Raw genomic sequence first — 72,089 nt, 5'->3', positions numbered from 1 at the left:
AGTTTTGTTGTAACAGGCAGAATAAGTTACCACATCACAATTAGTTCAGAAAATCCACGGTATAAAAATGGGCGATCGGGGAATGAGAGTGCTTGAACCTGTAGAGGTTTCGAGCTTATCAGAAGGATCAAAGATCTCAATAGTTCATTAATATCGCCTAAAAATTTAAAAGCTTCAAATGAATGTTCGATGACGCAATCCGAATGAGTTTCCACTTCGTTTCATATCCGTACCGAAATATAAAAGGACATACCCACCAGAGACCCAGAAACAGTCGCGACAGTAGACTTCTCGTGGTAAATCGAATACAAAGATGGATCTGTTGGCCAACAAGGTAATTGCAGTTATGTGGGGTGCGCGTAATTTCATTCATATCGATTTGAAGCAAATCCGACCACATTGTATAAATTTCTTGAACTAGTTTGCGAACTGTTGCGTCTTTTAAGATTTTTTCGAGATGTACAAATCTACGATTATTTCCAGCTTTTAAATATGAAAAAATGGCTCGGCGATATGCAGTTTGGGTCAAACAAGTGATCATCAATGAAACAGATGCCTATTTTTAGGGTTTAGAGGAATCGTATTATGTTGATGGTATCATAAAATTGGAGAGGCGTGTTGAAAAATAAGATGTGGAATGTGCCGAATATATTTTCACGGACTTATTGAACCAACCTCGTAGTTAACAAATTAAGTGGTGAAATAAGTCAAGAGCAATACAACTTTTTATGTATTATCGTAAAAGTAAATTTTAGTGTTGTTCTTTAGATTTTTGAAAATTTATAAAGTGTAATCAAATTGGAGGTACTTTTTCCAATAGAGGTTTTTGACAGATCACGCGTGACGACCGTCAAACTAAATACATAATTATTTTCAGTATTCATTGGCATTTCATCATGGAAAGACTTATACCTCAACAACGTTTACAAATCGTACAATTGTATTGTACAAAAGTATTGTATTGCTCTGTGAAAAGTGTTCATCTCGCGCTCAGGCCAACTTATGGTGTTTAGCGATGAGACCCATTTTTGGCTTAATGGCTATGCCAATAGGGCTGAAGAGCAACCCAAAGCCATTCAACAACAGTCATTATATCCATTGAAAATAACCGTTTAGTGTGGCTTATGGGCTGAAGGAATCATCGGCTCATATTTCTTCAAAAACGAGGCTGACGCCAATGTAACCGGGAATGGCGAACGCAATCGCGCCATGATGAACGACTTTTTGATGCCGGAAATTGAAGCCTGTGATCTTCACATTTGATTCCAACAATACGGCGCTAGTTGCCATTCAGTCCGTGAAACAATGGATATACTGCGTCTTCGTTTCGGTGGGTGATTTATCACTCGTCTCGGGCCAGTGGATTGGCCACCATGATCGTGTGATATCATACATTTGAACTTTTATTTGTGGGGGGGTGTCAGGTCTAAGTGCTTTCTGGATAAACAAGCTTCGATTGAGGCACTGTAACCCAACATTACTAAAGTTGTTCACGATATACCGACCGAAGTCCTCCAGCGAGTCATTGAAATTTGGTGTTTGCGTCCAACATTTGAAAGGGATTATCTTCAAAAAAAAAAGAATGTCAGGAATAGTTCTACACAAAAATTATAAAGATTGTCCAATCAATTTGAATTTTCGTTGTTTTATTTCAATTTAAAATCCGATGTCTCTAAACTAATCACACTTAATTCAAATAAGTATCTAAACCAACAGAACAAATGCAGTGCCGGTAGTTTATTTCAAAGATTTGAAACTTTTTCCTAACAAGCCCAAGCAAACGTACTATTGCTTAAAAGTCTGCTTTTTCATAAATATTGAAATTATACAATAACAAACATTTATTTAATAGATAATTTATTTTCAAAAGTAAGTGTGATTTTAACAACTTACTCTCAATGCACTCAACTCCACAGTTGAAGTAATTAATGGGTTTTACTGAATCCTTAAACTATAGCTGTGAATGATTTTGTAAAAGTCCCTAAACAATGTAGCAACGAGAGGGGAAATGAATGTTTATGCGTAGAAATATTGTCCACAAATTAAATTTTAGTTATTCCTGCTTGTGTCACTTGATTTCAAATCCATTTTCATTGGCTTGCTAAGGGATTTTTGTCTCTACTGGCTCAACTCATATTCAACACCTGGGCGAAGTACCGCTTACTGAGTGATAGTCGTTAACTTTCGTACAAATTTTGGTTTTAATATATTTTATTGCCACTGCCATTTGTAGAGTAGAGCAGATGAAGCTGTGTTCATGTGGAAGGGAAGCAGCGCGCAGTTGTTAAATATATTTGTACAGATTTGCGTGGTGAAATAAATGAAATTGCGGTTACAGCTGCTTAAGCAACTGTGATTGTGCATACATATTTTGTGCGTGTTTGTGCCAGTGGGCATAATTTTTTGCCATTTTGGTTTTGTATAACAAATTCTTTTGCTCGAACACGTGAATGTACCTACATCTGTATTTTGTTAATGATTGATGTTTTGGCCTAAAGGCAGAACTCACTTCTTGTTGGATATCTAAATACAAATACAATTTCCTTTCCAAAATTGTTTATGTCCCACATTCGAGTCGAATTTAAAAATACAATTTTTTCAATACGAAAGTTTAGCTAAATGGAAATCCTAGTAACAACAAAAAAGTGCATTTTAGTAAAATTTTATTTTTACTGGCTGTTAATTTTTGAAATCAAATAACCTCGTCAGCAATGAGAGTCGTAGCTTGGACGGCTATTTAGTCTTAACGCATAAAAAGTGGGCATGGTTTTTGTCCGGCCTCAATAATATTTAAGTTGGATCTAGCCGATGTAATGAGCACTTACCCAAAAGTGGATGTGGCACCATTCATTTTCCACAAGTTTGCCTTTATTTTATTTTATTTTACTTTATTTTATTTTATTTATTTTTTGGGATTTACCACTTTTATAATTTGAATCATTTTCCTTATTTTTCTTCCTTTTTTGTAAATTACCGTTATATTGGAGGTGGGCGTAGGTATTCGCTGACCTTGGAAAAAGAGTAATTCAAATACAAAGCTCCATTATATATTATATATATAATTGGCGCGGACACCCTTTTTTGGGTGTTTGGCCGAGCTCCTCCTCCTATTTGTGATGTGCGTCTTGATGTTGTTCCACAAATGGAGGGACCTACAGTTTCATATAAATCAAATTACAAACTTTGTACAAGATTTATAATAACTCGAAGAATTTTCATAAAAATTTTAAACATTTTTATCAGAACTAAAAAAAAAAATTGCGTATTTGAGTATAATCAAGTGCAAATTTGAAGTAAATAGCTCAATGAGTTTTTATAATTTTTTTTCTCTGATGATGTAGCGTATTTTCTCCATATAATTAATGCATGGTTTTTTTTGAGCCACTTCAATTTTTATACCACATACGATACAATCGGCAATAAAAGAAATTTTAATATTAATATTTCAATATCAAGAAATTTTAAATTTAGATGAAAATTTGTTGATATTTTTGAAGTTCAAATTTTGAAAGTATGACATTTTTGTAGCTTATTACTAATTACTATCACTGAAAATGTAGGTTTATATTGTATATGCAAGGTGAAGTCCAAAATAAACAAGACTGAACTCAAATAGAAACGCCAAGAGCTTTGTTCTGAGGCCAGATACACTATTTTGCGCGATCTACAAGCTTTTCGAAAGAGTGTTTCAGATCATTGACCGCAAGGTCCTTCAGGACATCGGTATAAGCCTTTTGGATGGCCTCTACGACTGCAAAACGTTTTCCTTTCATGGCCAAATGCAATTTTCCGAACAGGTAGAAGTCATAGGGCGCCATATCAGACGAATACGGTAAGTGATTGCTGGTTAAAATGCGATTTCTAGTCAAAATATCAGTCACAAGAGTGGATCGATGAGATGGTGCGTTATCATGCAATAAGCGCCAACTTCCTTCTTCACGGTATTCAGGGCGAATTCGACGAATGCGATGCAATAAACGCGGTTGGCCAGTTGGAACGAACTCCTTGTGGGCAATTCCCTTGGAATCGTAAAGACAAATGACTACTTGATTTTTGACTTCTCCAAACGCGATTTGTTGGGTGGTGGCTCGTCTAGGGCATTGCATTCGGCACTTTGACGCTTAGTTTCAGGTTCATATTGGAAACAACACGTTTTATCACCAGTTACAATGGTGTAAAGGAAGTTCTCGTCTATTCTCCCCTCTTTAATGAGGTCTTTCGAATGTTGAATTCTGAGCAATTTTTGGTTCTCAATTAACTTGTCCAGAATGGAACGTGCACAGACTCACTTAGATCAAGTGCAACACGGGAACCTTACTGTTAGTTTTTATGGAGCCAATTAGACTCCCTTATAAAGCGTAAGATAGGTTTTATCCCAACACCGGATAGTTCCGTCAGGGAGTCAAAATGGTATTTTCCCTCTACTCCTAGCTGGAAAATTACAGAGGATGTGTTCTACTGTTTCTTCCTCTTCCTCGTCTCTACAACTTCTGCAGTATTGATGCAAAAATATTCCTAACATAGAAGAGTGCCTAACTAACAGCCAATGACCGGTGACACAAGCCACGATTTTCGAGATAGTCTCTCTTGAGAGGTTAAGCAATTCTCCGAATCTCTTCTTATCTATTTGCGGCCAAATTAGCCTGGTGGTAAAACACGTATTTTCTTCTCTCCATGACCTACTGGCCTCCTAAAGAATATTATTTCTTATCCTTAATTTGAAAGTTGTCATAGGAATTCCAATATTGCCGCAGTTTTCAAGTAGAGAAAGACTAGTTCCCTTTCTGGCTAGCTCATCGGCCTTGCAATTTCTTTCACAATCTCTATGCCCCGGAACCCATATAAGGATGACCTTGAAGACGGTACTAATATCATTTAGATCTGCCAGGCATTCCTGAGCTACCTTTGATCTTAGTATAACTGCCTAACTGTCCGAGAAGATATTTATATTTTATTTTTGTTACTGCGTGTGTGTGTTAAGGTACACAGTTACCTCTTTTATGGTTAGGACTTCTGCCTCATAGATACTACTGTAGTCCGGAAGTCGGACCGATCATTCTAATCCTAATTCTTTTGAAAAAACTCCATAGCCTGCTTTCTTTTCTACCTTCCAAATAATATTATTTATTTACCGTAGAACTATTTGGAACGAATTCCGAGTGCACGAAACCATGATAATCAAAGACTTTGGTCTGGGTTTTTGGATTTCGGCTCATGTGGATTGGCCCATTTGCATGCCAAACTTATATACCCACGTCTCATCACCTATTATGATGCGCTGGATAAACGTTGGATCCGAATTCACTTGCTCAAGCAGGTCTTCAGTCACCGCCTTCCCATGATTTTTTTTAAAGAAAGAGTATCGAGCAGGTTTTGGAAATCTGCTACCCTGGTACCTACCATAACTACATCATCGAAAGAATTAACAGTTGAAGTAAACAGCCACATGAAGAAAGCAGCACGAATTTCTGGATGTTTACCAGATATGATATGGCGCAATAATCATATAAGCTTAAAAGACAAAGTGCGAATTCATAAAGCATACGTTCGACCAGTACTCATCTATACAGTTGAAACCCGAGCAAATACAATTTCAACATAAAAAGTAATGACCAAGGTTGAGATGGCAGCACTGCAATCAATCAGAGGACATACTCACAGAGATCGTATGCGAAGCGAAGAGGTTAGAGGGATATGTGGCACGCAAGACATTGCCAGGTGAAGCCGAAACGAAGAAGAGAGTGGAAACATCACGTGTTACGCATACCTAACATTAGGTTGGCTAAATCTTCAAAGACGGAAAACCTGATTTGTTTTTCTTTTTAATTTCATTGTACTCCAAAAGTGCTCTGGTTATATGTACGTGTATGAGAAAAATAATTGGCTGCAAGCACATGGAGAAAAAATTGATTTTGAACAGGAAAATCTTTGCTGGGTATATTAAGGGATGATTTAAAGAAATACATATTTGTTTCTGACCTTTCCGTTAAAACTAATTTTTTATATTAATATCAAATCGGAAAAGCAATTTCCATCGGGTATCCTTACCAATTTAAAATTGGGTTTTATTGCAAAAATTTAATTTATTTATAAGTAATATGTGATGTCGGGCTAAATTGAGGCATTGAAAACTAGGACAACTCTTTCAATTGTAACAGCTGAAATTTATTTATTTTCTTTCGCTTCGCTTCGCTTCTGAATATTCCAATTGCATGATTCCGTTTGCGTCTTCCTCTTCCTTCGTTCGTAGTCTGCTCCGAAGTCAATATCAATTGCAATTCACGTAATTGCATTACGCGTGTACGCGTTCAACACATTCTATTATGCATCTAAATACACACACATACATACAATTCATAAAGCTTACAAATACACCGTTGCGAAACGGAAACGCTGAGGAGGGTGCAGTGGCGATATATGTGCGTATGAGGTATGTACCCTTGCCCTATGCACACTTATAAGCTTACACACACATATGCAGTATCTGTGAGAGAGTAAATGAGGGAGAGTATGGCTCTGCTAGTTGGATGCATGTGTTTTGTATATTAAATTGAGCGACGCGCGTGTGTTTTGACTTTGTAATTTAAATGCAAATGTAGTGTAGTTTACAACAACAATTACCCGTCAATGAGTAGTACCGTGTCCCCATGCTACATGCGCGATATTCTCGAACGCTATGAACGGGTCGACTTTACAGGACAACAGGACAATGCTTAAATACGTTCGCCATCACTAATGGGTATTGTTTTTTAATTACAATAACAACACTTGTCGATAGACAACAAACAGTAGGTAGTATATATGTAGTAATTGCAGCATGAGTAGTAATAGCAAATAACAACAAACAACAATACAATTACTTTATAATCACATCCAGTAACGCGATTACAATAAAATGCACTGCAAAGGGGCATCAAAGGACTACGACATTTCTCGACATCAGCGGAAAAATAGTACGTAGAATGGGTGTCCTTCATATCGTACATTCGTATGCAGAACGAGCAGTTACTTCTAGCAAAGAGAACTTCTCCTGGATAAAAATTAAGTTTAGTTGCTTTTAGTTTTGTCTCTCAGTAGAATAAGTAATTGAAAAAACAAAAAAATACACCGTAAACTAATGGCAACAGTCATGAGGCCAAACACTTTGTTGAATACTAAGTGCCGACAAGCTAGTGAACATAATGCAACGTATCCTTTTGCCGCATTACATGGCACACCTTACTGCATCTGGGCAGGATGTCAAAGGAATATTTCTTTGTTTTCTCGCTGACTTTATAAAGGGAAGCAGGTTATTTGAAACAAATTCACTTCCAAACTGTGACGCCAATAAACGAGGAAATAATTCAGGGGGCAGTTAATGAAACAAGTAAGATGTCGATAGGGTTACAGTTGTTGTTGTAGCAGTTTACTAGAAAAACAGTTTCCCTCTTTGGTACGCAATAATGGTAAGAAAATTTATAAAATTTACAAAACCCTAAACCAACTAGGAGTAACGCAGTGATATTTATAGATTGAAAGTGCTTGAGAAGGATTTTATAATTTTGTTTCTTTATTTTTTAACCTAAATTTAACTTTTACCTTAAATATTTTGAGTGGTGGCAGGATTGGATAAAGTAATCAAATAAAATGTTTTACTAAAATATTATATATATATATATAATTGGCGCGTACACCCTTTTTGGGTGTTTGGCCGAGCTCCTCCTCCTATTTGTGGTGTGCGTTTTGATGTTGTTCCACAAATGGAGGGACCTACAGTTTCAAGCCGACTCCGAACGGCAGATATTTTTTATGAGGAGATTTTTTCATGGCAGAAATACACTCGGAGGTTTTCCATTGCCTGCCGAGAGGCGGCCGCTATTAGGAAAATATTTTTCTTAATTTTGGTGTTTCACCGAGATTCGAACCGACGTTCTCTCTATGAAATCCGAATGGCAATCACGCACCAACCCATTCGGCTACGGCGGCCGCTAAAATATTAGGTTAGGTTAAATGGCTGCCCTAGCTAAAGGGCTCACTTGGACAAATGTTAAGAAATTCGTCCGTTGTGGTGCCATACATGGGAGAGGAGAGAGGAGAGGGGAAGGAAGAAGGAGCCTTGGGATTTGATACGATGATGACCATACATTTTACGACGGCCCCGACGGGGGCTGATATACGTTCGTAGTTAGCCGTATCAAGCTACTAGTGAACTTCACCAAATTTATGATACTTACGCCGGCTATGTGCGCAGGCGTAGCGAAAAAGTGGGAGCTCAGATTTCTAAGTCTTTGCCAGACGAGAGCAGGGCAGCTGAGAAGAAGGTGTTGAGATGATTCCACCTCGTCCTCCAGACAGTTTCTGCAGAACGGACTTGAGGTAATCCCAAGTCTTACAGCGTGAACACCTAACGGACAATGTCCGGTAAGGATGCCCACCAAATTTGAGAGCTGGGGCTTTTTAAGCCTTAGGAGTTCCCTTGAGCGTCCCCGATCTACCCGTGGCCAGAAGGACCTCGCGACCTTGCACGTTTGCCCACTAGCCCAGCGCTCGCTGAGTTGTCTCGAGGCCCATCTTTCCAGGAGCAGACCACAGGTTCTCAGGGGAACCCCAATTCTCTCATTACGCGACGAAACCGTCTCCAAAGTTCCCTGTCTAGCCAGCTCATCAGCCCGCTAAAATATTACTCCTTGAATAAATCTGAGTCCAATTCCCTATTTTCGGTCAACATGTTGTGTAACGAGGTGATTGACGTCGTAAAACATTTTGTTTTCATTTCATACGTATTAATTTAACTCACACTCAATATACACCGCTCTTTGATCCCTGCAACACATAATGCTACTCTTTCACTGTGTGTGAAACAGCGATGGAAATCTTTTTCTTCAACTCTCAAGTCTTGGTTTTCGCTCACTGGATTAATAGTTTAACTTTTAGGAACTCAGTGAAACTACACAATGTTAGAAATGTCGAAAACACGAAACAATATCGACCATATTTTTGAATTTCGAATTACACTTTACAGTTTTTATAGGTCTCGGTGAAGTAAGGCCCTTCCAGTGCATGGATTGGCGCTTCTTATTATATTCATATATAGATAGATATTATATATTACTTATGTACATAATATGTACTACGTATATTACATACATGAACATCTATTTAACGTATTTACTAACTGTTTTTTAACTGGAATGACCTGGTATATTCGCTTTCAGCAATACGAGCTTTTCAAAAGAAAAGTCAGTCAAGCGACTTCGGCTTGGACTATTAATAATGCCCGCAAAGTAAAATAGTCGCTCCACAGGGCCTGAAGACGTAAGCGGCGTGTTGCAAAACAGTGCTATGTCCTTTAATGTGGGATATTTGGACCATATATTGGAAGTTTTATCATCATCATTCAAATATTCATGCGTCATATTCGAAATAAAATGCATGCTTTCACCCTCCTCCAATGACTTACATGATGTAAGTTCTATCATTACTCGTTCACTTTAATAATTCTTTGCAAAAAATTTACTTTTATCAAAATAATTAATTCTAATTCGAGCTAAAAAATATCTAATTGCATTAGCAGAAGTCAATTAGATTTCTAATTGTAAAGGTAAACCAATTTTTTTTGCTAATGGCAACTAATTGCAATTAGTTTTACCATTGGAATAAAAATTTCAATTATCTAATGGGAATTAGTTGAACTCATTCTAATTGTTTGATGAATTAGAGAATATAAATTGGAATTTAACATGTTTGATTCAAAGTAAATAAAATGTTCCCAAACGTCCCCAGGGTTGAAAGGCATAACTTTACAACGTATCAATATTTCACTGATACAAGATATATTTTTATTTCATATAGTATTGATACGACACTTTTACATTGTATACATATGTTTTGTAAATACGACCTATATTGCATCCTCCGGTCGACAGATCCAAGCGACATGCCACCAGACAGATGCTCAAACTACCGAACAACAGTGCGACACTCACTTTCTCCAGTGATGAGGTTCAGGTGGCCACCAACAACGCTAAAGCTTGCAAAGCCATTGGCCCTGACGGTATTAATATGCAGGAAAACCTTTCGGATTAGGACTCCTCACAAGGGTATTCAGCATTTCTATTGCCACATTCATAATTCGTGACAAGTACAAAGCAGGAAGGGTGGTCCCCTTGTATCACTAGATACTAACTAAATAAATAAATATTAAAAAAAGAGGAAGAAGAGATTTGACTTGATGGAGATGCACCATTAGACAGTACGGGGTCCACGAAAATTTTAGAAGCGATCGAACCGCACTTGCAGAGCAAGAGGGTTTTCACTCATTGGCTGGTTCAGTACAAACTTATGAAGAGTATTAGCAAAACGTGTATCGCAATGACCATTACTGTGAAGAGTTTTTTAACCACTTTCTTGAGGTGACATTCAACATAATTGATTTGAACGGATCTCTCTATATTTTTTAAAGTTATCGCCGCCTTTTAATAACCTCGGTTGGTCTACTTCGCAGTTGCACCTGCGGGAACTAAGAGGAAGTGAAGATTGTTATTGTTGAAGCAGCATAAACATTCCCCATAAGTTCATGTAAGGGGGATGTTGCTGGAGTTACAGATATTATGCGGATAACATAGCCCGATTGTCGTGCGAACGCTGTCTAAACTCTCACTTCTGGATGTCTGGCGGACCTGGAATCTGTAAGCTCCCACAATATTTCATCGTTTATCAGATACGAAGTGGTTTCACCAGTCGAGAATTAGAGGGGAGGCTTGAGCCCAATCAAGCGGTATGTAAAATGGGCCGCCAGACCTTCTACATCCTTAAAGAGAGCGCCAACCACCGTAACCTAACTTTTTAGTAACATGTAGCATCTGCTTATATAAACATATATACATAAATATTTTAAATATTTAACGGGTGGGCCATACAGCGTTTGCTTTTTGAACCACCTATTTTTTTGAGAATGGTAACACAAATGACATGTCAAATATGTTCATAATTTACTTAAAGGTTTGACATTTACGAAATGGGACGCTATACGCTTGAACAAAATTAGGAAATATTGAAAACCTATTTCCAAAGTGGTGAGTCTTCTTCTTCTTTTCTGATTTTCACATCGGTGGCTACGTCAATAAGCAAAATTGTCGGATTTGGGGCTCAGAAAATCCACACGTTACTGTAGAGAAGCAAATGCATCCACAACGCGTCACTGTTTGGTGCGGTTTTTGGTCTGGCGGCATCATCGGGCCATTTTTTTTCCAAAATGAGCGAGGAGCCGCGGTTACAGTAAATGGCGAGCGTTACCGTGACATGTTCAACGAGTTGGTTCCAAAAATTGAAGAGGATGACATGGACGACATTTGGTTTCAACAGGACGGTGCAACTTGTCACACTGCCAAAGTTACACTCGAACTTTTGGTTACCGTTTTTGAAAACCGAATAATCGGCCGAAATTCTGATATCAATTGGCCGCCTCGGAGCTGTGATTTAAGCCCGTTGGACTATTTTTTGTGCCGTTGTGCCGTTAAAGACAAATGCTATGCGAACCATCCAGAGACGATTGATGCTTTAAAACACAAAATCGAAGTTGGCATTCATGAAATTGGAGCCCAAACAATCGAAAATGTGCTTAAAAATTGGATTGATCGAATGGCCTACTGTAAAGCCAGTCGTGGCAGTCATTTGAACGATATTATTTTTCATTCATAAATGACAATGTTCAACCCTCAAAATAAAAAAAAAGTTTGAAAAAATATTGATTAGTTTTTTTTAAATAGCTGATACAAAAAGCAAATTTTACATGGCCCACTCTGTAGATGATACATCGAAATCATTTATGGGCAAACGATATCTTTTGGTCATCGAAATTGCTTTTATTCTATGTAAATCACTCAATCAAAGTGTTTCGCCACTGCGAGGTCGCAGCACAGCGCTGTAGGTTTTTATTGTTGGAATACAAAACTCATTTTCACTTATTAAAGCGACTAAAATAAATTCGCTTGCTGCTGACTCACGTTGTTATTGTTATTGTTCAAAATGTGAATATTGCAGTGGCAGCAACCGAATCAACTGCGATTCGAACGATTTCAGAAATAAAATACAGCTTTGTAGCAATGGAATTAACACTCTCATCGGTGAAGTCGAAATTCCTGACAAAACATGCAATTCAATTTGGCGCAAAATGTTAAATGAACTTCGAAACGCTGATGATGATGCTGATGAGTGGGCGGGAGTACACTGCTGCATGCATACAGTATTCATAAGTATTCCTTGCATTTCTTGCGAGGAAGGAAATTTTCCACTGAATTTAAATTTTCAAAGGAAATTAAAAAAAAGTCACAACATCGCAAGTATTTACTTATTTGAACTAAGTTTGTTTTCCTCCGAAAAAGCAAAACTAAAATGATGTACGGCTTGGGACAGTTGGGGAATCTACCACTCGTCGCTACAAGAAAATTCTCGTTAAGATGGAATAGAAATTTAATAAAAGGGTGGCACACTCTTGTCGGAAGGGGTGAGAAAACTTTCACTGTTATTTTGCATAAAAACGCACTTATTGTTACTAAAGAATTCGCAACTCCGTACAAATTATGCGCAAAACACTGCAAACGACGAAGACTGAACACTACCAGTGTCCCTCTGCTGGCAACTGGCTAAAATCCCGCACAAATAAATTTTGAGATATTCACAAAATTGTGTAATAAAAATAAAACTTAACATGACACGCTCAGTTTGACATTTGAATTAATTGAAAGATGCATAAAAAGGCTAGGGTGCACTTTGCGCATACATTACTATGGCGCCAGCGGGTTGCAAAGCGCAAGGCGTGAACGGAACACAAAGGTCGAGGATGGTTGTCGGATAAGCGAATGGAATCACAATCGCCAGAGGAGCACTGCTGTGAGGATAAGCAAAAACACTGTACAAAAATAATTGAAAAAAGACGACGCTTGGATGGACACATAAAAACATACTTCAAACTCGTGAAGGGGATACCCATAACTGCGACGTTAGTACATCAACTTCATGACGCGAAAAAATTAATAATTGCTCTTCAGAAGCGATTGCGACGGTAAATGGCGAGAAATTGAAATGGGAGCGCATTAATTGCAATTTGTTGCAAATTTTAATTGCACGCTCACCCTGTACCCTGTCACGTTTCATTAAATCAGCATCGCCCTAGCTTTGCCCGTGCCGCAGTAAAAAAGTGTAGCATGCTTTTAGGCATGTTGCTTCATATACGCATATATCTTGCATTAGCTAGCTCAGTTTTAATCATAGACTTCAATGAATGTCACTCACCTCCATGTTAAATCCGTTTTGTCCCATTTGGGTCCCTGTAACACATAGCGCTTCATGCGATGGTGCCCATACTGTAGATTATCTGGCGAGAAATTGGCAGTCCGATTACTGTCGCCCACGCCACAGCGTGGCAGGTGTATTAGTTTTCGGGTGGCCTCATCTATTTCGCCAGTGGCCGGAATGTTGCCAAAGCGCTACAATAAAATAAGAAATGCATAAATAAAACAAAGAACCATAGGTATATTGGTGCACCAGATGTAGGCATTTACCTGTAGGTTTTGTATGGCATCCTTCAGCTGCTCTTCGGTGCGCAGCGCCCCAGTCTCGATGTCCGACTTAGGCAGATAATCAAACTCCATCAAGTAATTGTACTGCAGTTGATATGCAAATGAAAGAGATAAGAGAAGTGGATAGAAATGTATTAGCTCTTTGTTTACCGTGCCAAGTTGCTATTTTGCTTCTGTGCATGGTAAAAGCCTAAAATTATGCTAAGTAAAATATCGAAAAAGCAGTACAGTGGTGGAAAGTGCTTATGGTGATGCACAAAATATTACACCCGGCTACAGCACTCTCACCCCAACATATATCCATCCATTCATTCATACATATGTCTGTGCACCGCTGCTCTGATGGGATGCAAAACAAAAAACAAAAAATTGCAAGCAGATGCCAGGAGAGATGCCCCATGTGGATTTTTCAAAGCCAACACCCTGCTCTAGAATTGGAAACCAATGTGCCAGTAGAAGACTCTAAAGTCGAGTACACACTGCAATGTATTCGTCCTTCATATTTGGTGGCGCCAAAATGTCTTTGAAAGGTAACATTTTGTAAAAAATAAAAAGTATTTAGTAAAAAATATATTCATATTTGAAAATTTTGAGCATTTGCGAACCATTATGAAAAAATTAAGAATTCGGCTAGGCCTGCTAAATAAAGTTGTGTGTTTACGGATTGTGTTTGGCAATCGTTTGAATCGAGGTAGTTGAGTGATTTTTAAGAAATCCTTTTCCATCACAGCAGCTCACGCCCCAGCAGTTGTGGTCATACAATTAATGATAATATTGTTTCAACTTGTTTCAAATCGCCCTATTCTCCAAAAGTGGCTCCCTTAGATACCTTGTTCCACAATTTGAAGAAATGGCTAGAGGGAAAAAGATTTTGGAGACTTGGAGATATCCTACTATTCAGAAGAGATCAAACCACTTGAAAATCGTTGGACGAAGTGAGACTATGTCGAAAAATAAAAATGTCTACCCCAAACAATTCAGTAGTTTTGAATCTTGCACGACCTTTTCAAACTACTCTCGTATTACATTAAAGTTTAATGAGCTATAAAACTGCGAACCCGAATATCTCTCTCATTTAAAATCCTGTCTAAAATGTTTGAAAATTTGCCGAATTGTTTACATAATTCTATATTTGTTGTAGAATGACTACATATATTTGACAAATAATTATAATTAAAAAACGCAATCAAAAGGATCTAATTTTTGACTGATACTTTTGGGCTCTTTTCCCCCATAACTTGGTTATTTTTCGCTCGCGGCAACACTGCTGCCTAAAAACATTAGAGTGAAATGATTTGAGTTTTTCTACAATTTCCATTTTTCAAATTTTTTCGGAAAATCACTGAAAACTTCAATAAAATCATACAAGATTAATAACACCAGTTACTATCATAAACAGTTATGAGATTGTCAGGGAAACCGTGGACACAATAGAAGCTCGCGGCAGCCAGTTCTACGTTACCGGAATGACTGGGGTTTTCGCGACCAAGGGCTGCCGCCCCAGTAAACTAGCCCTGTCTAGTGTATCGTATCCCACCGCCAATCTATTGTCACGGGAGCTATCCCTCGCAGCACATTTGCTCCAAATACTTCTCTTTAGGGCTGGCACTGAACCCAAAACCTGGACCAGAAGTATTTTACTGCTGCATATGTCACAAACGGCTTCACCCGAACTCCACCACGGTTAGGTGCAGCAAGTGCAACGGGTGGTGCCATCTTAAGATCTGTTCAGGCCTTAAGACACACAGGGAGTGGTCCACGAGGCATGTGGCCACGTGTTGCTCGTGCCACCAGGCGGCCCCTGCCTCAACGGCTATACCGTCCAAGGTGCCGGCACGTCAAACTGCCGCCACAAACCAAAGCTTAACGGTAGAGAGCCCACAGATGCAACACAATTCCCCCACACAACTCCTGCTCATATCCCAGTGCGGGGACAAACCAGCAGCTTTTGGTCCCCCGTACAGTCTGTTCCGTGTGTCAGACTAGAGTTCCTCGGAACCTCACAATAATCAAGTGCAATTCTTGCAATGGATGGGGCCACTTTCGGAGGTGCTCTGGCCGCCGCCCACACGTGAATGGACACGCGACTCTGTTGCCCCCTGCTGCAGAGCTCTGTACGCCCCCTGTGGCGCTGTCGCCCGTCAACATCAGGCTACAACAGCTATTGTGGAACGCCCAGCAGGACTAACGCAGACAACATTACGCGTCCCTCACCCCACGTGTTGCGACCAAACTCCCGAGGAGTTTTAAGCTACTAAAACTTAACCTCAACGGACTCATGAGCAAGATAGACGAGATAGCCGACTTCATAAGCCATCATGGAATCAAGATAGCTGCGGTCCAAGAGACAAAACTGCACGCTAGCTCCTCCCTGATCACGAGGGATGGCTACAACGTGCACAGAAAGGATCGCGAACGAGACAACGGTGGGCGCCAGCGTTCATAGTCCACCATACAGTGCAATATCGCCTCATCACTGAAGGCATCGACCGCAAGGACAGCACCCTAGAATGTCAAGGTATAGCTGTCCGGTCAGGCGATCCCGAGCTCGAAATTTTTAATATATACATACCCCCGGTCACCTGCTGCCCGGCACCTGCTTGAGCCTGAGCCACCTCCCAAGCATGTCAGGAGGCACTTCCTCAATTACGCGGACGAGATCTAGGACAAAACAGACCGACAGCTACTGGATCGGACAGTGTACAGACAGACGATCAATGACATTCATCGGGAGACCCTTACCACCTTTTTAAGCTCCCGACCCCCGAATGCCGTCATCGGAGTCCAACCACCACCCATCGCAGACGAAGAGCTCCAACTTCCCCGAGAGTGCCGCGTAACCTTGGCACAATTACGTTCTGGATATTGTAGCAGGTGAAACTCCTAATTTACCACAATTACCCCACAACCCCACATATGTCCGGCATGTGAAGGCACCCCGCACGACACTAACCACCTTTTCACATGCCCCACCAAACCAACTCATCTAATACCCCTCTCCCTCTGGACCCAACCCGTCGAAACAGCTAGTTTCCTGGGCCTACCGTTGAATGAAGACGAAGACGACCAGTGATTACACTACACTGACAGGGCAAAGTTACTGATACAACAATAGCAACATTTGGTTGTCGGCCGTACAGTGAACAATGTAATGGAGCGAATTTCTATCTGCCTAACGCTGATGGCGATGGTAAAACCCCATGAGGCGTACCTTGGAGTGTTTGAGAGAAAGATTCTGCAGTAGATTTTAGGACCTTTATACGTTGGCGAGTATCGTACGACATGGAACAACGGCGGCGCACTTTGTTAAACTCGGCCAAAATCGCTTAAGCGGATATCGCTCCAATCAAGAAGAAACGATGCTGAAACATAACGAACCCACGCATTTCGAAAGCGAACTTCTCTGATAGTTTAAGGTTCCATTCTGTGTATAATTCCTTCACGAAAGCAACTCAGTAGAATGGGCAACAACTCCAACGGCCTAAGGATACTATCCATTCTATTTTTTATATTCCTTATACCTCTAATTGCTAAAATCGGTATCAACTTCAATAAATTACATGAGTTAGTTTTTGTGACAAGAGTCACTGGTTTCTCGAGAAAAACAATTTTTTCCTTCAATTCAAATGTATTTTTTAAATAAGCATAGAGAGCTATCTCATTTATAATTGAAAATAAAATACACAAAAAACCTTAAAAGGAAAAACTAAATCATTTAAAATTTTTTAAGATTCATGTCTATATACGGACATTTAATTTTTCATTTATTTTTAAGTGTTGCTGAGATATTGTGTGACAATAGTGTACAAAACTAGGGGAGAAAATTTGGGAATATAAAACGGGACTAGCAATGTAGTTTAATATTCCCGATCCATAAAATTTGAGATAAACGTGAATGCAATAAATACAGGGGCATCTCTCTTCTAGGCCCTGCGTACGACGTATTCCCCCAACATACTCGTTGACAAAATTAATCCGGTGGCAGAGGATACTCCAAGCGAATATCAATGCCGATTTAGAACCAATAGATCAACAACAGATCGATATTAGGATACGACTCTTCATCCTACCGTAATTTTTAATTTATTGTTGAACCGGCGCAAATATTTTCGATAGGAGCGTTCAGATCTGTGGCCATACTGGCGATCTTACTATTATCGGAAGAAAAAAACATGTGCATCGGCAAGCATCATCGCGCTAAATCTAATTAACAAAACGAAGTTAGTTGGTTTAGAAGTCAATATCGAAAATACCAAATACTTGGATAGATCACGAAGCAATGGTCGTAACGGTAATTTGAAAGTCGAGCCCGACGTATTTCAAAAAGTCGAAGCGATCAAGTACGTAGGCGAAAGCTTAAGTAGTACAGCATATCCACTTATCTGCATAAGTGACAGACTGTTGGCTGCAAATAGAAGCTACCTCAAACTGCTTAAAAACAAACTTTTGTCATGGACGTATAAACTACAGGTCTACAGGGCCCTTATAAGAGCAATAGCGAAGTGAATCACGGGTTCCGACTACTAATATAAAGAACTATCTCTTCCGCTTTGAGCGTAAGATTTTGAAATAATTTTGGTCCTGTACAAGAGTTTTATGGGTCTTATAGAATAAAACATAACCATGACATCGAAGAACTTATAAATGGATAAAACATAGTGCGCTACGAGAAAACAGGTGGGTTTACCATTGACCAGAACTTTTTATTTAAACAATAAGTTAAAGAAACTTTATAAAAAACATTTTCACTTAACATGAAGCTTGCACATCGTAATTTCCCACTGAGTTGATATTTTTTATTCAAATATTCGATAATATTCAAGTATTCGATAATTTGCAAGTATTCGCAAAATCTAAACATATCGCACCCTAAATACAAAAGGGTCACAACTCAAAATGTTCCTTCTGCCCAAATATGAACGAGACGTTATCAATAAAACGGTCCGCGGATGACATATGGCAAAAATAAATTTTTTGTTTTTTGGTAGGACTGTTATAAGCTTACATGGCAAATTTCAGCGTGATATGTCAAATAGTTTGTTTTCTGTGCTACTGTAAACAAGTCAAGCTCGAGTGTGGAAAATTTTGAGTTGTGACCCTTTTGTATTTAGGGTGCGATATACAAGAACGAAAAGGTGTCGTTGAATTTTTTCGATTAAATTTGAATGGACGGCTTAAAAATAATATTTTTCTAAAGGGGGAACCCGGTTTATGAGGTCTAAAAATTGCATCTCTTTGCGATTTTTTTAAGGAAAAAATTAATTTAGCACTGCAAAGTGTTTTCTATCTTTCAATGAACTTTTAAAAAGTATAAAAAAATTTTCTACTGGTTAAAATAAGTTGAAAAACGCTGGAGTTTCCAACTGGCGTACAAGATACAGCTCGTAATTATTATATAAAGCAAAAAATTCAAATGGATTTCTAATTATCATGATTTTTTATTTTAGATGAACTAAGAAAACTGAGAGAAATTCCAAAATTTCAACTTTTTGGAGGTTTTTAAAAAAAACTACCTTTCTATAAAAAAAAAATTCACTTCAAATTGGTATAAAAATCTTGAAAATTATTTTTTTATCTATTTTGTTAGTTCAAATAGAAGAGAATTTAATACTGAAAGGAACAAGCTATGATTCATTTCAAAAGGCTCATTAGTTTTTTTCATTCATGTACGCCAATTCAAAGAAATCATAAAAATGAAAAGACGAGAAAAGAAGATAAAGTTTGTACTATAGCTGTCCGGTCACAGCGTAACTACCTAACGTTCGCCTACCTTTGGCTTTGTATCTACGGAAATATTGAGAATTAGGCTCTGTAACTTTGTGTGAATATTCTGAAATATATTAGGAATCGCTTAAAACGAAAAAAAAAAATGATTTTTTTACCTTATAAACCAGGTCAATTTTTGACCTTATAAACCAACAATTTTCTAGCGGCAGACTTATTAATGGCAAAAACCTTAAATTTTTGATAATAATATTATATTAAAATTATTTATTTAAAAGACTATTGTTATTTCTAAGTAACTCTTCATTTTCTGTATTTTGCGTAGACGAGTATATATATTTATATATAATTGGCGCGTACACCCTTTTTGGGTGTTTGGCCGAGCTCCTCCTAATATTTGTGGTGTGCGTCTTGATGTTGTTCCACAAATGGAGGGACCTACAGTTTCAAGCGGACTCCGAACGGCAGATATTTTTATGAGGAACTTTTTCATGGCAGAAATACACTCGGAGGTTTGCCATTGTCTGCCGAAGGGCGACCGCTATTAGAAAAATGTTTTTCTTAACATTGGTGTTTTCACCGAGATTCGAACCAACGTTCTCTTTGTGAATTCTGAATGGTATTCACGCACCAACCCATTCGGCAACGGCCCTTTCATATTTATACGAATGAGGCAAATATTTTATTTGATTTTTGTTTGTAAATATGTACTAGAATTAGAATTCGGTTTAAATTTCTAATTTTTCCACTGTCCACTAGTCGTACATTGTGTTCACTTAATAAATGGGTGGCAGAGGAAATTTTGCAGAGTAGCCAAAACCGCGGCCTACTAAAAATGTGCCAACACACACGTGACTTCCCACGTGCATAGTGCACACATACACATGCATACATACATACATACTCAATACGAACAAATCTATACCGTCAACTAAAAACCTGTACTAAATGAGCTTGTTGTAAATATCCACTAAATTCATGCCCTACTAAAATTTAGTGAATATGCACACATACATACATACTTATCTATACATACATATGTACCTTAGGTAATAAAAGTGTTGACTAGAAAATGGAAAATGCGCCAGTTGTCGTGGAACTCTTTATATTTAAGTTGAATTGCTGAAGGCATTCTTTCAAGGCAAATACAATATTTTTTATGACGAAAATGGAAAAATATTTAATGATACAACACCTAATCAGCACCAGTAACAAGCACCACCAAGATGTAATATCTAATATATAAGTGTGACCTTGCTTGTGTGCATTTAATGAGTTCCTACACCGTTAATTCGATTGCAATGCAATTTTAGTAAGTTTTTGTAGGCTTGGCTGGGAAGGTCTACAGTTTATCTGAATCGTTAACATGACGTTAAAGCCGAGATATCTTTTTCTTCTTAGCATCACAGTCCGGACCAAGGCCTTGGTGAACCATTGCTTCCAACGCCGCCCATTTAGCTATTGAAGGTCAACTTCCACGTCTTCGAGCCACCTCTTTCTGGGGCGTCCTCTTCTTCGGCCTCCAAAAGGGCGTAATTCAACTGCCTTTCGAGTTGTTCTCCCCTTGGGCATTCTAAACACGTTTCGAGCCATCTTATCCTCTAAGATTTTTTAAATCTTATCACAGTTTCGTTCTTTGCTAATAGTTCCAGCTCATTATTATATCTAATTCCATAGGTACCGCCTTGCAGTCTTACAGGTCCATATATTTTTCTTTCAAATACCATTAGCCTATTAATGTCATTAGTTTTTAGCGTCCATAGTTCGCAACCATAGGCAATCACGGGGCGGATCAATTATTTGTATACCCTTAACTTTTGGCCACGCGATAGTAATTCAGATTTAAGCAGCTTCAAATTAGAAAAGTAAGACTTATTTCCTACTAAGACTCTCTATCATCATTTATTATCAATGATGTATTCTTATTGGCTGATATTTTGACACTCTCTCGAATGCATAGTTTCCGATCAGCAGGTCATCAATCCCTTAAACCGGAGATGGATCGGACCATAAACCTCGTTTTCTCTGTGTTAATTCTTAGCCCAGTATTTCGCATTATTTTTTCTAGTTGTATAATCGCACTCATTCATTCACTTCTGCCTTTCGACATAATAAGTATATCACCTGCATATGAACAAACTGGAACGGTTTGTTGCATACAGGGTTCGGCACTCGAAATGTATCCAACTTCAGACCGCTCGAGCAGCTGATGCACGGTCATCATCTGTCTGATAGTTGACTACAAGACAGCCCAGAGTATTGTTTACAAGCGCGCGGAAGCATTTTGCCGAGTGTAAATGCGAAAAAAGAAAATAAGTAATGGATTTCAAACCTAATGGTGTGGTTGCATTATATTTGGCTGGAAAATCACAACCAGCGTTTGCTCGTGAGCTCGAGCACCATAAAGTAATTAAAGTTTTTATTTATTGCACCATTACTCGTTATAATGATACTGGTAGCATCGCGAAATGCCATAGAGGTGGCCATCAAAAGACTGCAACGTCACGTAAAATGGTTCAAAAAGTGAAGAAGCGACTTGAGCGAAATCGGTAATGAAGTGCCAATCAAATGGCAAAAGAACTGAAAATATCTGGCCATAGCATCTGCCGCATATTAAAAAATTATCTCAAGGTCAAAGTGGTCAATTTCCGAACATTGTGGTTCGTAAACTCCCAAAACGATAGGGTTTATTTGACCGACTATTCATACAAAAATTTGAGTAATCCTTTGGCCACCAGCCGCAGGTAATGGTTTGGGCCGTTGTAACCGCAGACGGGCGCTCTCCAATCGTTTTCATCGAACCTGGCGTCAAGGTAAATGCGAAATATTATCGGGAAAGTATTCTAGATGTTGCTTTGAAGCCGTGCGCAGACAAACATTTCAGTGGCAGACTCGGCACCATCTCAAAAAGAACGAGTGAACCAATAGCTAAAAAACAACGTTCCGAACTTCATGACGTCCACACAATGGCTCTCAAATTACTCAGACGCGAATCCGATGGATTATTCTCTTTGGACCATTTTCGAGAGCAAGGTCCGAATTAAAAGAGTCACCAGTCTCGAGGCGCTGAAAAAAGCCTTTGTCCGTGAGTATGCAAAAATACTTGCAAGTCACATTCGAGCAGCTTGCAATTCGTTTCTGGACCGTCTCAAGGCCATAGTCAAGGCAAAAGGTGGTCATATCGAGCAAAAGTAAATTGATTCTTAATTTTGTATTATTTTCACACATTTATTTGAAACTAAAGGTATGGCCTTTTTAATTGGTTACACTTTGAGTGCGGGACCCTGTATAGTCCCATTTAGGTTTATTTCGGTTATTGCTGTGTGTAGGTCTAGGTTGAATATTAATATTGATAAAACGTCTGCCTGTTTAACTCCCGACATAATGGCAATAATGACTCTGAGCACTGCCTTTACGCAATGACTTTCGCCGTGGTGTTTGTTAGCGTCATAATAGAAAACTCAATTAGCTTTAGAGAAATGCCTATAGACTGCAGCAAAAAATTAATTTGCTTTCCATCTATCCTGTCGAATGCTTGTTTAAAGCCACGAATAAGCAATAGACGTCAATATCATATTCGTATAAATTCTCGAAAGTTTGTGTCGCTATGAAACCTTGATCTATTGTAGGCCAGTTGGCTCTGAAACCTGCTTAGTAATCATCCAGAATTTGTTCGGAATATTCGCGTATTTTTTTCATAAAGTATGTTTATAACTATTTTATAGGCAGCGTTTAACATCGAGATACCACGATAATTACAGCAGTTTGCTTTATCCTCTGTTTTATGCATGGGAATTAACAGGATTGTAAGCATTCAATAGGCATACGATCATTTCGCCATATCTTTATCACCATCGAGACAGGACTGCATTAATCAACTTACTTCGACTTTTGACGTTGAAGCACCACATTTAGCCACTGTGAAATACTGGTACAAAGAGTTGCAACGTGGCCGTCGACTCTTAAAGAATGAATTTCGTGAATGTCATCCAAAACCGGTTATTGTGCCAGAAGCAACCGATGATGTGCGTCAATTGATAATGCCAGACCGTTGTGTGACATATCGGGAAATAGAGGCTGGGCTTGGGTGTTATTATGAGCGGCAAATATTCAATATGGCATGAAAAATATTGGTTTCCGTTAGATTTAACAATTGCTCCAAAAAGGTCTGGTGTCGATTGGTGTAAAGAAATGTTGAACAAATTCGGCCGCGGTGGTTTAAAGCACGTGGCATCATAACAGGTGGCAAATGTGGGATCTATGCATATGAGCCGAAAACAAAACAACTATCGGCAGCATGGGTGTTCTAAGGCGAGCTTATTGCAACAAACAACCTTACAGCAAATAGTCACCTTTTTTCGGAAAATCTGGTTATGTCCTAACTTTTTCCCCTAGACCGAACCGCCGAAGACAAATCGGCTCACACAAGAGAGCTTTTAAGTATTCATCCGATTGGCACCTAATGATGGCTTTTTGTTCCCAAACATAAAAAATAATTTACAAGGTTAACTTTTTCAACGCCTGAAGAAGATGTTGAAGCCTTTAAGCAGCTCGTTTTGGAGGTATTCACTTCTGAGTGGTCGAAGTGCCTGGAAAAGTGATTCAAACGAACGCCGAAGTGTATTGACTTTCCAAGAATAACCTTTTGAAAAAAAAATAAAGCGATATTCACTATTATTTCATTTAGTTTTAATTAATGGTTGGACATTTCAAAAGGCAACCCTCGTAGTAGTCCTAGAAGAAGCCCCACAGTCACTGCTGCAGATTGATTCAGACATATTTCTGTCTTGTCCACATCCTCAGCTCACTAGTTTCTGTTGGTATCTCTATGATTAGGAATTACCATTTATGGGGACGACAGGTATAATTTGTTTGGCATCGCTTTACTAACTTTATTTTTGTATCTTTATAAATACATATATACGTTTGTAAATATGTTTATCTTAGCTGCATTTTAAGTTCCACGCATATCACAACTTTTTAAAGTGTGCAATTTTACCTGAATTTCGAGCACAATTTTACCCCATTTTTTTACGTCTTTTCTATGGAATGTTTTGTCCAGTATATGTACATAAGTACGAGCATAACTGTAAAGTAAAAAATACATGCCACTGAGTATGCATATGCATATCTATGTGCAACATACAAGGATGTGCTTGAATTATGATGCAAGGTGATTTTGAGTTATTGCAAACAATCAATTTTCACACTTTCAAACATTTCAGGCTTTATGTGAGTGTCCCGTTTCCCTGAGCAAGTCGAAGGAAGAGAATTTGTCACCTTTTGGATGTATTGCATACTTTTTATACCGCATACAAAATCAATGAATATACGAGTACAACAAGAAAAAGTGTATTTTGGCCGAAAAAGTGTTTATAGTAGAAAATTACTTTCAAACGAATGTTGTAAAGTAGGAGAGTAAACGAGGAAGGACAAACCTGCTCTGCAGACGAGTTTTACTGTTAAAGGCAAATATATATTTAAAGACTTTTATTTCACATTTCAAGCCGTAATAGCTCAACCAAAATTCCCATATCACCCGCTTTGCGGATTTTAAGTACCGCATGCTTCATATTGGAGAACCTAATTTCAAATATTTAAAAGCAAAGCGCGCTTTGTTAAAAAGAAGAAAAACCTTGAATTGAATATGAAAAGGTCGAGCCGAGGAGCACCAGGAGATTTGGTGGCTCCTAAAACACTCAGGCTAAAGAGCCCATTGTATTTAAAGCTCTGGAAAGGGGGTAGATAGTTAAAGAGGGAAGGAGAAAAGTATCACAGAAAGAGATAGGAAAGAATAGAGACAGAGATAGAGATAGTTAGTCCTGTGAGAATTTTCCAGATTCTTCGGCAAATCTGTAAATATCCTCCAGTTTTAGAGAACGAATATTACTCATTCTCATGACATCGGAAACCAATACTCGTAGCCTTGCTCTAGCAAAGGCAGGACACTCACAGAGAAAGTGCTCAGTGCTATCCGCCTCCTCCAAGCATGACAGGCATACCGGGTTCTCGATGATTCCAATGGTGGTCATATGCTGACCCCATGGGTTGTGCCCTGTAATGATGCCGACCATCAACCGAATATCTTTCCTTCTAAGTTTTAGTAGAAAGTTTGACAGTTTTCTGTTCGGACTTGTCACAAAACACTTTGCAGTTCTGCAGCATTCCAGACCGGACCATCGCTCTTTATGTAGATTGCCTACATAATCGCTGATCCAATTCTTGATTCCTGCGGGACTGATTCCGATTATTGGCTCTGGCCCCTGTGGGGGCACCGCTGATCCACGGTTGGCCAGTTCGTCGGCAATTTCGTTTCCTTGAACACCGGAGTGTCCCGGAACCCATATAAGTACAAGCCTGTTTTGTCTTGCGATAGAATTAAGCTTCTTCTTACATTCTTGAACAATCTTTGAGGTTTGCTTCGCCTTCTCCAGGGCCTTCCATGCAGCCTGACTGTCACTGAAGACTCCAATCTGTTTCCCGCTCCATCTGCTCTCGATTATCCATTCGGCTACTTTTAGGATGGCAAAAACTTCTGTTTGGAAAACAGTTGCCATTCTCCCCATAGCATAGTGATACTTATTACTATCGTTTAAGTACCATCCGGCTCCAGACCCTATTTCATTCTTGGACCCATCGGTAAAGAAAATATCCGTCATACCTCCCTGAATGCATTCTGGATTGCTCCATTGCTCACGAAATGGAAATCTGACATCGAATTTCCTTCCAAATGAAACTGTGGGTATCAGGTCATCTTTAGGTGCCAAAAACAGTGGATTCTGCTCCGACAGCAACTTAAAGATTTCTCTGTGTCCCGAAGTTCCATCTTCGTGCCAGAAACCATATTTATGGAGTCTATACATTGCTTTTATTGCTTCCTGTTGTATCTTAAGATCCAGGAGGAGCAAATCAAGCATAGCATTTAGGGCATCACCAGAGGTTGTACTCATGGCAACCGTGATGCATAAACATACACTTCTTTGCAGCCTGTATAGTTCCCGGATTGTGGACTTAACCATGCTCCGTCGCCACCAGACCACAGAAGCGTAAGTGATGATTTGTCTGATAAGTGCTGTGTATATCCATAGGATCACGCAGGTTTCAGACCCCAGGTTTTGCCAAAGGCTCTACGGCATTGCTGAAAAATCTTCAATGCACGATTCACCTTCAGTGAAACGTGTGTCTCCCAAGTCAGCTTCTTATCCAAGATTACTCCTAGATATTTAACTTCGTTGGAAAGACCAAGTGTCACACCTTTTAGTGTTGGAAGACTGAGTCCATCCAATTTCCAAAACCTTACTAAATTTGTAAACGCAGTAAGTGCAGTGGTTTTAAATATGAATTGAAAAGGTAGGGCAATTGTTCAAACAACATAGATATACTTTCATAATATAAAAATAATAAAGAAAATTAATTCACACTACTTGGAACTTTCACAATTACTTCATAGCTTTTAATCTTACAAAAAATTTCGTATTTTATACAAAAAATTGTAATAAAAGACCAGCGCGCTGTTCAAAATAAAGCACCTCAACCCCTTCATCAGTTTTGTCTATTTTTCCTTCGTTTGTGCAATGTTTATTAATTTTTAATAAAACTATGGCCCATTTTATATATTAACAAAAAGCATATCACAACTTCAAACTATCTACAAAACTCAAAAAATCAAAAATTTTTTAACAGATTTTCACGCTTTTAAATAGATTCCTAGACAATTTTTTGGTTGCAGTTTGGTAATATACTATATAGCCTATTCAATTTCTTAATGGAGAAAAAAGTATGCAACAGAGTCAGCGAAACAAAATTATCAAAAATAAACGATGATAAATGATCAATCGCTGCACAACACGCACGAAAATGGCATTGCAAAAAATTTATTTAAATATAATAGATACGGCAATTATTATTGATAACTGCTCACATGATCGGTAAAAGGCTGATGCCGTAAATTTTAAATTTAAAATTGAAAAAATGTTTCTCAAAACTTTGAGAGATTTGGTAAAATTAAAGATTTAGATGAAGACTTTCAGAAACCAGAAAATTTCAAAAGAATTTATAGCGAAATAAAGCTTTCTCAGATATTTAAATACAATTTGAAAAAAATTTAAGTTAGAGCAAATTTTTGATTTAATTTTTAATTATATATATATATATACATATACCCTTTTTGGATGTTTGGCCGAGCTCCTCCTCCTATTTGTGGTGTGCGTCTTGATGTTGTTCCAGAAATGGAGGGACCTACAGCTTCAAACCGATTCCAAACGCCAGATATTTTTTATGAGTAGCTTTTTTTAATTACTTCGGATCAATTTTTAAATTTTCTCTTTAGCACGACAACATTGCAAACAATTTCATTAAAAAAATGTATGAATTATTTAATAATTCTTTAAAAGGCTGGCCGGATTGGAAATATTATTTCCAATAGGGTTTTTAGACAGATCACGCGTGACTATTGTCAAACTAAATAAATAATTTCTTTCAGAATTTATTGACATTTCATAATGGAAAGACTTACACTTCAACAACGTTTACATATCGTACAATTGTATTGCAAAAATCGACGCTCTATGAAAAGCGGTCATCGCGCGCTCAGGCCAACTCTTTGTGTTTTGCGATGAGGCCCATTTTGGCTACGTCAATAGGGCTGAAGATCAACCCGAAGCCATTCAAGAACAGTCGTTATATCCATTAAAAATAACCGTTTGGTGTGGTGGTGGATAAACCAACTTCGATTGAGGCATTGGAAGCCAACATTACTAAAGTTATTCACGAGATACCGACGGAAGTCCTCCAGCGGGTCATTCAAAATTGGTGTTTACGGATAACCGAATTACGACGCAGTTGCGGTCAACATTTAAAAATAAATGTCATGAATAGTTCTTGTTTTATTTCAATTAAAAATACGATATCTCTAAATTTATCACTTTTTATTTTATTTTTTAATTAACTAAGGAAAAGCTTCAGTTTAGTAACATTTCCTCAAGCAAATACTCTTATTCACTTAAGTCTAGCAGTAAATATAGTAATATTTCTGTGGTCACTGTCAATAATGGCCTTAGTCGAATATCATAATTTCCTAATTTGGATGGAATTCAAAAATTGGAATCTCGTGGGAACAAGTGCGTTGATGTTCATGAAAACTATACTGAATAATAAAGCGCTTTTCAAACCAAATTGTGTTTTTCTTATCAAAAGATATTGAACAACCTAGTATGATGTGGCTAGAAAGTTTTATTATTATTTTGAAACATTATTCTATTGATTAACTGAACAAATATTTGATTCTATAACGCAAAAGAGAAATTTTTATAACAAGAGATAGAAATTCATTAAAGCAGCAGTGGTCATATAAGTGACGCATTTATAAAAAAATTTAAGAAAAACTGCATTGGCAAAGTTTACAGATACAAAGTTGTAACTAATAGTTAGTTGAATTTCACAATTTTTTTATTACAGCAGCACAACGGCGTAGCATTGAGTCCACTAATTGCCCACATCGCTGCTTTGAAACCTTCAGCCACGCATCAAAGTTGTTGATTGCTACTCGGTTTGGCGTTGTGCACAGCTCTTTTTAATTCCCCCACAGATTTTGTACAGGATTGAGGTCGGACTGAGCTGGCCAATGCTATTCGCGCGAAACTAATCCTTGGCCTTTCGAATCAGAAGGCAATACGGCAACATAATATTTTGCAGTATTATGACACAAATATTGGTGCCCATTATGCAATCAATTTTGTATACGCGGGCTGCGCCATAATATGAGAAACATCCCCATACCATTATTTTTGAGGACATGTTCAATGGCTTTTAGAGTGTTTTGTAGCCGATTTTCCATGCAAGGTGCCGCCTTGCAACACTAGAGGGTTTTCCCATAACAGATGTTACAGGTGAATGGATTGCGCTATCGAGAGATGATTAACAATTTTTTATGGGCGGAATTGAATGGTATTGATCTGGACAACGTTTATTTTCAACAATATCTTTTACGGGAAAAGTTTCCGGACCGGATTTGCATGGCTGACTTCATGGGATTATCTTTGGGACTCCTTACAATTTTGTGATCATCTGGCAGGAAGTTTTTCGTTTTCCTCCTCTTTTTTCGGGGTTTTCCTCAAATTTCATTGCATTGAAAATCATTTTTGCGAGCATGAACGAATATTTGACATTTCTGTGTAAGATCTTCCTTCTGTTCTCAATTTCAGAACCTACTTTCATTGTTTTGTGTTGCAGTGTTTTGCTCGACCCACTATAGTCAAAACATAAGAATTATATGCATGACACTCACCAAAATTAAAAAAATATATATTATATAAATATATAATAGAAAACCTATTTTCGTCTAAACACCAAAATTTTATTAATATTCCTCGTATGAAATTAAAAACTTGATGGCACTGCTATTTCAATGTTGCACTTAGGCACGTAACGAACAGTACACATTTGAAATCCGTTAACCGTTCGTAGATATTTGGTATTCAAATCTTCTTTTGTATGATTTATAAGAAAAAATAATAGAGGGCAAAATAATTTTTAACGGATCTGCTATTTTTATGTTCCCAGCTGCATATGCAAATGTGTAAAATAATCATTGCTTAAGTAGTGTTTTTAATCTATTCAGATCACCTTGACTTCTGGTCAAAATTGTGCGGGAACTGGAGTCTACCGTTTCAAAAAAATTACTCGCTCAAAGCAACAAATATCACTAATTAATTTTTTCGTTAAAATTACATCGAAATAATAATCATTTCAAATTAAGAGGTGCAGTCCTCGTACGAGTTTTTTGTCTTCGCGATCTTCGTCTAACCCAATTTTAACGACTTTTTATTAAATATTTATTGAGTGCCAATCATTTAAGTAGGAGTTAGACAGTTAATCTTTGCTGCAAAAATATGCCTCATTAAATTCTACTGTAGAAGTTGGGGGACAGGAATTTCATTCGGAGTCGTTTTATATGTTGAGATATTGAGAAATTAATTGCAGATTCGGCCATCAAACTTGAATCTTCTGAAAAATCTGACCCTCTGGATGCGTACTGGTCTGAGTGGCATACTCTTTAATAATTATTAGCGTTTGTTAGTGTCGAGTAACCACTGTTGAACAGTGCTTTGTCCCTTAAATTCCTTATAAACCACTAAACCACGTAATCTTACAATCCCGTAAAAAACTCGATCAATATTTGAATAGCGGTTCACAAAAATTGTGTAAGCTTAAGCGAAGACAGCAACCAACCCTGTTTAATTGATTTACACAAATATTTCGCGAAGTGCGGGAAACATTTCAATTTCTGTGTTTCGTGAATTTAGACATTTAGTTGAATATTCATTATTTAAAGACTTATTTGATACATCTGTAGCTAGCCATGACCATACATATGGCAAAAGCTTCATTTTTATCTACTAGAACTCTCGCTGTACTATAATATATGGCATGAATGTATTGTAATTGTACGAGTATATATAAGATGTATCTACTTATGCATATTAGGTTGCAAGCTCAGGGTTGCATAATTCTGCGTCAGTGTTGCACATCCGTTTGGACCTCCTGGTGTGCAATTTACAGTTTCAATTTGTAATAACTGTCAAAGTTGTTGAATTTTATATGGTCATTCCTTCTCATGCCATTCAGCGTACAACGAAGAGAGACGGATAAAATCACGATGCGAGAGACCGTTAAAGTGTATGCACAATAGTGCGTGAGAACGTGTGTAGTCGTGTGGGGCGTGTGATAATGCAGTCACTCACCAACGTAAATTCGTAATAACGCAAACCCATATTAGCTGACACAACCTACCTATCTTACCAGAGCACGGAAAGCGCAGAGCAAAACCAGAGTTTTGTGCCCTTCTGCTGTCCTTTCAAAAAAATTTGTCAGTTTGCACTTATTTAAAATAAATAAAAGTTATAGAATCCTTTCATTTGTACAAAAGTATTTATAAAAATTATATTTGCTTGATTTGAATTTGAATTGGTAAGCTTCAAAGTAGTTAGTCAATTTGTCAATTGGCAATAAGAACTTTTCTTAAGTTTGAAAATAATAAAAAATAATAATAATTGTAATAACTATGAGCTAGGCCAGGCTAAGTTCGTACTTAAGTCCCTCTTAAACCTCTCTAAGGTCTTTGCAGATTGGGCAGTCATCTGCACAAGCTCGCGTATGATCCATCGACTTTAGTGATTTCTGCAACCTATCAGTTCAAATCTCAACACACTTTCTGCTCGAATGCAATGTCATAGCTTGAAGAAGAAGACATATTGAGCTGATATGGCCCGAAGAAAAGTACATACACTCAGCCTAATCCAGCTCAACCCTGGTTTTATTGAGGGAACTGCGTTGGGATGAGATATTGTGCCGAAGGCACAAAAGACTTTCAGGTCGAAGTACAAACCTCCCATTATTCCAAATGCAATTCCAAAAAATTCTATGTAGCCAATACATTTTGTTTGCCTTAATCTTAAACTTTTTCCGCTTGACTTTGAAGCGCCGTAGGTCCACTTAGGTGGTCGATCTAATTGCATTCCAATTTATGTAACTGAATCTGTTTGAGGATTTGGAGCATTACATACATAAGGGCAATCTCCTCTTCAGTACGGATTTTGTCCCATGTATATATATATATATAATTGGCGCGTACACCCTTTTTTTGGGTGTTTGGCGGAGCTCCTCCTCCTGTTTGTGGTGTGCGTCTTGATGTTGTTCCACAAATGGAGGGACCTACAGTTTCAAGTCGACTCCGAACGGCAGATATTTTTATGAGAAGCTTTTTCATGGCAGAAATACACTCGGAGGTTTGCCATTGCCTGCCGAGGGGCGACCGCTGTTAGAAAAATGTTTTTCTTAATTTTGGTGTTTCACCGAGATTCGAACCGACGTTCTCTCTGTGAATTGCGAATGGTAGTCACGCACCAACCCATTCGGCTACGGCGGCCATGTCCCATGTACGGATTTGTTTATTTCCACTTTAACATTCCATTATTTCATCCATGTTTTTATTCTCTCCAGTTCGAGCTGAACATTCGCTGTGGCACTAGATGAGGTCTCGCCAACTCTTAATAAAATGCCATCTGCAAATTTTTACTTCCTACCGAGGAGAGTTGCCTGAACTTCTGCGGTTAAGGGTTGAGTTTAATGTTCCGTTCTGCATTGGTGGTAATTGCACCTTAAGCATATTTTGGTAAAAACTGATTATGTTGATTATGTAGCTATGTTTGTGTGTAGATAAATTTTGTGATTGGAAGCTGCGGCTATGCGATTTTTAAATGTGAAATATTGCAGCGATTTTGTTTAATGTTTTAGTTCAATTAAGTATATCTTAACATGTATGTATGTAATTACTTCTATATACAAACACAACTTAAATTGAACTTTAGACTACACTGTTGGTTAGTTCCTTCCGCTTGGATCATTGCATCACCAAGAAAAAAGTTGTATGAGCAAAAGGCAAAATTGCCCCAAGCAATGGCAAAATCACGCATTCAGCCTGGAGTGATATCAACCCAGAAAAAATGGTCCTAAGCTATCTGAAACTAAGATAATTTACATAATTTTAGCACTGAATTTTAGAAGAGTGCTATCAAAATATATTAAATTCATGTCACATCAGCATTTTGACCAGTTTTGGCTACTTTTATTTTCTTTGTGGATGTTCATTATTTTTGTATTTAAGTACCGCTCGTTGTTTAACAAAAACCTTATCAATTTTACTTTTAGATTTTATAAAAAAATTTGAAAAAACCCGCACATTTTTCGGCCAAATGCCACCGTTTAAAATTATAATTTCTCGAAAGATTTTTGGTATGCAGTTTATAGCTCATTAAATTTTAGTGCAATAAAGCGCAAGTTTGAAGTTGTTAAAAAAGCTCTTCGTGATATAAAAAAAAACTCGCTTTTGATAATTTAATTTTTTTTGAAAACTGAATTATATTGTAAAATTTAAGGAAACAATAAAGAATTGGATTGGCAGTAAGGGCCACAAATTTGTGTTTGAACCAATACAGCTTCAACACGCAGCTGTGAACGTTTGGTAGAATTGTCGGCCATACGTCGCAACTCCTTTGCCGAAATTATTATAGATCCCATTCATGGCGCAGTGACTGTTTTAGCGACTCCAAACTTTTGTGTGGCAAATTGACTTCTAAAATCTATTAGTACGTTGGCCACTCTGCTGCTGTGGTAACCTCTGGAAAATGTTCCTTGCGCCGGACTTGAGTTTCTTATGACAGGAGCGAATTTCTGTTGGAATGTTCTTCAACCAAATGTATATGAGCCGAAGGAAATACCGCAGCGTCCTAATTTTTCCGAAGGTAAAATTTGCTACGGATTTTGAATTGCTGATCCACAAAAGTCAGAGGTATTTTGCCGAATGAGAAAAATTCAGCCAAAAGCCCCACAGATTGCGGATTCTGACGACGATGACCGATGATGTGTGATGAATAAGAACTTTCTTCCGGCCGCACCATTTTGATGGTTGTGAAAGTTTCTTATCAGTGAAAATATTGTTTTCGGCGATCAATTGCGGCACGGCGTAAGAGCTGTTCAAATCTTTGTAGCCCTAATTTTTTGTTTGCATCCGTAAGTAAATCCGCTCTTGGAATCTTGTAAGGTTTCATGCAAAACTCCGTAGAATAAATCTAGAATTCTTAAATTTTACAGTTGAGGAATTCCATGTCAAGCGAGCGAAGTATTTTGGACATTTTCGCAAATTTTTTTCGAAAATCGATTTATTTGCACGTTTATATTCAATCAGAAGTCAACTGAAAACATTTAAAAAAATTAGTATATTACTTTTGAGATTTATTCAATGTTCATAATTTTCGTACGCGATTTTGAAAATGAAATATCGTCGGTTCCTTTTATCATATACATTTTTTTAAATATACTTTTAAAAAATTACGTTTTTCTTTTTCAAAAAAATTTTGAACTAAAAACATATAATTTTATTTTAAGTATATTTAATCCTAAAAATTAAAAAAAAAGATTATCAAAAATGTTAAAATTAACCGAAGATATTTCTCATTAAGAGCTCTATACCAAAATTTTCAACCTGAATACATCTCAAAATTATTAAATTTTTTCAACTCCTTCCAGTTTTCTTATCATATTATTTATAATATTATATAACCAATATAAAATTTACAGCAATGTCCAAAATACGGGGATCCCTTGAAAAGGGATCACTCAGTTTTGTTAGCTCATGCGCGTATACGACCTCATTATTTCTGGACCCCTCTTGTTCGACAACCCACTTAGTCACCTGATTTGGCTTTGTTTAACAATTTTATTTTTATTAAAGTAGAAAAACCATTCTGGAGAAACTGTTTTGAAACCATAAGTATAAACCGAAGGTCGTTCAGGAAACTGAGTTTGACAACTGAAAAAACAGTTGGCTTATAGTAATTTGCTTTAAAAGATACTTCATTGGAATTCGAAGAAAAAATAAAGTTTGTGAAATGTATAAGCAAACTGAGATGTAATTCGAGGACGACGGAAATTTGACTAAGCGCTAGAAAAAAATATGGGTATTTCAATAAGTTCACCCTGTTCAGCTGATTTTTACATACAAACATACATAAATGGAGACTTGCAGACATTGCTCTCTAGAAACCATAATTGTGGCAGTTTCTGCCTTTTGTTATTACTACATTTGTTAAAATTAGTTTGGGCAAAAAGAAATAGATTATTTTCTCGGTAGATGGTTGTAGTGATCGATATCTCGTAAAGTATCGATCAAACACTTTTAAGTTTATGCTCGTTGTCAAGGTGACATTTTACAATAAAAAAAATTAGTTTGCTGTTGTTTGTTTGTTCTATTCAGGTTTTAACAATGGAGAAATGCAACGTTTCTTACAGACTACATAGAACTAACTGTGTTTGTAAGAATTATATATATATACTTGTATATATACATGTTTATTTAATATACTAAAAAATTCATTGGTTCGAATCTCGGTGAAAACACCAAAATTAAGAAAAACATTTTTCTAATAGCGGTCGCCCCTTGGTAGATAATGGCAAACCTCCAAGTATATTTCCATCATGAAAAAGCTCCTCATAAAGAATAACTGCCGTTCGGAGTCGGTTTAAAACTATAGGCCCCTCCATTTGTGGAACAACATCAAGACGCACACCACAAATAGGAGGAGAAGCTCGGCCAAACACCCAAAATTTTAATAAAATACGAGTTTATGCCTTATTGTAGCGACAACGGATATAAGAATCTTCGATCCAGTTCAAAAGTCAGCCAGCACTCTTTGCATTATTTTTCTGGCCGCCATTACACATTCTAAAATCGCAAGATCTTGCAATCGTCTTTGATTTTAAAGCACATTTTTTCTTAAGATTTCGCTCAATATTTAAAATTTTCCGTCATTTTCAGCAGTAACACATCAACCCAAGCTTTTAAATTTTTAAAATCACGTTCACCTCATTTCACATATAAAACGCCAAACAGGATAATTTACGCATGCATGTGAATGTTGCTGTGTTTTGTATTTATGTATGTACGCCCACTCCAGTGATAAGTTGCATTTGAGTGCTTTTGAATTTGAGGATTTATGACTCGCAATTTGTACCAACATACTTCAATTGTTTCAGCTTTGTTCTCATTATAAACGTTTTTTATTTATTTTTTTATTTATATTTTTCTGCCTGTATATCAACTCTCACGTGTATAAAAAGCAAATAGTATCGGGTAGTCTATAAATTTACTGTATACTCATACTTAATAAATTTACTGTATATCAATAAAGGAAAAACATACTGACACATGGAAATTCATTTAAAAATAATGTGGCTTTATTACAAGGGCAATGATGTTGACATCGCAAAATTACTAAAAAAAACTTCTTTTAATTTAGATCTTCGCTATATTTTTAAATATAACTAACTATTGACGACTTATATATATGCGGCGTTATCTTGTTCATGCGGCGTTACCTTGCTTGAACTGCAAGCAAGAGCGCGGAACGAAAGACAAAGAGGCACAATCGGCCCCCGCGTTTGGCAACGTTCGACATCTGCCTCTCTCCTACTTGAGTGAGCATATATATGTATGTATATGCGCATTTGAATATAAATTCTCATATTTGTATTTGCATATGCCTTCTTCCTGTGTGCATGGAATGAACCATTTGCCTGTCGAGAATAGGACGATGATAGGAAAAGTAGGAAATGAAAGGGAGTGTTTCGAGTGTAATGAGTCTTGAAAAAGTCAAATCGATGATGGTGCCTCTTAGTGTTGTTGTCTTATGAACATCTGCAAAATCGAAATTGAACATATCTTTCACGAATTTGATAAATGTTTCGTAATTTTTCACGTTTGTGTAAATGTAACTTGATCAATTCCATTGCGATTCCATTTACCTCCTTCTCTATATCCATACAAAATATCTATCAAACAAATAAAATTAAAATTTTCTTTTGAAAAACGCAACCATTCCATCAGTATTTTCTTATGACGTTGTCACGTTAAACTATCGCCAGTAAACCGACTTTACAGACAACCTCTTTTTTTAAGAATGCCAGAAATTTTATCCCATGAAACAATAATTATTATTATTTCATAACACTCAACAAATAACCCCTCGGGGGAACCTGTTATCCCTAGAGGGCATGCCTCCAGATTGTGTACAGGGCAACGCCTCCCTGATATGGGTAGTAGGAGAACATCTCCCGCGAACCACACAGGTCGAAGATGTAAACTTCGTTAAAAAAAAAACGGATACACTTCACTGCGAGCAACTCTGTTAAGAACTTCACCGCTGTCGAGGAGAAAAAGTCTTCGCTGTTACATTTCATTCACACGTGAGACTTTTCGATATCTTTAACGTTCTCTGACTTCTTTTTCTGTCTGTGACTTTAGACGTTTGGGAAACACGATAGATCGTACAGTAAACAAACATTCTTAAGTTTTCTCAGCCATTCGTAAATCTCACTTGCACTTCACGCCTATGTAATGCAATCATTGCAATGCGATTTTCCTCAGCTCCCCACACCATTGTTAATAACCGAAATTTGCCACAAAAGAGTGTAATTAATGAGTAGATAATGCATACGAACAAAACCAAAAATAACGGAACCTTTTTCTGCGAATTTGTTTTCGCCGTGTGCATAGTAAAATTCGTCACAAAATGCCCATTGCTCTGTGAAAATCATATTCTAGGGATCAAAATAAGAAACTTTACCGAAGGAACTATACCTCTAAAACGAATTCTGATGTGCCCCAATTTGGGTCGAACTTTTTAGTTTCTTTTCTCATGTAAAGGCCAAAAATGGTGATATTTTGAAATGATTGTATGGGGAACCCCCCAGGGGAGTTCCAGGGGGTGTGCCACTGGCATGGGTAGATCGGCCGCCCAAAGTTAGTGGGGGTCGGTCATACATTTGGACTCGATTGGAGCACTCTAAAAGGGTGAAAGTAGGATTTTTCAAATTTTGCCCCTACCCAAAAGTTCGACCCAAATTGGGGGACATCAGAATTCGTTTTAGAGGTATGGTTCCTTCGGCAAAGTTTCTTATTTTGATCCCTAGAATACGATTTTCACAGAGCAATAAGCGATTCTTAAATCGACCCGCCCTAATACTTATATATATTATATGTGTAAATTGGTTATACAATATATTTATAGTATTCGTTCTTTATATTTACTAATAGGTACATATACATCTACATATTAAGCTTAAAAATACTTTAAAGGGATAAACACGGTTAGTGTAATTTTTTCTTCTGCAGGGGTGTGATGTATAATATTTACTAAGAGTTTAAGTATCTATATGTCTGTACTTATACATTTATAAGCAAACGATAGGCAAATGGGTGGATAAGCGCATGTGCTCACGTATGTGCATTGCAAACGGGGAAAACATTTGAACATTGACACTTTACGTGACCTGGAAGCTAATTCGCTCCGACGATGTGCCTGCATTTGGATGCCCTATATATCCTCTTCAAACTTTCCCCGACCTGTGACAGCCACTGATGTTCATGGCACGTTGTTACAGATTTGATGTTTGAAACCGTTGTAAGCAAACAATGGAAAAATATAAAAAAACATCCTTGAAAAAGTGCGGCTAAATCAAATGATTGATTGCATATGTACGAAAACAAACAAAACGGATGAAGATTACAATAAATATATAAAAAAAGTCAAGGAGGAATATTCATACATACTACATTCCTTTTCATACCTCCAACAGGTACTCGGGTAGGTCATCTCCCGAAAATCTCAATAAACAGAGAAACGTTGATAAAACTAACCATAATGAAAAGAAAAACTCTACGTTGTTTTGAAATTTTCTATATAAAAATATATGGAATTAAGAAATTTAGAGCACAAATGCCGTAGCAAAAGCCTGTATATAAGCCTGTGTCGACTCAAAATTTTTAATGAAACTAAAGACAACCGTTTAACGAAGACCCTGTTCAACCCCTTCAACTTCTCTATACCGAGGTTTCACAGTACTTTTTTAAAAAGAAATGGTGGTATGTTGAAAATACAGTGTCCTGAAGTAGTTTTTGTGTACAAATATAAGAATTAAGAAACTTTCCAAATATTCTGCCTGCAGCAGTTTGGTGAAATATTGAGATCCTTAGCACGAAATATTTCAACAATCTCAAATACAGAAAATATTAAGAGTACTTGAACAGTTGGTTTGATCCTTCTTTGTTTTTTTTTTTTTTTGTATTTAAATATATTTCCTTATATTCATAACACCTCAAGCTTTTAGTTCACGTTAACAAGACAACGACTTGGATAAGCTGGAGAACTGAATTCGAGACGCTTATGCCGGAGAATTTTGACAATTAATTTTTTGTATTTAAATTAACTGTGCCCTACCATTTCCTTCCGTGCATACCCGTGGGACCACAATTTAGATTATGGAAAACAAAACAAAAACTACTACGGAAACAACAAAATCTGAGAGTGTGCTGGCACACTCTGGGAAGACGAGCTGCTGGCTTCTAGCCAGGACACAGTGGTTGGGCCCAGCACTCCACTCACCATAGCACTCCACTGCTGAAACCCAGCCATCTACAGCCAAGAACCCAGCAAACGCAATCTTCTTCTGCGGCGACCTCTAGTAGGGAAGCCAAAAAGAAAAATAAAAAATTCTCTGGGTCGCTGCTCAAAGCGCGCTACCTGAGAGCCAAATTCATTCTGGCCAAGATAGCTAAGAATGAATTGGCCGGTAGACACATGATCACGACGCAAGGGACAAGGTCAGATATAAGCCCATAGTTTCGGAATATGAAACCATGGCCGCTAGGAAAACTTCCGACCTCCAATCACATAAAAATCCTCAGGACCAATCAGCGGCTAAGCTTAATCGATCACAAGATGTGCGCGCTGCCAAGAAAATATAAAAATTCTCGACTCAAAGAGTTGAGGGCGCTATAACAAGAGCGGTGGTTGCTTATAGCAAGGTGGCCAGGGATCACCTCCAAGTTAACCTCGTTGACGAAAAATCCCATAGTGGTAGGGAGGTGCTGGCCAATTGGGGTGCCATTGAGGGATGGCTTTCAGAAATGATCGTCGAATACCTCATGGCAAACCAAGGACAAGTACCTCTTTTCGACTCGAGAAACATCTGCCGTGGCTTTAGGGTCATTAAGTGTGCCGATGAGTTCTCTAGGGAATTTCTGGAGAAGTGCGTTGCTGAGGTCAGCAATGCCTGGGAGGGGCTCTCACTTAAGCTCATCCCAGCTTCGGAGATCTCAAAAAGACCCAGAGCCCGCATTTGGCTACTGAAGGTCAATCTGGTCTCAAGCTTTAAAACCCTGAGGTTGCTATGGACAGCTGGCCTATGATCAATTTGGAGAAACCATAGAAAAACAGCTACACGGCACTGAAGAGTCCCTGAAGGTATTCGTGGAAAAGAAGCACAAACTGCGTTTTGGCCTCAGGACGGCCAAATTTAAGATCGTCCCCGCGTCTGGTGCTCCGGATGGCGAACTGGACGGAATAGGGGAAGTAGCAAATCAGCTCGGCGAACTTCGGCAGGAGATTATCCTAAAAGTGTTTGACAGATTGATTGATTATCATATCCGAAAGCACATCGAATCCAAATTATCTCCAGCGCAACACGCTTACCTGAAAGGGAAATCAACGGAATCAGCCTTACACGGATATTGACATCATCGGCCTTAACAACCGCGCTCTTCGTTCTGCCTTTTCCAAACTGGATAAAGAGACAAACAACGAAAACGTGGTTAGTATATATATGGACGGCTCAAAACTCAATGATCAAGTGGGAGGTGGTGTATATTCGGAAACTACTTTCGCCAATTTTTCCTTTCGCTTACCTGATCATTGTAGCGTATTCCAGGCCGAAATCCTGGCAATCTCAGAAAGCCTTTTAATGCTAAATAAAAGCGTAGTCACTGTTAGAGATATCTTCATTTATTCCGATAGTCAGGCAGCTCTGAAATCGCTTCTATCAAGCAAACACTCGTCTAAGACAGTAAAGGAGTGTTACAAATTATTAACAACACTTGCACAGTACTTTTCTATTAATCTACTCTGGGTGCCAGGACACAGTAACATTATAGGTAACTGTAAGGCAGATGAGTTAGCTAGATTAGGCTCCTCGCTCCAAATTAGTCAGGACAGGCTTGACATACCTATGCCCCTGGCAACATGTAAACTTTTGATAGACAGATACACCATTAGTGCTGCTAACTCCAACTGGAGGCAGTTAAACACCTGCGCTATAAGTAGGCTAGCGTGGCCCGAATGGAACATGGGTCGAACTAAGAGTCTACTTAAGTTAGGCAGGAGGGATCTAAGGATTGTCGTAGGTGTCCTATCTGGGCACTGTCTAATAGGAAGACATGCCAGTAGATTAGGGGCACCATCTAATGACTATTGTAGAAGCTGTCAAGATATAGAGGAGGTAGAGACAATCGAACACCTTCTATGCGGGTGCATGGCTCTGTGTAGAAGGCGGTGGAGATTGCTCGGTTTCGCTTATCTGGACAGCATTGCAGATGTTGCAAATCTCAAACTATCTAGTATAGCTAGCTTTTTAAAGGCCACACAATGGTTTAGAGAGGACCAAGCTGAGTAGGATAGGACAGTTCCGGTGGTATCACAAGGGGCCTCTAACTGGCCTAGGTGCGTCGTAGGACAGCCACTTCACCTAACCTAACCTAAAGAGACAAAGCGAATGAGTCTGGTGGTGAACGAGGACAAAACGAAGTACCTCCTGTCTTCAAACAAACAGTCGGCGCACTCGCCTATCAGCACCCACGTCACTGTTATAATTTCGAGTTATAATTTCGAGGATGTAAAAGGCTTCGTTTATTTAGGAACCAGCATTAACACCGATAACAATGTGGACTAAGTAGGCAACTGAATAGTAAAGTCCTCTCTCGCCGAACAAATCTAACACTCTACAAGACTCTCATTATGACCGTCCTAACGAATGGCGCAGAAGAGTGGCGATGGCAATATCCGATGAAGCGACGCTTGGAGTGTTTGAGAGAAAGATTCTGCGTAAAATTTTCGGACCTTTGCACGTTGGCAACGGCGAATATCGCAAGTGACGGAAGGATGAGCTGCATAAGCTTTACGACGACATAGACATAGCGCGTTTGAATCCATTCGGACGACATGACCCAGCCAACTTAGCAGCTAGATCTTTATTCGCTGCGCTATGTCTACAGGTATGTCGTCGTAAAGCTCATACACCTCATCGTTCCATCATCTACGATATTCGCCGTTGCCAACGTGCAAAGGTCCACCTGCTCTTTCCAACGCGGAGGAGTTCTTCCTCTTCCTCTGCTACCACCAGCTGATACCGCATCGAATGTTTTCAAAGCCGGAGCGTTTGAATCCATTCGGACGACATAATCCAGCCAACGTAGCCGCTGTATACTTATTCGCTGCGCTATGTCTATGTCGTCGTAAAGCTCATCCACCTCATCGTTCCATCGTCTACTATATTCGCCGGTGCCAACGTACAAAGGTCCAAAAGTCTTACGCAGAATCTTTCTCTCGAACACTCCAAGCGTCGCTTCATCGGATGTTCTCATCGTCCAAACTTCTGCGCCGCACGTTAGCAAAGAACTATTAATAATTATTCGCAGACATGAGAATTTAAAGTATTTTGGAATACATACTACAAAATAAGTGTTCATTGCAGATATGCCAAAGTAAATGCAGAAAAACACGCTTGCATTTGAATAAGTAGTACTAGACTCAGATGTCGGGTTTTAGATAAATTTAATTTTTAATTTACCTATTGTTCATAAGGACCTTGAAAATATACCAAAAAAAATTAACGTTACAATAGGGGTAAACAATAATTTCATTCGTTGCTTTATTACTATAATTTTTGGTATACTTTTTTGGATAACGGTGAAGAGACATCAAAAAAGGGATAGGTAAAATAATATTGATTAACATTTTATAACAAATTTACGGAAAAGTGCATTTTTCGGATTGGACTTAAACAGTAATTTTCAAAACGCTGCGGCACAGGTTCAAAAGTATGCGAGTGTAGTAATATATGATAGTTCACTTAAAAACTTCCAGCATAATGCACTTTCCACCAGGGCAGCTAGAGCTTTTCCGCTTCTTTACAATCACATCATAGAGAAAATAACTAAAAATTTGCTTATATTAAAACGGTTTTGTCTAAATATCTACGTACATATATGGTATTTGTATTCGTTTTCACAAGTTTTCGCTCTCAAATCCAAATCATGCAATAATGTCTTTCTGTAAGTGCATCTTGAGCAAGTAAATCCGCACACTTTTACCCAGTCCTTGCTAAAATTCGCATTAATGCAAAATTGCAAACAAACGTCAGCTGAGGTGAGCAAAATGTACGTACAAGTGCTTATAATATATACGTACATACATACATACATATGTATGGCTCAATTTGTTATAGAAAGAAGAGAGTGCAGAAGTAAAAAATAAAAAATTATATGTAGATAAAAGTAGGGAATATATAAAAGCACACAATTTGGATAATGCGAATGTCTTATAACCGAAAATAAATGCAAAAATAATACCAAGATTGGTAGCAGCTATATAGCCGATAAGACGAAAATTAAACAGAAAAGAGTGCTGAAGGAAAATTCTACAAAGTACCACAAATTATGTGCATACAGTTGAAAGAGCTTTACCACAACTCCAAACTCACAAATATACATTTTGTATGCATGTATGTAATACCATAATGTATTGCATGACCTCCCCGAGCCATGAATTAAAAATCCAAATTATTTTTATTTTTAGCAAAAACTGTCTCATCTTTCTGAAACACCACTCCTGGGAGTAAGTCAAAAGTCCTAATTTACATATAATATTTTTTAGAAGTTCTGATGATTCTTATTAGGATCAAAAGCCGCCTTGATCGACCAATAAGAGCCTCACTACAATATATGGGCTAGACGACGTTGATGTTGGTATTCTCGTACTTCAAAAGATTGCAATCATGAATACTTTTCGGTTCAAACTCAAAATAAATGGAGAGGAATACCTCTTCTGCCCTCTGTATGGCTTTGAAGGGGCGGAGAAAACCTGTGTGATTACTTTATAAAATTTATACTCCAAATCATGAAAATTTGCACACTTCATCCTTAAATTAGATGATGCCCATGAGGAATAAAGGGACTGTAATTGCGCCGTTTGGGCAAATTAAACCATAAATCAAAAGTCAATTCTTAAATTTTTCCATCATCGGAAAATCCAAAATTGTTCTATGTTGCATTCATTAGCATATGGACCTCCGGTTATTAGCCCAGTTTTAGTCAAAAATAATCCACATTAAGACATGTTGGCCACTCATTCGTCCGATATAAATGTCTTCATTTTTTTTAGAAGAGCACGTAGTACATACGTTCAAGCTCCTAAAATTTAAATAAAATATCGTCGTCATTGCTGTCATCCCAAACTTATAGTACAATTTTCCTATCAGTAAATAATTAATGATGCCGCCAGAGGTACTGAATATTTCCGCACATTTTATATGGGGAAAATAATATTTTTCGTATAATTGCTATAAAATCGTTAAAAATAAACATTTTTTGACCGCATACAAAGTTTCCTTAAGAAATCTTCAATAAATTGAATTCTAATGCATAATGTATTTTTAAACATTCATTAATTATTTTTTTTTTTCATGATCAATAAATGAGCTTTGATCGATAAAATGGGATACGCATCTTTTTTAGTATTTCTAACAATATTAACATGTTCTTTCCAAAGAATTTTTATTGCTCCTAATTACAATAGTATTTGCTTAATAGTAAACAAATAATTAAAAATGTATTTAAAAAATATCAATAGTATTTTACAGGGTCTTGAGCCTAATGGCGTAAATAATTACTAAAATAAAAAAGACAGGCCCTTTTTTCATGTTGTACAGTTCTGGGAGATGGGAGCAGAAAAATTTCAAAAAAAAATTGATTTTCCCGTATAATTTTGGACTACCCTATTGTAGAAGCACACATACAGGGTGGGCCATATAGCGTTTGCTTTTTGAACCACTTATTTTTTTGGGAATGGTAACACAAATGGCATGTCAAATGTGTTCATAATTTACTTAAAGGTTTGACATTTACGAAATGGGACGCTATACGCTTGAACAAAATTGGGAAATATTGAAAACCTATTTCCAAAGTAGTGAGTCTTCTTCCGCGGTTACAGTAAATGGCGAGCGTTACCGTGACATGCTCAACGAGATTTTATTTCCAAAAATTTAAGAGGATGACATGGATGACATTTGGTTTCAACAGGACGGTGCAACTTGTCACACTGCCAAAGTTACACTCGAACTTTTCGCTACCGTTTTTGAAAACCGAATAATCAGCCGAAATCCCGATATGAATTGACCGCCTCGGAGCTGTGATTTAAGCCCGTTGGACTATTTTTTGTGGGAAGCCGTGAAGGACAAATGCTATGCGAACCATCCAGAGACGATTGATGCTTTAAAACACGAAATCGAAGTTGCCATTCATGAAATTGGAGCCCAAACAATCGAAAATGAGCTTAAAAATTGGGTTGATCGAATGGCCTACTGTAAAGCCATTCGAACGATATTATTTTTCATTCATAAATGACAATGTTCAATCTTCAAAATAAAAAAAAAGTTTGAAAAAATACTGATTAGTTTTTTTTTATAGCCGATTCAAAAAGCAAATTTTACATGGCCCACCCTATATATAGGGTGCGTTGGCCTGGAGTGGTCCTAGTTTTTAGTTTTTGTAACACGAGTTGGCCAATTGCTTGCTCTCATCTACGGTAGATTTAAATTTAGCCACTTTTTAAAAGAAATGTTATGTATTTTAAAAATATGTATGCATGCGTGCGGAAATCGAGTGAAATTGTATTGAAGTAATATAAATATTTACCAAAACCGAGTTTATCCTTCAATTTATGATCCTACTTCAGAGCAGCAAACTCGCTGTTTATGAAAAGCTTTTCAAATTCAGAAATGCACTCAGGGTTTGTTATTGCATCTACTTCTTCTGATACTCGCACTGCTCGTTCATTTGGGTTGTGTTTCTAATCGAAGGTTAAGACATGCTCAACAAAATACCCTTTATTACTTCATGGTGCGTGCACATCTAAAATATTGTTTATTATATTGGTTTTGCTGCCTCAAGCGATCTCCTAATACCCACTCAAAGCAAGCAGTCGCAAGGTTTCCTCTTACGGCAGCTTCCAATGTAAACGATTTCAATCGCATTGTATGGTACACTGATGGAGAGTGTTGTGAGGAAAACAAGAAGATTGCGATGTTGTCGCATTACAAATTGCAAATTTGTTTGACGACATTGCCGCACTCACACACGCGCACAAGTACAGGTGAGCGCACTTGAAAGGTGAGACGAGTAAACTTTTTCAGTTTGTGGCTCAGCACAAATTGCTGCAAACTCTCGAGGATGAATCTGTGACCAGAAAACACAAAACGTGTCTGAAAGCCGAAGGAAAATGTTGCACATATCCATATGCATATACTGTTTATATACTCGTATAAGTAAATGCGCACACTTATTCGATGCAACTTCTAGTGATACGTATGTATGTGTGAATATATTTTATTGCGATTCAAGTAAACTTATATTATTTGCAATAATTGCACTTATATAATATGTATGTGTGTGCTTATGTTCATAAATATGTACATTTATATCTATTTGTACTCGTAATACTCACATAAGCATCGGCGGACAATACTCGAAAGTTTAGCCAAAATATAAAATTGTATTATTCAATAGTTAGGATATTTCCTAAACAAGAACCGACAAGAACAAACAAATTTACCTGACACTTATACAAACATACATACATGCAGTGTACAAATATTATTTCAATAGGTTCGCTGAGTATGTATGCATGCGACAGTCTTTTTGTCCTCATAAACTGGGTTAAATGGCAATTAATTAAAGCTTCACGAGTCTATAAAGAGTGAAAAGTCAAGTAGCTGTGCACACAACTACGTACAAGCAACACAAGCATACCGTTTGCTATTAAATTAAATAATTCCTGATTTTTATGTCCAACGGAAATAAATGTAATTTAATTTATCTGGTTTTATTAATTACAATGTCAGTTTTAATCAAAACTTTTCATATCCTTTCCATTTACGTATTCAATCGATTTTACAGTTTTGATTTTTCCATTTGGCAAACAATCACGACAGAGTTGGGCCAAGCTCTTAATTAAGGTTCACGCTTTTGGTTTTCTGCTAGAAATAATTCTCTTGACTTATTTTTCTGAATAGCTTCTTTGTAGCACAAAATTCTCGAACAATTGCTTGTAATGTCAACCGAGATGCGATTGCTAATGGAAAATTATTAAATAAAACTGTTTTTTTTTTGTGGTTTTTTGATTTTTTATTTTACACTGGAATGCACCTGTGCTCTTACCTAATGTCCATGCCAACTTACTTACAGCTACAACTGTAGGGTCATATTGAGCAATGAAAACAAAATAACAATTGATGTTGCAAGCATGTAAATATAAATGCAAACAATATCGACTTATTGATTAATGACTTTGAAGTTTATTTTAGCGCATGAATATACACTGCATTAAATATTGACAAGTTTTGACAATTTATTTGCTTCTTACTTAATTTCCATAATTTTTTAATGAAAATATAGTTCATTCTCCTATAAGAACCATATACAGGGTGAACGATATGAAGAGTTACCTATTCAAAACACCATAATTTTTTGTGTTAAATTAATTTTTATTGATTTCAAAGACAAAATTGTTCAAAAATGATAACAATTTTAACATTTATTCACTTTAGCTCGGTATGACCACCTTTTGCCTTGACTGTAGCCTTCAAACGGTCAAAAAACGAGTTGCATGCTGCACGAATGTGATCTTGAGGTATTTTGGCCCATTCTCGTATAATCGCTTTTTTCAGCGCATCCATACTGGCATATTTTTTAGTCCTCACCTTACTCTCCAAAATGGACCAGATGGCATAGTCCATCGGATTTGCTTCTGGCGAATTCGAAAGCCATTATGTGGACGAAATGAAGTGTGGGACATGATTTTTTAACCACACGAGCTTTATGAGACGGTGCCGAGTGCTGTTGGAACGTCCATGGTCTACGACCAAAATGTTTGCGTGTCCACGGCTCTAAAGCAGCTTCTAAAACATTTTCTCGATAATAAGTCCCATTCACTTTGACACCAGGATCGATAAAAACGATTTCCATCAGCGGTCACTGCGGCCCAAACCATTACTTGCGATGGGAAATTGCTTCGAGTAGCCATACGTAGGCTCAAATCCTCGTATGAGCATTCGGTCAAGTAAACACGATCGTTTTGAGTGTTTATGAACTGCTCAATTGGGAAATTTTTTTCATCAGAAAACACAATGTTAGGAAATTCGCCTCGTTCGTGCAAGCGCAACAACTCCTTTAGTCTTTCCCACCGAACTTTTTTTTGTTGAAGTTAAAGATCGTGTGCTTTTTGGAACTTGTAAGCCTTTACCTTGAGCTCATTTTTCAATATGCGTCGAATGCTGTCTTGCGATGTTTTCAGTTCTTTGGCCATTGTTCTTCTACTTCGACGTGGATTTCGTTCAAGTCGAGCCTTCACTTTCCGAATCATTTCTGGCGTTGTTGTGGTTTTTTTGGTCCACCTCCATAGCGTTTTGCAATGCTACCAGTATCATTGTAACGTTTTATAGTGCGATACACACATTTTATTCACTTTGAGGTGACTGAGCTAACGAACAATGGCTGGTTGTGATTTTCCAGCTAAATGTAACGCAATCACACTATTACGTTTAAATTCCATCACATAAAAAAAAATTCAACAAAAGTGAGACGCAAATGCTTTTGATGACTTATAAACAATATATTGAACTGTCATTAGAACAATTTTGACGTTGATGTCATGAGCTGTTTTACAGATACAAGCAGTGTGAAGTTGGTAACACTTCATATCGTTCACCATGTACATAAATCACAAGTTCACAAGTTTTCATCAAAATTTCACACCTATTGATTAGAATTCTCAGTCAAATTTTGGTTATGCAGCGTTCATAGCACATTGAATTTCTATATAATAAAGTGCAAATTTGAAGTGGGTCCATAATCGGATTCATTTTTGACAAAAATGTACATTTTCTCCATATAACAAATACTCCACAACTTTTTATATGGAAGAAGTTCCCAACGTCAGCAAAAGAAAAAAAAGCTTTTTATAAATAACTCAAAAATCAAAACTCCACAAATTGGAGAACTTCAAAACAAAAAACAAAAAAAAAAAAACAAAAAAAAAAACAAAAAAACAAAAAAAAAAACTGTAAAACTGCTCTAACTTTGTCACAAATCAAGTTACTGCATACGAGGGGCGCTAAGGCACATAATATGCCACTAAAAAATATTCTTCAGATTCATCTTTAAAATGGTCCTCAAACTTACCTGCGTCCGAAAGTCTTCGACCCATTAGCTAATTTTTTAAATTTGGAAAAAGGTTCTAAATGACAAGTCCGGACTTTAGGGTGGTTGGTTTATTCCTATGAATTCAGTAACTTTCATTGTTTTACAAAAAACGGCACACCTACAGACTCCTCCCAGTTGACTGACGGAGTACTGACCGTTCATTGCAATCCCTTTTGGCAATTAACTCCTCTCGCTATCCCAAAAAATGGTAGCCGTCATCTTGGCGTTGACTTTTCCACTTTGAACTCCTTTGTTTGCCTCTATTTCCTTTTCGACCGCTGCCCCGACTCTTGTTGGGATTCTAATATTATTATACTTATATACTGACGAATTTTGCGGTCCAAATCACTCTGGTACAACAAGAAATGGCACGCCTACAACTCTCCATTGTATTTAAAGCTCTGGAAAGTGAAAGGGTAGATAGTCAAGGGGGAAATAAGAGAAGTAACAGAAGGAAAAATATAAGATAAAATAGAGAAATAGAGGTAAGTAAAAGTACTCGCAGGCACATAAATTCAAGAAACGCGTCATAAAGGCCAAGCTTGCAATAAAGAACTAAATTTGAAACTGAATGCGAACACCCTACAATTAAGGGGGGACCCTCATTTAGACGGTCGAAAAATGCATCATTTTTGGGAATTTTTTTCTCAGGTAAAATAACTTCAAACGTTTTGTAATTCATAAAGTACTTTAATAAATGTCTTGACTGTCTACAAAAATTTTCGGAGAAGAAAAAAAACATTTTAAGTATGGAAATATACACCTCGTCCATGGCACCTCATTCTATCTGTGTACATTCTAGCGCTCTGAATTTTTTTCTGAAATAAAAAAACCAAATTTTTTTTAAAACTTTAGGATAATACCTTCGATGTGACATTTTGATTTAAAAAAAAAATGTCGAAATTGATATTTTTTACCCAGTTTTATGTTAAAAGTGATTTTTCATGCATAAAAATTGACTTTAAAATTACCAAAAAATATGAAAATCTTTTTTTTTTTAAAAACACTTAATGTCACATTGAAAACAATTTAATTATCTTTAAAATGAGCTATTGTAAAGCCTGATTGGTTCAATACAGCGTTCTCAATTGTGTACACAAAATCGAAAAATGATGTTTCGAGAAAAACGCGTTTAAAGTTTTGGATACAGGCGATCAGGCCACCCGTCGCGTCCTGTTAAAAATTTTGTCACTCCTTCAAAAATACAGATATCGACTTGAAATTTTGAAAGTATATTCTTAAATAGTTGTAGAATAGATTAAAATTATTTCCAAAAAATCGATTTTTTTGACCCGATAAATGAGGGTCCCCCCTTAATGTTTCAAAAGTTATGTATCAGGTCAGTCCATAAGTTCGTGCGTATTTTACCCATAATTTCACTTTTGTGCAATTTTTGCATACAAGAAATTATTCACAGAATATAACGGAACTATTTATATTTTTTTTGATATATTGTGCTTTCAAAAAGTGATTTTAATCGCGGATAAAAGCACGTGTTGTTAAAAAATTTTATAAAATGGAATCTTCGAACACGTATAAGAGGCGTATTTTGTATTTTTTTTATAAAAGTGGTAAAAATGCAACAACTGCTGCTGCAGAAATAAACACTGTGCACGGAGAGAATACCGTGAGTGTAAGAACTGCGCAAAAGTGGTTTTCAAAATTCCGAAGTGGTAACTGCTCAGGTCTTTAACTCCGACGCCTTGCTCGAACTCGTGGAAGCTGGGTCAAATTTGACAGTCGATATGATAGCTCAGAGGTTAAATTCATCGCATGGAACAGTTCACAGGCACCTGGTTCAGTTGGGAAAGATTTCAAAGCTGGGAAAATGGGTTCCGCATAGACTTTCCGTCGCCAACCTTCAGCAGAGAGTGAATATGTGTTCTCAGCTGCTGCAACGGCTTGAAAATGAAAGTTTTTTTAACCGTATCGGTACTGGTGATGAAAAATGGGACCTTTACAATAATCCTGTTTGCAAACGCTAATGGTTAGATAAAGATGAAACACCAGAACCGACCCCTAGAGATGGCCTTCACCCCAAGAAGATTCTCCTGAATATTTGGTGGGATATGCCCTGTATTTTGAACTTCTGAAACCAAACCACACGATAAAGTTTTGTTTCACCACGACAACGCAAGACCTCATACCGCAAGGCAAACATTAGGCAAGCTGAACGAGCTCGGATGGAAGCTAATGCCGCATCCACCATACTCGCCGGATATTGCACCTTGTGATTATCACCTTTTCCGTGGACTTGAATCCCATATGAGCAACAAGAACTACTCCTCAAAAGAAGCTATAAAAAGGGAGATCGAAGTGTATTCTGGCTCCAAGGACAAACAGTTTTTCGAGCAAAACTTTCCTTAACGTTGGGAAGACATTGTAAATAATGAAGGAAATATATTATTGATTAATAAATACTTTAAACATATTTTTTATTAATTTTAAAACTACCTATAAAAAACGCACGGACTTATGGACTGACCTGCTACATGTGTGTATATTTACTGTGAATATGTGTATGTAAATGTCCATGCAAATGTTTTCAATGAGGCCAAGTTTGCTAGCATTCCTTTACTGGTGTCCTCGCTGCTCATTACTGTCGGTATTTTGGACAGTTTTGACTTTACAAATTCTGACAATTGCCATTTTGCACAAATGTCAAATGTCAAAAATAAAACGAACGATAACAGTCACAACAGCTCCAATATTGAAATAACAACCAAGTAGACATTTTACGCTGTGTGCTGTACAGAAAATACCTTTCACGAAGTTTAATTTTTTAAAATAATTTCAAAGCAGAAATATTAATTGTCGCCACGGTTGAGATCGAATGGCTCAATGATAGTGGCGGAATCGAGGAGAGTTAGGATAATATGAGAGCTACCTCAGCTTCGGCTGAGCGGGTGTGTGGTTTTATTTATTCGAGCTTTATAGCTTATAGGGCCAGCAATTTGCTAGGCGAATGAAATATTAAGCAGAAAGAGCAACTCGCTTCATACTGAGAGGCGGGAAATAAAATTTAACGCGATTTGGTTGAATGGTGAAGAATGTTTGAAATCACAAAAACGAGTTGTTCTACTGAAATTCATTTTAGTTCTGTAAATTCTATGAAAATTGGGTGATTTCACGAAGGATATAAAATTTGACGAGACTCAAACATGTCATGCAGTGAAATCAAGTAGGTCTGATCAGTAACTTGGCATGCGCCCAATCCTCTTAAACTCTCCATCCACATGTGTGTACGCATGGCAGTGGTTTGTGAGCGGCTGTGTGGTTACGCTTATACTTACATAAATGTGCGTTGCGTGTAATGCGTAGATGCGTACGCTCGGCATGAGGCATGCGGTGATGTACGCATATATTTGTGTAATCTGAATTGCATAATTGAATTTGGCATAAGTGGAATTTCATGTCACATCGTCCCGAAGCTATGAGGTGAGTCGCTTCTGAATGTTCGGTTGCAGGTAGTTTTATGAATGGCAGTGGAGTAGGACAGTCAAGCAGACTAACATTTAAGCGACAAGCCCATGGATGTGGTAGGCAGCAGCTTGTTGGCTCGAAGCTAAATGCGGCATGCAGGATAAAGACTTGACACACGGACAACTTGACAGATAGACGGACGGACAGACAGACATATCGCTTAAGTGATATTCAATTACATTTATGAGCTGATTCGGTGTTTCCAATGTTTTTCATTATGTTGATTGTTTGGTTGACTGTTTTCACTGTTTACCGTTTTATAGAATTGTTCGCCATCGTTTAAGGCACTTCAAATTCAATTGCATTATTAATTTGGAGCACGCCTACAGACAATACTGTAGTCTTATTAAAAAGTCCACAATAAAAATATTTTTTAATGCATTTCTTTCTGGGTTCTTCCAAATCACATGGAAATACTCTGAAATGGACACAGTAATGAAACTGTTGTCCTTTCAAATCGTATCGGAAATCCAGTATTGCACCGATTTTCTGAGGCAGGTGTGTTGCGTCACGTTTCATCCTGCAACCTTAGATGCAAATTCGCCACCAACTACGCAGTTATCCAACGCATACCCTATCTCTCTTTTTGTTATTGCTATTGCACACAACTTGCGTTTTCAACGTAAGGGCAAAGTTTTCAACGTTCGAACAAATATTTCCTCCAAACAATTTATGCAACGGCAACGTGCAATGTTACAATTGGTAACAACGCACAATCGAAATGGGCGAGGGGGGTGACATTGTTTTGCATTCGGTTGCACAGTTTAATTGTTGGAACAACAGTAAAAAATAAGGCTGCGAGCAACAAAAATGAAAACATAACGGAAAAGGAAGCTGCCACAAAGCTTGGGTGGAACAATCATATAACCGTAAAGTTCCGCTGTATTTCCTAAAAGGAAATAAAAAAAAACAAGAGAAGCCGTTAAACTAACTGAGTTTTGAAATCTACATATAGCAAACTTGTGATGGCATTGTGGTCAGTGCGCTGTTGAACATAACGGATATGTCCAAATGTTACGCGGGACATTGAAGTGAAGCCACGTGACGTTTGTAACGTAATAATAAGAACCAATCAAAACTTATAAATAATAAACAATAATATACGTATACATATATACATATAATTTCTTCACTGGATTTGAATTGATTCTCTTCTAATCCATGGCTTTGACCACAGAAGCCTTCTAACTCTATGTTGTAGTACCAGACCAAGAGCTCATTCATTCACATTTGTCTAAAATTATATAATGTTAAACTAAGTTCGAATCTTAGAAGGAAGCGGAGTACTTAGTCTCACGAAAATACACTAGGTACTAGTTGGCTTTTCTAAAATTTAAGTAGCTTTGGGGAACTGCAACGTTGGTGTAAATTTATTAAAATTTTTCGTTATTTAATAATAATAATCTAAAAAAACTATATAACGCAGTTTAATGCTATGCAATAATTATTTTAAAGTATATTTCAACAAGTACTTAGAAGAAAAAAGTCCAAACCTAAAGATTTTGATATCAAATTATGTATGATCCCGAAGACTACTATGCAAGCAAATGCGCTCATTTGGGCTTAAAAAGGGGCGGAGAGTCAATCACACCACTTATCATAACGAAAATGAAAGAGAGGCTTATGTGTTAACAGTCCTTCTGCTTTGCAAATATTGCAAATTGGTTAATAAACATCTCACAATATATGAAGGGTTCGGTTCAACAAATGTTAATGACTTTTGAACGTTTTCAAGTCTCTTGACAGTAGATATGGATATATTTTTGCTTAGATCACACTAAAGAATCACTGCTAGATATGGATATATTTCTGCTTAGATCACACTAAAGAATCAAATAAAACAATTAACCAGTACGCATTATTAAAATCTGCTCCTAACGAGGAATACTGAGGCAATGACATGACTTACATATATAACTATTAAACCAACAATTTGGATCAAAAACTCCACCAAGATCAGAGTGGTTCGTTGCAACACATCAATAAAATAGGGGATGGGGATTAGGAAGCGAGATTTAGAGTATGGCAGATGGAAGCATCTACTAATATTCAATTGAGGAACATTTTTACGACGGAACGAGTCAAACGAACTCGTAATTTATAGATATATGGTATATATATAATAATATATAATATAATTGGCTCCCTTTGTTGAGTGTTTACTCCGAACGGCAGATATTTTGTTATGAGGAGATTTTTCATGGCAGAAATACACTCGGAGCTTTGCCACCGCCTGCCGAAGAGGAACTACTAAAAGCACATTATATCACTTAGTGCTTCATGATCTGAAGTTCGAACTCACCCATTACCGAATGGTAATCACGCACCAACTCATTCGACTACGGCGGTTAATAGTGTAATACCACCTTCGAAAAGGTCCCGGAAAAACCGCCAACTGACGCTCAACTGATTTGAGTTCCGTTTGCCACATCTGTGGTTAATATTCCCACCAAAATTTTATCGCTATTGCTTCATATTTGTAAAAGTTCCGCCGTCTTAAGTAAATCTACCTCTGCACAAGTTTTTACAGTTTTAAAAATGCATTTGAGTTTGCATCAACGAGCTTTTTTTTAATAGATTCTTGGATTCAATGTTGCGTATAACTTAGATATGTTGGGAAACTGTTTCGGTAATGAAACTCAAAAGAAAATAGCCGTTTAAGAGTGGCATGAACGCTTCAGAAGAGATCGTGAACCCATCGGGGATGACGGACACAGTCACATGAAAACATTCATCAGAATGCTGGCAGAGGACTTGAACATTGCTTATGGATTTGGGTTTGCGCCGTGATGCTGCAAAGTTAGTCCCAAAGGGCCTGAATTTAATGCGAATAAAGGTACCACGTTGATATCGCCGAAAACAAGGTTTCCAGGGTTAAATCCGACCCGACATCAAGCGCATCATTACTTCAGACGAGATGAGGGTCTATCAATCAAGTGAGTGGAGAGCTCCGAATGGACCAAGACGAAAAACCCACGAAAGAAAGTAAGCGATGCTCATGGATTTTATGGATTACAACGGAATTGTACACCACCATTTTTTTGCCAGATCGTCAGACAGTTAATAATTCGCCAAAAAAGAATCGATTTGAGCGAAAACAACTAGTGGATTTTGCACAATGATAATGCATTTTTTATCAACAACAATACGAATACCACCCTCTGTTCGATCAATCTGTTTTGGCATAAGTGCGATGCAGTTTATGAAGAGTATTTTGAAGGCGATAATATCACTTTTGCTGAATAAACTTGAGCTTCTGAATGCAGAAGAAATTTATAAGAGGTAAAACATTCACTTAGGGTACACCGGAAAATGCAATGGAATAATGGGGTGAAACATTGTCAACCGCAACTATAAGTACAAACCCAATTACGAACGGACGCAAATGATATAAATTTTAATGAGATAGATCGAAGGCCCAGATAGTTGAGAAACTAAGATATTTGTTATGGGAATAAGCTTCCGCCCCCGTAAAAGAGGTGTCGCTGCTGATACTATTTTTGTGTTCGCTCTACTAATATACTAATGATTTGAAGGTGTATATGTGAGGCCTCGGTCGCAGTTGTTGACTTCCCTTCGAAGCGTAAAGATCCATGGTCCAGAATGCAGGTAACTGGGCGCCACATTAATTTAAGGAAAGGGATATCGAGACACGTTTGGTGTGAGATGCTTCTTGAACGGCAGAAAAGAAAAGACTCAATGATGGATGAAATCAAAAGAACTCGAATTTTTCGTCAGAGGAGTAAAGTTGTAGCCTCCAGTGGCACTTGCTTCACATAATATCATGTATTATTTAATTGTTTAAATAATTCGTAACTTTGGCTGAGAAAGGACGGAAACTTATTCCCATACCCAATAGTTAGACTGACTTTATTTCCATTTCAATTCTATTCTTAAGGTTTTCTTTAATAAGATGCGTTATATCTACAGTGGGTTTCGAGCACGTGTCAATCGAGTCGTAGTCATTACAAACCCACTCACCTACGGTGATCTCTAGAAAACACTGGTATCGCCTATCCATTCGGTATTGTTGCGAGTTTCCAGAAAAGTTGATTGGTAATAATCCGTTCGAAAGCTCTAAAATTCGCTCATAAAATTTACTTTTATGAATCAACTACGCCCACCACAACAAGTAAGACTACATTCATTCTTATTCACGTCAAATCCTTTAACATACTCTTTGCAACACAGCGTTTGCATTTTAATTTTACTTAATTTTCATCCAAAACGTGAAAAACAATAGACGCTTTTAGCTCATGCGGAACACGCGAAAATTCACTCACTTTCCTATGTACACTTTTTATACATAGTTAAACTTACTAAATACATATCTCCCAAATATTAGGAACGTCCGAAAATAATTACTCACATCTTCTTATTTATATATTTCTTTTTCTTTTCCTCTGCTGCGGAGCTAAACTACATCAAAACTTTCCTCGAAGTAATCACGATAAATAATAAATAACTTTTTAAATGCAATAGCATTATCGTCAAACCGCACCTCATTTCAGGGTTTGCCTCTTTATAAATCCATATTTGAAATGATTGGAGGGACCGCGGTCAGTGACTTCAACTACCCACTATTCTATTTATATACAAACGTATGTGTGTGAATGCTACTATTTACGATTTACATTTTTCTTTCTTTCCTAACATAAATAACAAGAACCAAATCATTTTTTTCACCATTCATTGAAAATTTTTAATACCCGAGTGCTGCCAAAATGCTGCATTTATGAAAAATACTTGCTTAAAAATAAACAAATTTGTGCCATTTTTCCCTAATTATATACGATTTTATACAAATTGATCGTAAAAGTGACACTCTGTCAATCCTTTTGTGATAAATCAGTATACTCGAACGTATACATAAATACATATGGCATGTAAAGGGTTTTCCAATAACAGATGTTATTTAAATATATATATAATATATTTATATATATACAAGAGATGATTAACCATTTTTTATGGGCGAAATTGCATGGTATTGATCTGGACACCGTTTATTTTCAACAAGACGGCGCTTCCTGCCACACAAGCAACGAAACCATTGATCTTTTAGGGGAAAAGTTTCCGGACCGTATTATCTCTCGAAGAGGTGATCACAATTGGCCACCGAGATCTTGTGATTTAACACCTTGTGACTTTTTTCTTTGAGGCCACGTAAAAGAGAAGGTCTACGCCAACAGCACAGGGTCGATTAAAAACCTCAAAGATGGAATTCATGAGGCTATCGAGGACATATGGTAGGGCAGCCACTTTGCAATTCGGTTATGGAGAATTTCATGAAAAGGATATTGTCCTGTAAGCGTGGTCGTGCTAGTCATTTGCCTGATGTTATTTTCCACTATTAACGGGATACCTTCCTCTTTATAATGAAATAAACATCCGATCATTTATATTAAAAAATAGCATTTTTCTTTTTCTTTTATTGGAAACCCCTTTACCTATGTATGCATGCAGGCATCAACTGTCCGCTGGCGCACGACCATTTGACGCCATCGGTTATTGACTTTGCCATCGATTATTACTTTGCAATCATTTGGCTAACTATAAACTCATCATTATGCGAACAACGCACAAAGCGTTAATTCACAAAAGTGGAAATTGAATTTAACGGAAATGGCTAGCAACGAATGCAAACTATACACAAAATGCACCTCCGCGAGGAGGTGTGGGCAGAAGAGTCGCCCAAGCCTAAACAATTATTTTGAAAATGTATGTACATATGTATGTTTGCTTAAATATGCTTAAACATAGATTTTTGTTTACTTAGCACAACTCGACATCGAGATTTCGAAATCCAATTTTTGTTTTCCATCTAAATATCGCTGATATTTTGTTCGGTATTGCCTTTTATTGTGTTTAAATTGGCCATTAGTCTGATCCTTTACACTTCGGACTAAAACTCACAGTCAAGAGAATACAGAAGATGGCGATATCCGCAAACCACTTTCCCGTTCTCAGTGGATTTGACAGAAACAGCTATTGAGCTAAGGCAATAGAGGGCATTTGTTGTCATTTTCTTGCTGTACTAATTTTAATTTTTATCGTTATTAGCGAGAGAATTTATTGCAGTACACACTACTTTTTTGTTTGCCCTTGTTGCGTCACAGCGAGGAATACTCTCAGGGATTTCGCCATCTGGATATATATCTTTCTTACTTACTTACAAGAACACCGGCAGAGCAACCACAAATTTTAGCGGGTACTCTAAAAGCGCATTTCCAGTAAAAGCGCCAGTCGGCTTGTTTACAAGATTGCATTGTCAGTGTAAAATGCTGACTCTTCAAGAGTCTTCCTTAGCACCACACTAATTTGAGTTTAAGTTTTGACTACACTGGGCTTGTAAAAGAATTAACAAATCTAATAATAGGAAAATAAAACTATTAAAAAACCAATGCATTCTTGGAGAGTGTCAGTTCGATGCTGGGAACGCCATTTCGGTCAACGATGGCTGCTTCAAAGGTATGGAAACCAATTTTTCAGGTCGAAAACTGAAGACTTGGACTTGGACGATCTTTGGTTTCAGCAATCTTTTGCGAAGTTCGGTACACCTCGTCGGTGCCAATTGGACAACTCAGGCTGCGATTTAACGCCGTTAGACATTTTATGAGAGATTTAAGCCTTTAAAATGAATATCGGGCAAGCCACATGAATGAAATCATGTGGCATAAATAATTTGAATCTCGACTCTTTCGAGTAAACCAATAATATACCGAAAAAATTATTAAATTTATCGCAATTATTTGTTTCACATTAGATTTAAGAATTTGATTTTTAATTTTATTTTTTAAAATTTTGTAATGCTTGTTGATGTAGTACGAAGAATTGAACAATATTTTTCGTTTTTGCTGAGCAGAATATTGGGATACGAAAAATATGTTCCTTTAGGATCAGCAAATCAGCAGGGAAGTCATTTTCGCTTTTGGTTATATGGAAAACTTTTCCAGTCAAGTTTGTAAAATTTCGTGATTTCTTATAATGCGTGGATAATCGAATCACAAAAAAAACAAAATTTCTTAGAGACAAAAAAACACTAAACTTACTTTCAACCTCCAGAACAACTATTTAAGTGAGTCTTGAAATAAAGCTTTGATTACTTTGATATCATTTTGGAAGACAGGAAATCTATGCACCCAACTTATTCCAATGGTGAATATGTAAACCAATACTTGAAGATGGGGACACTTAAAACATTACTTGTCAACATCAAGTCACGAACCACAAAAGGATGGAGAAGCTCAGCCAAACACCAATTAGACACAGACACTTCGACTATTAAATTATAATTACTGAGGATTCCATTTTCCAATTATTTTATTTTCCCAATTTATGTTTCACTGACTTTTTTTTAACAAATTACTGAGGCAATTTGACATGTGACGGCCATAACGCCAAACAACGTACAACTTGCATTAATTATGGCCGGTAATCAAATAAAACATTTGATGCAAAGACTAAGAAAAAACCGATTCATATACAAAATATATGAGTACTGGCAAGATGTCAAATAACAAATGAACCTCGAAATTCGGTGAAAAAAAGGCAGTAAAGCGGCGAATGCGATGACAGCTCGCTAGTTCACATTCGCACTTATTGACGATAGCACCGATACCCAACGTAACCATTATCGATTTGACGAATTAATGAATGAATGAGTGATGAGATCGCTTGGCAATAACAAGAGAAATGGAAAACAAGTTGAATGTGAGTCAGATGGGTTTTTCTGTAGTGAGGGAAAATAACTCCCGTAAGCAGGTGCGAAATTATTTTCGTTTAATGTGACTTGTAATGAACGCTGAAGAATATTACATATATGTGCATATGTATGCATGTAGTTGTTGTTGTTTACTATTCAAATCAGCAAAAGATTTAACAAAAAACTAAGATTCCAAAAATATTTATGGTATTTATTTCTAGTTCATATGGAAATTTAGGCGAGCAAAACAACTTTAGTGGAATTTAATATTAAAAACAAAAATGTGTAGGCTGGTTAAATATTGCAAAAATTTCAGTTCACTGAGAAGTAAAAAATTTCAGTTCACTGGAGTAAATTTAAGCAAAAACTTGAAACCATATCTGATATGTCCGAAGTGGCCAATGCGTTGTGATAGTTTTGCACTCTTCGAGGTTTTTATCTTTATAAAAGATCTTTCTTAAGATTTCTAAACTCTATTTGTATTGGTGGAAAACTAATTTATGCGCAAAATTTTAATTTTAATTGAGTTAGAGATTAAGACTATTTTTACTGATCTGGCACGAAGACCATACAACGCTTTTTTGGGCTATATACATATGTTTATGTACAGTCTGTCTAACAGAAGCGGGACCGCATAAACTTAGAAACCAACTGCATTGCAAAGGCGAGCAAAACAACTTTATTGGAATTTAATATTAAAAAAAAAATGTTGTAGGCTGGTTAAATATTGCAAAAATACAGTACAGTCTGTCTAATAGAAGCGAGACCGCATAAACTTAGAAACCAACTGCATTGCAAATGCTTATACAGTAGAGCGCCGATTATCCGAAACAATTGGTGCAGAGGGTGTTCGGATAATCGATTTTTCGGATAAACCAACATTTTCGAAATTCCAGTTCTTTGTTGAGGGTAGGGTAATAAAACATGTCATTGGATTGGGAATACATATTATGTATGTAACGTTTTTTAATGATACACTAGAGTACAGTACATATTATGAATACTTACATACACATTAAAGTAGGGATCGCTCACACGGTACATAAATACACATGTCTAAACATTTTTTAATAGTACAAAACTAATCTAAAAAAAAGTCAAACATATTTGTTTGCTTAAGTTTTGAGACTCGCTTTGTTGCCGCCAAATCTCTTAGGCGTTTTAAGGACTGCACCGAATCGCATTCGTCTTGGTGTCCCAACCATTTAATAGCAGTCTCAAATCATTTAAAGGCTTCTTCATTGGACGGACATTTTTCAGCTGAGACTATGTCATCACTAATTTCGTCTTCAGCGTCGTCATCTTCAGGAACTTGAACCTGTGCTATTATATCGTCGTCTGTCAACAATTCGTAGCCAGGATCATCCTCGTCAAATTCTAGCCATTCATGCACGTTTTCTCGGTCACATTCTTCAAATCATGAAACCTCTTTCATCAACTCAACCATTTCTAAAACAAAGTTTTCATTTGTTGGTTCTTCAGATGTAAGGCTAGCTTCGGATTCAACTGCTGGGCAAAGCTTATTCCAGGATTTCTTTAGAGTAGTCGCTTTGACATAAGCCCACGCTTCTGCTGCCATGTAAACAGCATCCTTCAAGTTGATACCTTTGTAGATTTCAAGAATTGTTTTATCTTCCTCTTGGCCGATTAGGACACTACGAAGCAACGCTTTTCTGTAGTAACGTTGGAAGGCTTCGAAGACCCCCTGGTCCATAGGTTGAACGACTGAGGTAACATTGGGTGGCAAAAAAATCACCTTAAATTTTCCATCTTCTCTCTCAAGTGAAAGGTTTGAGGGATGACTTGGAGAATTATCAATCACTAATAAAACATTTCCAGTGTCTCCAGTTTCTATCTGATGTTTTTTAACCTCTGGAATGAATACAGCGTCATACCACTCGATAAATACTTGAGTGTCCATCCTGAAATTAATGAGAGATTGCCCAAACAAAACTGTCGGCGTCGGATGCGCGTTCGTTTCGCGGCACGATAACACCACCGACGCTGTTATATTGGGTTTTTCTGTAGTGAGGGAAAATAACTCCCGTAAGCAGGTGCGAAATTATTTTCGTTTAATGTGACTTGTAATGAACGCTGAAGAATATTACATATATGTGCATATGTATGCATGTAGTTGTTGTTGTTTACTATTCAAATCAGCAAAAGATTTAACAAAAAACTAAGATTCCAAAAATATTTATGGTATTTATTTCTAGTTCATATGGAAATTTAGGCGAGCAAAACAACTTTAGTGGAATTTAATATTAAAAACAAAAATGTGTAGGCTGGTTAAATATTGCAAAAATTTCAGTTCACTGAGAAGTAAAAAATTTCAGTTCACTGGAGTAAATTTAAGCAAAAACTTGAAACCATATCTGATATGTCCGAAGTGGCCAATGCGTTGTGATAGTTTTGCACTCTTCGAGGTTTTTATCTTTATAAAAGATCTTTCTTAAGATTTCTAAACTCTATTTGTATTGGTGGAAAACTAATTTATGCGCAAAATTTTAATTTTAATTGAGTTAGAGATTAAGACTATTTTTACTGATCTGGCACGAAGACCATACAACGCTTTTTTGGGCTATATACATATGTTTATGTACAGTCTGTCTAACAGAAGCGGGACCGCATAAACTTAGAAACCAACTGCATTGCAAAGGCGAGCAAAACAACTTTATTGGAATTTAATATTAAAAAAAAAATGTTGTAGGCTGGTTAAATATTGCAAAAATACAGTACAGTCTGTCTAATAGAAGCGAGACCGCATAAACTTAGAAACCAACTGCATTGCAAATGCTTATACAGTAGAGCGCCGATTATCCGAAACAATTGGTGCAGAGGGTGTTCGGATAATCGATTTTTCGGATAAACCAACATTTTCGAAATTCCAGTTCTTTGTTGAGGGTAGGGTAATAAAACATGTCATTGGATTGGGAATACATATTATGTATGTAACGTTTTTTAATGATACACTAGAGTACAGTACATATTATGAATACTTACATACACATTAAAGTAGGGATCGCTCACACGGTACATAAATACACATGTCTAAACATTTTTTAATAGTACAAAACTAATCTAAAAAAAAGTCAAACATATTTGTTTGCTTAAGTTTTGAGACTCGCTTTGTTGCCGCCAAATCTCTTAGGCGTTTTAAGGACTGCACCGAATCGCATTCGTCTTGGTGTCCCAACCATTTAATAGCAGTCTCAAATCATTTAAAGGCTTCTTCATTGGACGGACATTTTTCAGCTGAGACTATGTCATCACTAATTTCGTCTTCAGCGTCGTCATCTTCAGGAACTTGAACCTGTGCTATTATATCGTCGTCTGTCAACAATTCGTAGCCAGGATCATCCTCGTCAAATTCTAGCCATTCATGCACGTTTTCTCGGTCACATTCTTCAAATCATGAAACCTCTTTCATCAACTCAACCATTTCTAAAACAAAGTTTTCATTTGTTGGTTCTTCAGATGTAAGGCTAGCTTCGGATTCAACTGCTGGGCAAAGCTTATTCCAGGATTTCTTTAGAGTAGTCGCTTTGACATAAGCCCACGCTTCTGCTGCCATGTAAACAGCATCCTTCAAGTTGATACCTTTGTAGATTTCAAGAATTGTTTTATCTTCCTCTTGGCCGATTAGGACACTACGAAGCAACGCTTTTCTGTAGTAACGTTGGAAGGCTTCGAAGACCCCCTGGTCCATAGGTTGAACGACTGAGGTAACATTGGGTGGCAAAAAAATCACCTTAAATTTTCCATCTTCTCTCTCAAGTGAAAGGTTTGAGGGATGACTTGGAGAATTATCAATCACTAATAAAACATTTCCAGTGTCTCCAGTTTCTATCTGATGTTTTTTAACCTCTGGAATGAATACAGCGTCATACCACTCGATAAATACTTGAGTGTCCATCCTGAAATTAATGAGAGATTGCCCAAACAAAACTGTCGGCGTCGGATGCGCGTTCGTTTCGCGGCACGATAACACCACCGACGCTGTTATATTTAGGAACTGTGATACTAACTTAAATTCATAAAGCGCGTGACAAAAAGCTAGTATGTACATATGTACAACGCTGTCAATACCTATGAATCATGTTCTAAATATGACATGCTATCGATGAAGACACGGAAAATGCCAAAATCATGACGTTCCTTTGCGTCGCTCTCTGAGTCATTTCTATTAAACGTTTCTATTTCATTTGTACATACTTTTTTTTATTCTTTATATCCGAAAAAGGCGCCATGTTTCCTTTCGGTTAACCGACGTTTCGGATTGTTGTCTTCTTGTAAACACTGAGGTTGGTATCACAGCTGACGGTAATAATGATTTTCAGTAAATTTTATTCATGCATTCAAATTGACGCTAAATATTATATAAATAAATGATCACACCTATTTCGGAGAAGCTGAATTACACATTATCACCACTTTTCCTAAAAAATTCCTTCAGCTTCACGCAACCATAACTTCGACTTTGTCATAATAAAATCGATGATTTTCTGCTCCTGCTTTGTAGAGATATTTTTGACCTCGTTTTTAACTTCGATATACCATTGCAGCCATTTATTTATGCTCGTATTCGACTTTTTCTAATATTTTGCTACAGATGCATGTAACATTTTTGAACATTTAGGGTATACGCATAAGAACACGGCTTGAAAGCGTTTTTCACACACGCAACTCATTTTGCATTATTAACGAATGCTTTCTAAATTTCTCATTTAACATATCCTTCCTCTATATATTGCAACAAGGATGGGAATTGTTGCTGCCCTCCGGTTCAGAGAAACATCACAGAGAGTATCACATACAGACTTTTTTTTATCTGGGTTCCACCTTTAACATAATAGTTACTAGCGGAAAGAGTGGAGGGAAAAAACCCATCACCTACTAGCTTAGTCTTCTATACAGATGTAACCAACTGTACTGGTAGAGAGCTACCCCTAAGGACCACTGCGGCGTTTTTCAAACTGACGTTGCGACAATTATGTAAGCTATGGAGCAACGTGGCAAATTAACCTCCAGAAAGAGATAACTTCATCTTAGTTAAAGACAGGCTGCATTTATACCTGATGAATTCTAAACTTGCATTGGACTAATTTCATCTCATCATAGTTCAAATTCAGAGGGGCATAGGATGAAATTGTATGACAGTGGAGCTTGCAGAAATGAGACAAGCAAAAGAGTATTTCTAGAAAAGAACGCCTTATTATAAGAAAATGCGTATAAACATATTTATGGGATAGAACTTAGAACTTTAGATTGGTCATGAATCGCGACTGTCTATTATCGTTGGGCTTTAACGAGAAAAAATATGTATATAAGAAAGAGTAGTGTACAAAATAATTATAAGTTAGCTAATATATAGCAGAAAACGGTAATCTGATCGGTTGAGCCATTTTTGATTTGTTGCAGTTTCAAAATAAAGGTTTGTTCAGTTACCAACGAACACGGGCTCACCAATTGCTGTCAGGCATTAGCTCCCTTTTCAACTGACCCTCTCATATTATTCAATTTTTAAAAAGGCCAAATCAACATCGAATGTAATGTGATTTCCTAAAACTATTTGATTTTTTTGTTTTAAGTTATTTGCGTTAAAATATTGAACGAGTGTCTCATCTATTATATTCAGGATAGGAGAGTGGAGAAATGTGTTTCATGATATCTGAAAAATATTAAAATTCTTCTTACCAAATCCACGAAAAGCAGGAAAATTAATGCAGCAAAACATAACAAAACTAAAAATTGTGAGAACAGAATTTTTAGTGTGAACGACCGGAACCATCAGATAAACCATCTACTATGTACATATGTAATGAAAAATTTTTCCTCTTAAAGTTATCCACTCAAGACATTCATTTCTACACCTAGTTCGATTCGATTTTCGTTTCTAAAGACGAGTCAATATTTCGATACATACCTGAAAGAAAAGAAAAAAGAGCAAATAAAGTTGCGTTAAAAAATATTTATGTATATAAGAAAAATAGATATGTTGTACATATGTACAAAAATCAATATCCAGCAAACAATTTGATCACATTTCATAGCTCCCTAGCGAAAAAACTAAGGTATTTAGAAGAATGGAATATTTTTTTAAAGCTATAAATGCTAATGAAGGGAAGTCTTCAAGAATTTGACAAGTTCAAAACGTACATCTAATTTCAAAGTTATTATTAAAAAAGCGTGCCCGTCCACTAATCTAAGCTTAATAATACCTTCTGAAGCTTGGATTATCAAACAGGGTAAATTTTTCACCTGCAGTGATCAAGCAAACAAAAACTGTTTCTGTGTTGTACCGCTGAAGTTTTCCTCAGACAGACACTGATCGCAAATTTATAAATGATTCGTAGATCTAAACACTGGTATCTTCCTTCCTATGATTATGTATGTACACATATGGAATTCGCCAAAAAGTTCTTCCGGTATAAAAAATATTATTTTTATGACTTGTTCTAAGGACTCATTTACATAAGGAAATAAAGTAACAGTAAAAGCTCCCATAGGTGAACACTCATCACACTTTCTGGCTATAAGAGATGGTGGGTTATGGCAGCTATCCACAAGGAGACATTTTACTGTACATTTAGTCAAAAAAGTACCGGGAATTATTCAATAAAACGCCAAATAATTGTTTAATCATCAAAATTTATTTTCTCGTCTTCGAAATAGGCTCTATTGGAAGCAATATACATCTGCGAACGATTAGTCCAGTTATCAAACCACCTTTTAAACGCGTTTGAAGAGATCTTCTTCAGCATCTTCAGCGAATTCTCCTTAATGGCCTCTATCGACGCAAAGCGACGTCCGCGGAATGGCAATTTAAGTTTTGGTAAAAGCAAAAAGTCACAAGGGGCTAATTCCGGTGAATACGGTGGTTGTTCGATGATATTTGTAGAGTTTTTGGTCAAAAAAGTGTTCACAATATGAGCCTTGTGAGATGGTGCGTTATCATGGTGCAATACTCATGAATTTTATTTCCACAAATTGGACCGTTTCCTACACATATTCTCTATCAAACGTCGCATAACTCCAAGATAATATTCCTATAGATAATATTCTTTATTTACCGTAGAAATATTTGGAACGGATTCTGAGTGCACAACACCATGATAATCAAAGAAAACGAGTAGCATGACTTTCACTTTTGACCGATTTTGACGTGGTTTTTTCAGCTCATGTGGATAGCGCTATTCAGCCGCCTGTTGCCTGGTTTGTTATGATGCGCTGGATAAACGTTGAATCCGAATCCACTTGCTCAAGCATGTCTTCAACCACCTTCTTCCGATGAATTTTTTGAACGAAATTTAACTCTCTTGGAGCGAGTCGAGCAGGCACGCGTCTCATACCCAATTGATGGTGTAAAATGTTGCGAATTGATTCGTGAGACACGCTAAGGTCACGAGCTACCTCCCTCAAACTTAAATGATGGTTTTCCAGCACCATTTCCTTGACTTTGTAGACGTTTTCCGGGGATCCGGGCAAATCTTCCACGACTTCTCGGCCCTCTGCAAAACCCTTATACCTCTCGTAATCCTGTTCAAAACACAGAATTTAAGACAAATTCTCTAGTAGGTTAGGTTAGTTTGCATGTGGCAGCTATTCGAGTAAGACGTGTTCCGTGACTTTCGTTTAGTTGCAGCATATTTTGCAGAGCTCGACAAATCCTATTTTTGGAGGGGTTAAAAAAATGGCCGGAGCGTTGGAAGAAATGTATCTTTCTAAAAGGGAACTATGTTGAAAAAAAAATATTTTTGATTGTTTCTTTATTTCTAGCACGGGTACTTACTGAACTCCCCTCGTAACTACGTCATATTATGCCTACATATATAATACAATTTTGAAATCTGTGGTGTATGCATGCAGATATTTAAATTATGCAGATATTTAATGTATGTTTCGTAGAATTAGTATATTCCCCAAATTGCTGCTAGGTACAGTTTATGAGGCCATTTTCATCTTGCCAATGGTTAGTGAGCAAAACAATGATAACGAAGAATTAATAACGTCAGCAATTTGTCGCTGTAGCTCTTATCTGTTGCAAAGATATTACCAGTGCAAAGGAATCTCATGCACGCGCAGGACCTGATATGAAGACATTCAACATCAAGTACACTCATGCTACGAAAATAATAGTAACAACAATACCAATTGCACTGATAAAAAATTTACAACAAAAACAAAAAGGCAATTTGTTTTACACTAACTGCAACCACTGCGGTTGAGCTCTGAGCAACAATTTAAGCAAATAGGTTTATCTTCATCAGCACAGAATGGGAAGAAAACAATATTGTTGTCCTACTATTGACAGCAATAATTCTTACAATATTTTTTAAGGTTGTAACTCGCCCAACAAGTCCAACCAGCATCAGTTAATGCATACAAAAATATATGTGTAAGTTTACATGCCCATATCTAGCAAGCTTGATAACATGTTCGATATAACAGCCAACTCCGGCCAATATTGGCACGAGAACTCCATAAATGTAACCGAAGATATGGCGCTTGTAGTTGGCAAGCCTCAACTGGGTAAAGGTGAAAGGATATGTTACTCGGAACCAAATAGCCAATCGTTTGGGCCAATAACGAAATATGGTTGAAACGAGTTGTCGCCGGCTACTGTAGACAAACAAATAATGATAAATGGCTGCAAAGGCAAAATGAAAGTTAAAAGACATAAAGGATTGTTCCACAGCACATGCAAGGACCTCAGTGACTACACTCCGGCTTGCTAGAGGCTAGTCAGATCTCAGTTGTATTGGTAAAAGAGACGAAGGTAGAGAAGGGCGTGCCAAGTATTAAAACGAAAATAAGGACAGAATTTATCGACTTGAGATTTGATTTAAGTAAACGTGGGTGCAAGTTGTAGTCAAACAGTTGCATGTGGGCATGTACAAGTACACCTAAATGCATATACATATATGTGAGTGTGCCATATACCAAGAAAGAAGTCATATGTTTCACCGTCATTTTGCAGACATGTGTTGCCTGAATGGTTTATGACCAACAGTGCCGCGTTGCGAGTAATATTTGCCAGTAAATATTACATTTAATTAATTAAAGCAAACTTGATGAATTGTACGAGTAAATGCACAGCGTTAAAGATATATAACATGACGTTAGTAGTACAAAGTAAATTGCATACTGCTGAGGATAAGCAGAGTGATGAAAAGTAGTGAACCGACGTAGTGTAGATGTTGCGGGACAGAATTAACGCTAATATGTTTAGGCGCAAATGAAAAGATAAATAAATATAACAAAATAATATAATCAAACATAGCGAATAATGTCGTTAGCAGCGCTCACGCCCCAAAAAAACCTACAGAGAGCGTTTGTTTTTTCTTCAAATCTACTTTCGCAATAAATATCGCTGAAAGAAACACAGAACAGGGGAGTTCAAAGCAATCGTATTTTCCTTCCTTCAATTCTTCTCAGTAGGCGATTCATCTTCTAAATAGGCGATTAAGAAGCTCAGTGCATTTTTTTTGTAGGGGTAGACTAGCAAGTACAGCACTTAGACAACATTAAGTCCATTATACTGCACTTTTTAATCCCGACCTCCGAAGAAAACTGAGTAGATCTTGTGGTGCCAAGGAGCCAAGGTGGTCGCTTCTTTACACATAAGTGTCAAAGACCTCAAGCCTGACTCCTGGGAGAGTGCAGGAGGATCTGTGACAGTCGAACGTACATGACAGGAAACATAGTTTTTGTTCATCTACAGTGTCTCTCAGTCTGCCAGGCGCGCTTATGGCTTAAAGTAACCCGTTTGCTAACCGTGGCTTTGATGGCTGCAAAAGAGAGTGACATAACGGGTTCCGGGCCAAAGAAGTTGGCCTTAGGACCTTCCTAGCTAAAGATCTCGTTACCCGCGATACCCAGGTGTCACGGGTCCCATGTTAGGATCAGAACATTATGTCTACCGACATAGTTTAGCCTGGATTTACAGAACTCAACTACCCTTGAAGTGGTTGGGGGGCTGTCTAAGGCCATGAGCGCAGCTTTGCTGTCGCTGCAGACACATACAGATCTGCCTCTCCATTTAGTTTCCACAACAAAGTTCATCGCTTCTGTAACAGCATACACCTCCGCTTGAAACACAGATGCGTGTGCTCAATGCTTTCTATGCGATCATAAACGGGTTCTAAAATTGAACTACTGTATGAAGTTGCCAATTACTGCAATTTCGACTATAAAGTAATATTTTTAAGAAACTCTTTGAACGAGATATCCCTAACGAAAAATCAAATATCTAAAGAACTATTAAAGTGTTTTCTTATTTTTTTACTCTATTTTTTTATTAAAGTAGACATTTTAAAGAACGTCATTGTGGTATGGACTTTGAACATCATACATCACTCATCACACTAAGTTCCAAATGCACCAAAGAGCCAAAGCTAACAATGCATGGTGACTTGCACCCTTATTATACACAGAAGAAATGGAAAATAAAACGCCTCATTCGTAAAATGAGAAAGATTGATTTCTCTCTTAAGCTGGCCATAAAGAGGGCACGATTCCACTGATTTGTGCCCAGTCCGTAGCAAACACACTGTACACAAATCCATAAACCATCATTTCGTTGCAACCGTCGCACTGTTAACATGCGAAACAAAAAAGCGAATGTCGCAGTTGCTCTTGCAGTTATTCACATGTGCATTAAGAAAAAAAAGGCGAAAAAAAGAAAAACGTGCTTTGAAAAATTCCATTTTTACATATTTGACATATTGGTGGCTCATTTTTGAAACACTAATGAATTCTTATAAAAAAATTGTTCTCAAAAAAGTTAAAACAATCAAAAGTGTTGTATTAATCTAAGCACCAACAATAATTGATCGTTAGATCCTGTAGTGGAATGCTTATAACCTTGGTAGGTTAAGTCCGGGGTTTTCTAGAAATATTTATGTTGCAAAAGCAATCGGTTTACTTCTTATTAAACTTAAAAATTACTTTGGATTTACCAGTGGTAAGAATGCAAAATTTCTATGCAGTTATTTAAGTGATCGCGGCCGCCGTAGCCGAATGGGTTGGTGCGTGATTACCATTCGGAATTCACAGAGAGGTCGTTGGTTCGAATCTCGGTGAAAGCAAAATTAATAAAAACATTTTTCTAATAGCGGTCGCCCCTCGGCAGACAATGGCAAACCTCCGAGTGTATTTCTGCCATGAAAAAGCTCCTCATAAAAATATTTGCCGTTCGGAGTCGGCTTGAAACTGTAGGTCCCTCCATTTGTGGAACAACATCAAGACGCACACCACAAATAGGAGGAGGAGCTCGGCCAAATACCTAACAGAAGTGTACGCGCCAATTATATATATATTTTTTTTTTTTTTAATTAAGTGATCACTTTCAGCAAATTCAGTGCAGTAAGAAATTCTCCTTTTTGAGCAGAATACCTGCAGGTGTTCCTCAGGCTCTATTCTCCGTCCTCTACTACTCAACATGATTGTAAATCTTGTAAATTTCTGAAAAATAGCCACTCGTTTGAAAAAATCTTTCGCCCGCCAGCGATTTCTTCAAATTCGGGAACAAATAGTAATCCGAGTGTTCCGAGGGAGCCAAATCTGGAGAACAGGTCGAATTCGAAACGAGCTGGAACCCTATTTCCATTAATTTTGCGACCGCAACTGCTGTGGCGTGAGCTGGTGCGTTGTCGTGATGGAAAAGGAAGATCATTTGACTTCCCTACTACTA

At 37.3% G+C, this 72,089-nt stretch overlaps 1 protein-coding gene across 1 annotated transcript; it reads right to left on the bottom strand.

Moving 5' to 3' along the window:
* Positions 1–13,268: 13,268 nt before the first annotated feature.
* On the bottom strand, positions 13,269–66,295 carry LOC129244449 (matrix metalloproteinase-2-like). Its single transcript, XM_054882082.1, has 3 exons — positions 66,092–66,295; positions 13,542–13,643; positions 13,269–13,466 (listed from the first exon to the last, which is right to left on the bottom strand). Exons 2-3 carry the CDS (start codon positions 13,629–13,631, stop codon positions 13,269–13,271), a joined length of 288 nt encoding a protein of 95 aa, XP_054738057.1. The 5' UTR covers positions 13,632–13,643; positions 66,092–66,295.
* Positions 66,296–72,089: the final 5,794 nt, after the last annotated feature.

This window comes from Anastrepha obliqua, chromosome 4 (assembly GCF_027943255.1).
Source record: "Anastrepha obliqua isolate idAnaObli1 chromosome 4, idAnaObli1_1.0, whole genome shotgun sequence".
Classification (NCBI taxonomy): Eukaryota; Metazoa; Arthropoda; class Insecta; order Diptera; family Tephritidae; genus Anastrepha; species Anastrepha obliqua.
Note: the sequence above shows the minus strand (reverse complement) of the source record. Positions and strands in the feature narration are given on the sequence as shown.

Coding starts and splice junctions, on each gene's coding strand:
- LOC129244449 (XM_054882082.1), bottom strand. CDS start 13,631: ATGGAGTTTGATTATCTGCCTAAGTCGGACATCGAGACTGGGGCGCTG. Junction 13,467..13,541: donor ATGCCATACAAAACCTACAG/GTAAATGCCTAC, acceptor ATTTTATTGTAG/CGCTTTGGCAACATTCCGGC.